We start from the raw sequence: 70,499 nt of genomic DNA, 5'->3' as shown, positions 1-70,499 counted from the left end.
GGCAGGCCGAGTGGATTCAGGGAGCACAGTGTTGGGGACAGGCAGGAAAAGGCACGGAACCACAGCACCATGTTCCACATTGCTGTCCTTGGAGTGGGCTGTCTTAAAGGATTTATTTTAGTTATGTGAGGGGCTTGAGTTCCCCAAATGGTCAACTCAGCTTTCAAGAGGTTTCCAGGGGTCAGGAGAGCGGTTTCTGACCCCCGCACTCCAACAGTCCATGGTTCTTCACCTCAAGGCTGCTTAGCACTTCGGGTGAATGAAGAAGGCACACGGGACAGTCTGTCTTCTGTGCAGTCACTGGATCACCCTGGGATAAAGTCTCCCCCAGGCCCTGTCATAGCTCTGGTCCTTCTTAGGAAAGGAAAAGTCCTATTATTGTTTTTAGTTACACGTCATCTTCCTTTTCTTTAACGTGTCTGGTTGAGCAAAATCATCAAAACCCAGATCTTTGTTCAACGCCTGTGTGTCTGGCCCTCCAGCCCGGCCCGGTCAAGGCTGGCAGCCTGCAGTGGGGAGTGGGGTGAGGGCCTTCTGCTGTCTTTAGTCCCACGGGTCTGGACCTCTACTTCCTGCTGGGTCCCAAGGCGCATGGTCCTTTCCAGGTTGGAGGGGGAGGGTATGAGGAAGGGGACAGGGAGGGGAATTCGGCACCAAGAATTTGGGGGGCTTCTTGGAGAATGATTCCTATCCAGTCCCTGGAATGCTGCTGTCTCGACGGAGGCCAGCCCTCTCCTTGCACTGCTGGGGCTTCCTGGCTGGCCCCAGGGCACCTGGCCATGCACTTCCCACAGGTGCTGAGGGCTCTGATCCATCTACTCCTCCCAGGAGGGTCCTCTTTAAAGGGACCCCAGGCCATTATCCTTACCAGGAGACCCACAGATTGGCCCCTGTGGTTGGTGGGGAGGCATCTCCCTTCAGCCCTCTCCTCCTTCTTCCGCTGGGAGCCAGGGCTAGCCACAGCCTGGGTGCAGACTGGCCTTTGGGAGCGAGTCCCTGCAGGCTGTGTCCTGTGCACTCCTGGGGACAGACAACAGTCCCTCTGCCCACCCCCACAGGGAGCTCCTTCAAGCTCCTCTCCCTTCCATGAGGTGAGAGTAAGGGCCTCCACCCATTCCCTGGAGGGGAGGAATACAGGGGCCTCACAGCCTCTTTCTAAAGAAGAAACCAGCTTGACAATCTCCAGCTGCCCTCTTGGCTTCTTCAGCCCTCGAGGTGGGTGAGGCTGAGGGCTGGCACACGGGGGCCATGCACGTGCAGGTGCACCTGCTGCAGACTGTAGAGTCGCTGCTGGCATCATTCGACTTTGGCCTCCAGCAGAGACTGAGTCAGGAGCCCCATTGTGATGTTCTAAGAATCACCGGAGCAATTTGTTAAAATGCAGGTTCCTGGGGACAACCTCCAGAGACTGGGTTCAGCTGGTTTGTTATGGGGCCAGGGGACCTGCATTGACCCCATACCCCAGCTGATGCTGATGCTGGGGGTCCTGCAGGGACTTTTGGTTGTCCTTAGGGGTGGAATGCAATACACAGTCACCATGGCAACCCCCATCCTGTTTTTCTTGGAGCCCACAGGCCCAAGACCTTTCTCAGCCCGTCTCGGCTGCCTTTCCAGACACTCCACTTAAATGGCTGTTTTATTTTGTCATAGCCTGCGGATCTAGTTAAATGCCTATAATACAGCAGTGTTATCTGAGAGAGACACGCACACTTTCTTGACTAGATTTCCAAGAAATTTTATGAAAGGCTGATTTTCTTTGAAAGGCCTGGCTCCTTTATGTGGTGGAATAGAATCGTTTTGGAATTGATATTCTCAAGGACGGCGAGAGCCTCCTCCCGTCTTCCACTATTCTAAGATGTTTGTAGTCCCTCTCTCCCTTCTTCTTGCTGATAACCGAAGCCCGCCGCCTCTTCATCTTCAAAAGCACAACATAAATTAGATGAAAAGAGTTTTTGTATAAAATATTTAACCCCTCCTTAGTTCTTGGACAATCCCAGCGGTGTTTGCATGGCTGTACCGCCTTAAACCTGGCGGTGAGAGGAACGCAAGCCTGGGCGTCCGGTCCTCTCTTCCCCACCCACCTCCCTCTGCAGCCTCCTTTCCGCCCTCTGGATCCAGCCACCTGTGCTCCAGCAGGTCCCCGGAGGGCCTTAGACCTAGCTCTGCCTGGCCTGCACATGGCATCCCATAACCGTGTGCATTTTCTTTTTTCCTTTCTCTCTTTTTTTTTTTTTTTGAGACAGAGTCTTGCTCTGTTGCCTAGGCTGCAGTGCAGCGGCGCGATCTCAGCTCACTGCAAGCTCCGCCTCCCGGGTTCACGCCATTCTCCTGCCTCAGCCTCCTGAGTAGCTGGGACTACAGGTGCCCGCCACCACGCCCGGCTAATTTTTTGTATTTTTAGCAGAGACGGGGTTTCACCATATTAGCCAGGATGGTCTCGATCTCCTGACCTCGTGATCCACCCACCTCGGCCTCCCAGAGTGTTAGGATTACAGGCGTGAGCCACTGCATCCAGCCTCCACGTGCATTTTCTAAAACCGACTTCAATTTATTTTATTTTAATTTTTTTATTTTTTATTTGAGAACAAAGCCTTGCCTTTGTCGCCCAGGCTGGAGTGCGATGGTGCAATCTCAGCTCACGGCAACCTCTGTCTCCTGGGTTCAAGCGATTCTCCTGCCTCAGCCTCCCTAGTAGCTGGGACTACAGGCACATGCCACCACGCCTGGCTAACTTTTTGTATTTTTAGTAGAGACGGGGTTTCACTATATTGGCCAGGCTGGTCTGGAACTCCTGACCTCAGGTGATCCACCTGCCTTGGCCTCCCAAAGTGCTGGAGCTACAGTCATGAGCCACCGCTCTTGGCCAACTGACTTCAATTTTATCCTCCTTATCAATCTTGGGTACCTCCTCCAGGCCCCATATGTACAGCTTTGGAACAAAGTTTTTGCCCCTTCTTGCCCCTGGAGGGAGGCAGGACTGACGGGTGCCTGAAGGCTCAGGACAAAGGATGCAGGGGAATGCCCAGGGACAGGACAGCTTCTTAGAGGTTAGTGCCACTGCCCAGCCCAGACTGCCTTTTGGGGTGACAGTTCAAACCCAGGTCCACCACTGGAATATGACTCAGCCTTAAATAGGAAGGAAACTCACATACCTGCGTGGCTGAACCTTGAGGATGCCGTGCTAAGTGAAATAAGCCAGTCGCAAAAAGACGGATACTGGATGATTCCATTTGTAGGAGGTCCCGGGGGTTGTCAAATTCACAGAGACAGAAAGTAGGATGGTGGTTGCCAGGGGCTGGGGAGAGGGAGGAATGGGAATTATTTTTTATAAGTACAGTTGCTGTTTTGCAAGATGAAAAGAGCTCTGAAGACGGATGGTGGTGATGACAGTGACATAAAATGTGAATGTACTTAATGCCACTGAATTGTGCACTTAAAAATGGTTAAAATGGGCTGGGCGCGGTGGCTCATGCCTGTAATCCCAGCACTTTGGGAGGCCAAGATGGGTGGATCACCTCTGGTAGGGAGTTCGAGACCAGCCTGACCAACATGGAGAAACCCTGTCTCTACTAAAAATACAAAATTAGCCAGGCGTGGTGGCGGGCGCCTGTAGTCCTGGCTACTCAGGAGGCTGAGGCAGGAGAATCACTTGAACCCAGGAGGCAGAGGTTGCAGTGAGCCAAGGTCGCACCACTGCACTCCAGCCTGGGCAACAAGAGCAAAACTCCGTCTCAAAAAAAAAAAAAAAAAAAAAAAAAAAAGCATGTTAGGTATATTGTACACAATTAAACAAATGAATTAAAAAAAGAAAAAATCCAGGTCTATCTCCTAGGAACTGTAAGCTTAGGGAAGGCTTGAAGCCTCCATTTCCTCATCCAGAAAGCAAGGACGTTATACAAATCAAGGCTGACAGGAGGGTTTTCTGAGAGAAAGGAGAGAATCACGATGTGAAAACTGTAGCCCACCCCAAAAATACAGAACATGATTGAGAAATCGTTTGCTTGTTTACTAAGTTTTCAGAGTTCATTCTCAGATATATAGTTTGCAAATATTTTCTCTCATTTGGTAGCTTGTCTTTTAATCCTCTTGAAGGATCTTTCGCAGAGCACACATATTAAATTTTGAGGAAAGCCAGTTAATTTCTTACTTTTACAGATTGTGCTTTTGGTATCAAGTGTTAGAACCCTTTGCCTAGCTGTAGATGCTGAAGTTTTTCTCCAATTGTTTCTAAAAGTTTTAGAGTTCTATGTTTTATTTTATGTATTTGATCCATTTTGAGTTGATGTTTTAATTAAAAAGACGAGTTTCTTTTCTTCTTTTTTTTTTAGCCTATGGACATCCAATTGCTCCGTTAGAGCATTTGTTGAAAATGCTTTCCTTGCTCCATGTGATGACTCTGGTGCCCTTGTCAAAAGCCAGCTGGGCCTATTCGTGTGGGTCTGTTTCTGGGTTCTCTATTTTGTTCCATTGGCCTATAGGTCTGTCTCCCCGCAATCCCACACTCTTAGCGACTGTGACTATACAAGTCTTGAAATTGGGTAGATGAATTCTTCCTACTTTCCTTCCTTCCTTCCTTCCTTCCTTCCTTCCTTCCTTCCTCCCTCCCTTCTTTCCTTCCTTCCTTCCTTCCTCCCTTCCTTCCTCTCTTTCTCTCTTTATCTCTTTCTCTCTCTCTTTCTCTTTCTTTCTCTCCTTTCTTTCTTTCTTTCTTTCTTTCTCTCTCTCTCTTTCTTTCTTTCTTTTTTTCCCTCTCTCTCTTTCTTTTATTTTTTATTTTTTTGAGACAGAGTTTTGCCCTTGATGCCCAGGCTGGAATAGTGCGATCTTGGCTCACTGCAACCTCCACCTCCCAGGTTCAAGCAATTCTCCTGCCTCAGCCTCCCGAGTAGCTGGGATTACAGGCATACGCCACCATGCCTGGTGAATTTTTGTGTTTTTAGTAGAGACAGGATTTCACTAGATTGGCTAAGCTGGTCTTGAACTCCTGACCTCAGGTGATCCACCCGCCTTGACCTCTGAAAGTGCTGGGATTACAGGTGTGAGCCACCACACCGGGCCTTATTTTCCTTTTTCGCAATTGTTTTGGCTACTCTAGTACCTTTGTCTTTTCACATCAATTTTATTTTATTTATTTATTTTTGAGACTGGGTCTTACCTTGTCACCCGGGCTGAAGTGCAATGGCGTGATCTTGGCTCACTGCAACTTCTGCCTCCCGGATTCAAGCGATTCTCCTGCCTAAGCCTCCTGAGTAGATGGGATTACAGGCACACACAGCCATGCCCGGCTAAATTTGGAATAATCTTATCTATATCTATAAAAAGTCTCACTGGGCTTTTGATGGGAATTGTGTTAAGCCTGTATGTAAATCCACTTAGGGAGAAATGGCATCTTTACTATTTTGAGTCTTCCAATCCATGAACATGATATGTCTCTCAATTTATTTAGATCTTTATTGATTTCTTTCATCAGTGTGGTGTACTGTTTAGCATAGAAACCCTATACGTTTTTTAGATTTATAATGATTTAATTTGTTTTAGTGATTGTAAACGGTATTTTTAAAAACCAGCCTTACTGAGGTATAATTGACAAGTAAAAATTGTGTATATGTAAGGTATACAGCCTGATGATTTGATATACATATACATTGTAAAGTGGTAACTATAGTTAGCAACAATGTATTGTATACTCAAAACTTGCTAAGAGAGTAGATCTTAAGTGTTTTTACCACCAAAAAGGTAACTTTATGAAGTGACGAATATGTGAATTAGCTTGGTTGTGGCAATTGTATTTTTTTTTTTTTTTTTTGAGACAGTCTGTCACTCCGATGCCCAGGCTGGAGTGCAGTGGCACAATCTTGGCTCACTGCAACCTCCTCCTCCTGGGTTCAAGCAATTCTCCTGCCTCAGCCTCCGGAGTAGCTGGGATTACAGGTGCCCACCACCACGCCTGGGTAATTCTGTATATTTTTAGTAGAGATGGGGTTTTGCTATGTTGGACAGGCTGGTCTTGAACTCCTGACCTCAAGTGATCTGCCCGCCTCTGGGTCCTGAAGTGCTGGGATTACAGGTGTGAACCACTGCACCTGGCCCAGTGATTGTGTTTTTAATTTCATTATCCACATGGTCATTACTAGAATGTAGAAGTAAGATTGATTTTTGAATCTTGTATCCTCTGACGTTGCTGAACTTACTGGTTAATTCTACAGGCGTTTTTGCTGGTTCTTTGTGATTTTCTGCATAGACAATCATGTCATTTGCAAATAGGGATGAGTTCTTCCCTTCCTTTTGATCGGGATGCTTTTAAAAAACTTTTCTTGCCTGATTGCACTGGCTAGAGCTGCTAGCACTACCAGAGCAGAAGTGGTGAGAGTGGGTTTTCTTGCCCTGTTACCAGTCTCTTGGGAAAGCATTCGGTCTTAGACCATTTAGTTAAATGTTGGATGTGGGCTTTTTGTAGGTGCCCTTTATCAAATTGAGGGAATCCTTCCCCCACTGTTATTTTTCTGAGAGTTTTATCATGAATGAGTATAGTTGACCCTTGAAGAACACAGGATTGAACTGTGTGGGTGCACGTATACGTGGCTTTTTTCAGCCAAAGCTGATGGAAAACACAGGATTCCTGGGATTTGACATCCAGGTATACAGCAGTCTGACTTTTTAAATGTATACATCCCATGGAGCCCACTACAGGACCTGAGTATGTGTGGATTTGGGTATATGCAGGTGGGTGGGAGGTCCTGGAACCAATACCCCATGTGTACCAAGGGACGACTGTATAGATTTTGAGATGTGCTTTTTCTGATTTGATGAATATGATTGTGTCATATTTTTCCTTTAGCCTGTTAATATGGTGGATTACTTTTCCCAGGGAGAGAGGGAGAGGAGGCTTGGACCAGACAGTTGCCATGGCAATAAGAGGCCACTGTGGAATGTGTTTTGGAGATGGAGGAACCGACTTGGCAAGCTCTGTGGGTGGCCTCTAGGACTTTTCACATATTAAAAAGTGAAATAAAATAAAACCCAAAGTGAGATTAGGCAAACCACTTGTGTTTCCAAAGAGCACCATGTTCCTGTCTCCTGATGGGTGGAACTGAATCTCTACCATTTTTCCTTCCCACTCACTCTCATCTCCTTACCCCTTGGAGGGCCTCTCGGTTTAATTGTTGTGCTTCCATCTGCTATGCCGTACCTGGTGGGGGTGCCAGGCTGGAGGCAGCTCTGCCTGCCTGGGGGCCACCCCTCTATTATGTAGTGGTGTGGGGGGGTACAGCAGCTGACTCTACAGGCTTCTCTGTGCTCAAGGCTGTGGGTGCCAGGTGTGGTGTCTGGAGCTGTGGGTGGGAACCTGCAGCTTTGGTCTCAGTCACTTAGAGCTGGACTGGAGGCTCCTGGGCCTCAGATCCCTTCTGCTGAGAGCAGCCTCCAGTGCTTTGTGTAGGAATGGAAGGGAGAGGGACCATGCTGTGCAAGGCTCACAGCAGGGCAAGCTGGCTGTTCCAGTGCTACAGGAAAGCAAACCCTGCTTTATCCACCATTGCCAGCATAGTGAAAGGTGGAAGAAGAACCGGATTCCTGAGTTTTTCTGTTGATCAGCACTGGAAACTGGGCATGTCTCTAATCTATTCAAGTCTGGTTTTTCACCTACAGCATGGGAACCATGAGAATACTTACGGCCTTGGTGTGGGGTCAGTTGAAACAGTACATGCAAAGTATCTCACAGTAGGTACAACCAAATGTAATTCCTTTTCTTGCAGAAGTAAATTTTGTTTTAACATAATTACAACATTCAGAAAATAAAAGTTTATCTCTTTAAGAACAAAGCATTAAGAAAATTTCTAGCTGTTGATGGAAAATTTCTGAAATACATCAGATGGCTCCAGCCTTAGGGAGCAAAGAGTGATGAATACAGTGGCCTTGTCTGCTGCCTCGACCCTCAAAGCCCACTGTGCTGTGGGTGGAGATGTCCCAAGAGTGGGATTGCTGGCTGTGGTAGTGAGGGCAGAGTCTGCAGGGCTTCCCCCCATCTGCTGATCTTCCTTCCTGCCCTGGACTTGGCCTTCCTCAGGATGTGTGGAGTTCTCTGCTCAGAAACAGCTGAGCCAGAGGCCTGGGAGATTAAAGTGCTTTGCTGCTCAGGTTTTTGAGGGCTCTCTTTTTGAGCCTCCAGGCTTGGTCTGTTCCGCTTGGTGGAAGTTGTCAGAATTCTGCCCTGTAGACTGCCTTCGTTTGCCTGTGCTGCTATAATAAAACATCTTAGGTGGCCGGGCGCGGTGGCTCATGCCTGTGATCTCAGCACTTTAGGAGGCTGAGGCAGGCAGATCACCTGAGGTCGGGAGTTCGAGAACAGCCTGATCAACATGGAGAAACCCCGTCTCTACTAGGAGACTGCAGGGCTTCCCCCCATCTGCTGATCTTCCTTCCTTCCCCAGACTTGGCCTTCCTCAGGATGTGTGGAGTTCTCTGCTCAGAAACAGCTGAGCCAGAGGCCTGGGAGATTAAAGTGCTTCGCTGATCTTTAGGAATGGAATGGAATTGGCCAGGTGTGGTGGCGCATACCTGTAATCTCAGCTACTCGGGAGGCTGAGGCAGGAGAATCAGTTGAACCCGGGAGGTGGAGGTTGCGGTGAGCCAAGATCGTGTGATTGCACTCCAGCCTGGGCAAAAAGAGCAAAACTCCGTCTCAAAAAAAAAAAAAAAAAAAAATAGTGTATCTTAGGTAATCTGTAAACAACAGAAATTTATTTCTCACAGTTCTGGAGGCTGGGAAGTCCAACATCAAGGAAGCATCAGGGTGAGTGTCTGGTGAGGGTCCCATTCCTGCTTTCAAGGTGGCACCTTGTTGCTCATCCTCTGGAGGGAACCAAGGCTGTATCTTCACAGAGTGAAGGCGGAAGGGCAGAGAGGCCCGGCGAGTTCCCTCCAGCCCTTTCATAAGGTTGCCCATCCCATTCTAAATAACCATTCTAAAAAACATAATCATTTCGAAAAGGCTCCACTTCTTAATACTGTTGTATTGGAGTCTAAGTTCCAACATGAGAATTTCGGAGGGCCACTTACACTCAAACCATGGCAGGGACAGAAGAGGGCTTTGTCTTGGTGCCCAGGTTTGTTTGTGAAAATGTAGACACACACACCACAGATATTTAAATAAACTCTTTATTTCAGAATCATCTTAGATTTACAGAAAATTTGCAATGATAGTACAGAGAGTTCCCATAAGCCTCTTACTCAGTTTCCCCTATTTTAACATCTTACGTTAGTATGGTACATTTGTTAGAATTAATGAGCCAATATTGATGCGTTATTATTGACTAGACGCTGCACTTTCTTTAGATTTCACTGGCTTTTTCCTAATATTGTTTTCCCTTCCAGGATCCCACCCAGGAAACCATATCATGTTAACTTGTTATCTCTCCTTAGGATCTTTTTGGCTGTGAAAGATTCTTATACTTTGTTTTTGATGACTTTGTTTTGGGGGGTACTTGTCAGGTAGTTAAAAATGTTTGTCAGAGGGAACTTTGATGTTTTTCTCATAGTTAGACTGGGGTATGTGTTCTTGGGAAGAAGACCACAGACGTGAAGTGCCATTTTGATCCCATCAGCTCAAGGGCACATACTATCGACATGACTTACCAGTGTTAATGTTGACCTTGATCAACTGGCTGAGTCTGTCAGATTTCTCCATGAGAAAGTTAGTGATTTTTCCCCTCTTTCCACACTGTACTCTTTGGAACGAAGTCACCAAACACAGTCCATGTGGAAGGAGTGGGGAGTTGTACCTCACCTCCTTGAGAGGGTAGTTATTTACATAAATTATTTGGAATTTTTCTGTATTGGAGACTAGTCTATTCTCATATACTAGTCTGTGGTATGTTGGGGGACTGTCTTTGTTTGCCTGTGCTGCTATAATAAAATATCTTTTCTGTTTTTAAAAATTGAGACAGGGTCTCACTCTGTTGCCCAGGCTGAAGTGCAGTGCATTTATTTACTTATGCATTGATTTATTCAATCATCATTGATTTATATCAGTATAGAATCATGGATTTAAAAAAAGACTTTGGGTTATACTTACTGTTTTGCTTAAATTGTTCCATCTCTGCCCATGGGAGCTGGGGTGCTCTCCAGTTCACTGCAGTCAACTGGAAGAGCTCCCACGGCCAACGCTGGAACAATTTTGAGATTTTCCCCATTATTTTGTTTTTTGAGCACTTCCTTACTTTCTGTCACTGCAGGATGCTCTGGGCTCATCTCATACATGTCATGTCTCAGCACTAGAAACAGCAATTTCTCTATAGAGCCTTGGTTCCTTTTTAATTGGAGAATGGTATTTGGAAACCAAGGTCCGGTGCTGTGTGTGCTCATTGCTACAGGGCTGTCTCAGTGGGTAGAGCTAGGAAGTATATGTATGTAGAGTGAACCATGTATATGCATTATCTATCTATCATCTATCTATCTATCTATCTATCTATCTATCTATCTATCTATCATCTATCTCTCCATCTGTATCTAAATTAAGCAAACTATGCGTTCATATTGATGTCTCCAATTCTAACCCTATTCCACAAGGTTCACTCTAGCTTCCTCCTTTGCTTATCCGTAACCTGCTTCTCACTACTCTCCATCCATTTACTTATTTATGTGATCTCTGTGTATAAGTATAGAATCGTTAACCTGAATGCCCATAGGAAGCAACTTTACCAACTAGAGCCCAGTGCTATGTGAAGATCCATTTCTAGTCTAACAGTCTCTATTCACTTCCACAGTTACTGAGGTCAGTACCTTTACCTCTTACCTCCTTCAGTAAGGCAATGTCATGCATTTGTAGTACAGATCCTTTTATCATCATCTCCATCCCATCCTGGGATCCCCTGACCTCCTAACTGATTTTTTGAAAACATTTCACATATAAAGTTCTCTCTTTGTGTTGTAGAATTCTATGGGTTTTGACAAATGCATAATGTCATGTATCTACCAGTATCATGCAGAATTAGTTCACTGCCCTAAAAAATCTCACGTCACCAGTTCAGTCTCTCCCATCTTCAAATCCCTGACAACCACTGATCTGTTTACCATCTCTATTCTTTTGCGTTTTCCATTGGAATCGTACAGTAAGTAGCCTTTTAAGGTTGACTGCTTTCATTTAGCAATACACATTTAAGACATTTTTCATCCATGTCTCCATAGCTTTTTTTTTGACAGGGTCTTGCTCTGTCTTCCAGGCTGGAGTGCAGTGGTATGAGCATAGCTCACTACAGCCTCAACCTCCTGGGCTAGAGTGATCCTTCTGCCTCAGCCTCCCAAATAGCTGAGACCACAGGCACGTGTCACCACAGCTGGCTAATTCTTACATTTTTTTTTTGTAGAGATGGGGTGTCATTATGTTGCCCAGGGTGGTCTTGAACTCCTGGGCTCGAAGCTCATTTCATTTTTCTTTTTTTTTTTTTTTGAGTCAGAGTCTTACTCTGTTGCCCAGGCTGGAGTGCAGTGGCATGATCTCGGCTCACCACAACCTCTGCCTCCTGGGTTCAAGCGATTCTCCTGCCTTATCTTCCCAAATAGCTGGGACTACAGGCGTGTGCCACCATGCCCGGCTAATTTTTGTATTTTTAATAGAGACGGGGTTTCACTATGTTGGCCAGGCTGGTCTCGAACTACTGACCTAATGATCTGCTCGCCTCAGCCCCCCAAAGTGTTGGGATTACAGGCGTGAACCTTTGCGCCTGGCCCATTTTTCTTTTTTTAAAATTTGAGACAGTCTCGCTCTGTTGCCCAGGCTGAAGTGCGGTGATGTGATTTTAGTTCACTTCAGCCCCAACCTCCCTGTCTCAAGTGATCCTCCTGCCTCAGCCTCCCAAGTAGCTGGGAGCACAGGCACATGCAATCACATCTGGCTAATTTTTGTGTTTTTAGTAGAGAAGGGGTTTCGCCATGTTGCCCAGGCTGGTCTCAAACTCCTGGGCTCAAGCAATCTGTCTGCCTTGGCCTCCCAAACTGTTGGGACTACAGGTGTGAGCCATGACACCAGCCTCATTTCTTTTTAAATTATTGAATAGTATTCCATTAGATGGATGTGCCACCCTTTGCTTATTCATTTACCTTTTGAAGGATATTTTGGTTGCTTTTCGTTTTCAGAAATTATGAATAAAGCTGCTGGGAATATTCCTGTGCAGGTTTCTGTGTGGACATAAGTTTTCAACTCATTTGGGTAAGTGCAGAGGAGTGCAATTGCGGTTTGTATGGTAAGACTATGTTTAGCTTTGTAAGAAACTGCAAAGCTGCCTTCCATAGTGGCAGTTCCATTCTGCATTCCCACCAGCAATGAAGGAGGGTGGCTGTTGCTCTGTGTCCTTGTCAGCATTCTTCTAAGACTTTAGCCGTTCTAAAAGTGTGTAGTGGTATCTCATGGAAGTTACTTTCAAGTCTATTTTTATAGGTGGAGAATACGCGTGTATCTGATGTGCACAGGAATCCCTCATTGCTGAGGGACGCCTTCGTGAAATAGGTAGGAAGTTCTGAAATCTTGTTGATGGTCTTTGTTTCTTCCCGTTTGGAGTGGGTCCCCAGGCCAGGCCTTGCCTTTTCCAATTCACTGTGAGCATGTACACAACTGTCCCCATGAAAAATACTCCAGAAAGCCCTAGAAGCACAATTAATCAACGTGTAATTTATTGCTTATGCAGCAATTACCCAATCTGGTAACGTCACTTTGCTCCAGGGAATATAGATCTTTTCCCTCCCGGTAAATCTGCTGGCCTTCACTGCCACGGGCATTTGTTTTCGGGAATAGGTGACAAATAACCACCACTAAATTACATGAGGACTTTCTTCCTTTAGTTTAAAAATACGGACTATGATTTCTAACCAGCAAGCGAAGGCAGCAGAATGCGCAGCAGCTCTGACATAAAGAAAGTTGAGCGGAAATGCAGCGAACTCTGGGTGAGGCATCTGAAAGAAGCCTTTTTTTTCTTTCTTCCTTTTTTCTATATGTGTCTGTTTTTCAAAAGTGCCCATTGATTTGATTTTTGAGATACGAGGCTTTTGACTTTTCTTAAAGCATTTCCCAGAAGAGCAGAAAAGCTGAATGCTATTAACATGATCCCAGGCCCCTGGGTGTGTACGTGCACGTATGCGTGAGTGTGTGTGTGTATGGGCGTGCGCGTGTGTGCAGTTTTTGATAACTTCAGAAAATATTTTGGAAAGTCTTGGGCCCAGTCCTGGATGTTTACAGAAAAGTAATCATGGATCCCTTCAAAGCCTGTTGTAGAAGAGAAAGATAAAGGAAACAGCAAGGCACCAAAAACCCATTTATGCTCAGGAGGCAGGCGCTCTGGATAGGGAAGACAGCCGAGCTCCATGCAAGGTAAGGCAGGGGAGCTTTCTCAGCTCCTGGGAAACGCTGCCAGGGCCAGCCAGTGGCTCAGCCCTACCCCCTCAGAAGCTGGAGCTGAGTTTATGGCAAATCCCCCATCTGGGAGCTCAAGTGAGCAGAGGAACAAGGCTGAATCACACACTGTTTCATTTTCTAAGGTGCTCACAGACCCGCTCTCTCACCTGGTTTCAAGGTCAACATCATGAGGGAGCACCGTGAACTCCTCTGTAGGAGTGAGGCTCAGTGAGATTACAGGGCGGGCCACGGGGCTACTGCTAGGGAGTGGCAGCTGGGTTCTCAGGCTCTAAGCCTCCTCCTGCAGCCACCACTGGTCTTTTCCAGCCACAGACGTAGTAGCTCTCCCCAACCCCTCCCACCCGTGTTGCCTCCATTGAACAAACATTTATTGAGCACTAACTGCATGCCAAGTTCTGTGCTGGCAGGGTCTTAAAGAGGGGAAGCAACTGTGCGTGGTCCAGCCCTCAGGGGCCCTGGGCTCTGTGCCCCTGGTCAAAGTCAATGTCAGCTGTTCTTGGTGGGGGAACCCCTGAACTGCAGGAATAGGCACAGTGCCCAGCTCCTCTCCCAAAGCTGCAACGACCGCAAGGCTCACTCTGCCCAGGGAACTGGAGGAAACCAAGGCTCAGTCAGACCTCCAGACCTCCACCCTGACCCGTTCAGGGACACCTGGGAGTCCGGGGCCTGGCCCTCACTCCCAGCGTGGGAGCAGACATCTGCTATGCTGCCGGCTGCTGGGAGACCTGCCTGGCCCTGGGCACTCGGGCTCTATTAAATTGTTAATACAACCATTAGAGTATCAGCGTATTATCTCTCTGCCCAGGAGGGATCTGATGCTATTCACACTTCTGTCGGTTCATTTTTATTTATCTGGCTTTCACCTTGATGGATAACAGGTTTATACAAAGCCCTGGTGCATTTGAAATATGCCAAAGGAGGGGAACAGGAGATGGGAGACGGCCACTATGGGGGCTGCGTTTCACGAGGCCATCCCCACCCCCGGCCCCCAGGCCATCTGTGAGTCATGCAGGGCTTATTCCAACACCAGGGGCAAGAGCGAGGGTCTGGCTGCAGCCGAGCCACCGGCAACTGAAATGTGTCTGTGGGTTCTCCTATTCACCCATCCATCCTTTTGACCATCACATGACGTGGTGGGGAGTGAGGTGGGGAGATGCGGTGGGGATTGAAGTGGAGGAGGTGCAGTGGGGAGTGAGGTGGGCACTGTCCACCCCTTCAAGGCCTTTACCGCTAGAGCAGCAGCTCTCAACCAAGGGCGGTTTTGCAATTTTGTCCCCAGGGGATGCTTGGCAATGCATCACTTTGGTTGGGGAGGGGCTCTGCCAGGGATCCTGCTAAGCACCCTAAGATTCCCAGGGGAGCCCCCCATAAGAAAGGCTGATCTGGCCCCAAATGTCAACAGCGTTGAACTGGATCAACCCCGGACTGAAGGAAGGAGTCACTCTGAGCAGGAGGAAGAGGAGGGAGGCACTGGGAAAAAACAGGGGCTGTCCCCATTGTCTCCTGTCCCAGCCACTCTCAGCTGGGTGCTGAGATGTGCCCCGTTTGCTGAGATACATTATAGATATATTGTTTATTTCGACAGTTTTTGGGAACAGGTGGTGTTTGGTGACATGGATAAGTTCTGTAGTGGTGATTTCTGAGATTTTGGTGCACCCATCACCTGATCAGTGTACACTGTACCCAATGTGTAGTTTTTCATCCCTCACCCCTCTCCCACCCCAAGTCCCCGAAGTCTATTGTATCATTCTGATGCCTTTGTGTCCTCATAGCTTAGCTTCCAACTACAAGTGAGAACATGCGATGTTTGTTTTTCCATTCCTGAGTTACTTCACTTAGAATAAGTGGTCTTATTTAAACCGACACCCTACAAGGGAGCTGGAGAAATTGGGAGGGAGGCGGTGTGGCTTCGTGAGTGCCTGTGCGGAGGAGAGAGGAGGGAGACAGACAGGAGTGTCTCGGGTCGTGTGTGAGAGTGGCGGAGCTTCGAGGTGGGTGCAGCATCGGGAGGAGCCCAGGGCGCTGAACTGCTTTGCAGTTAGAGGGAGGAAGAAGCCAGGTGGGGACCGGCCTGCCTGCCAGCTATGCTGACATTTCAAAGTCTACGCCCATTTGGAAGTGGCTAGCTGGGTTTAAGCCCTGCTATGATGTGCTCAGATTTTTTTTTTTTTTAAATCACCTTGTCTGCCTTGTGGAGGAAGGGTTTACACAAGCTTCCTGAGGCTGGCATCACAAGGTGCCACACACTGGGGACTTTAAAAACAAAAATTAATTCTGGTGGCTCCTTCTGAGGCTGTGAGGACCTGCCCAGACCCCTCTCTCAGCCTCCGGGAGCCTCAGGTGTTCCCTGGCTCGCAGATGCATCTTCCCTCTCCCTGTGGCCAAAGTTCCCCTTTGGTGAGGACACCAGCGTTTGCACTAGGGCCCACCCTAGGGACCTCATTTAGCTTCATTATCTCTGTAAAGACCCTGCCTCCAAATAAGGCCACATTCACAGGTCCTGGGGGGTTCAGACTCTAACATGCCTTTTTCTGGGAGAGGCAATTCCTCCTGTAACAAGGCCAGCAGGGGAGGCAGGAGAGGCGGGAGACAGGATCTGTCTAATGACCCAGGTATGTGCTGAGAGTGGCTGGGACAGGGGACAATGGGGATAGCAGGAGGAAGAGCAGGGATCTGGTTCAATGTCAGGAGTGGAGGTCAAAGAACTTGGTGATGGAATTGGCTGGGGTGGGGCCTGGGTCCCCTGGGCCCAATGGGGTCCACTTAAGAGTCCCGGGAAAATGATCTCCCCTGCAGCCTCAGAAGAGTTTCAACCTCCGTTTCTCTTTGTTGTTAAAATGATAGCCTAAGTATTAGAGGAAATTCTCCAAAGGCCCAAATGCACCCATTATGTCCTTAATAACTTTATACAACTGTTTTCCAAACATGTTGTACCTCTTCACCCTAGGCATATGTTAAAAAATTAATTTGTTTACTCTCAGTAAAGTGATGCATACTCATTGTATGAGACAGATGATTCAGAAAACACCAAAAAGTAGAACTAATAAGACAAAAATCACTCATAGTCATGTAGGGATGTGACAACAATCACTCATTGCTACCTGGAATTCCCTCGAATAGTTATTTATTTAACCACTGACCCAGGATTGGACGTTTGAATGATTGTAAAAATATTCACGGTCTTCTAAAATGTTGGCCTCCTTCAACCTAATTATTATACAAATGTTTGTCTGCTGAGTGAAAGCGACCCTTCATCAGTCCTAGACTTTGCAGCTCTTTATTGGGGAGGGCTCACATCTCTAGTGCTCCACCGCATCATCCCTTCCGCCAGGGGTCTCGGGGATGTTCCCAAGGACCCAGGGAGTTTGCTGTGAAGGGGGACCATCCTTCCAAGATTGGAGAGGGAGAGTATAGGCAAATTAAAAGCAGCACTGGATGGGTGCCTGCCCTGCCTGGTGGAGGTGCCCATGCCTTTGGAAGGGCTCCTCTTCATGGGATGACAACACAGCTTACTGAGTACCAGAGCGTGGTGTGCAGGCACCATCTCACTGGCACCTCATACTGGAGCCAGGAGTAACTTGGCCAACAGGATGCGTTAGGGCCTATCAGTGCTGGGGTCTGGGCCTTGGCTGTTGGACCCTGGAGCCCTCCTGCCTCCCTATGTGTGTGGGAGGTGTCTACAAAGGAGGCGGTGGAGGGACGCTCTTTTGGCACTGAGAGCATCTGTCTTTGGAGGGTCCCATCCCTCACCAAGACACTGCCTGTCCTGGCCTGGACCTTCCCTGGTGCCATTCCCTGGTGCACCACAGGTTGGGGTCTGCAGATCTCTAGAGCATTTGCATCTGCAGAGAGAAAACCCTGATAGCCTGGGCACTCCAAGGGCCCGTCTGGCCACCTCTACCCAGAAGGTGAATTCTCCAACAGAGTGAGTTTCCATGTGGAAGGATGACAGTGAAAGTGCACTGAGCCCCGAGGTGTGCTGGGCACCACACGCATTCCCTCCTTTAACTGTGCAGCAACAGTGGGATTCTTCCCATTCTAGACGAGGAAACAAAGCTGGAGATGCCACGTCACTGTGCAGAAGGCCCCACGGTGAGCCAGTGTGGGGCGGGGTCAGAGCTCAGCAGTCTCTGCCTCCTCCCATGCTGCCTCTCCACACTGGGTCACCTTTGGGGACAGTGTTGGTCTCAGGTCATTGCTTCGGTACTGTCAGTTGACTTTGGGTGCACGTGCACACACATGTTCACACACTCACACTCACATGTGCACACACACATTCTCACACTCATGGGAACACACATGCCTTCACATACACTCACACACACACTCGTGCCTGTACATGGACGCCCACGCTCGCGTAGGCAGGTGCTCTGCTGGGCCCTCTCCACGGTTTATGACTGTCTGGGAGACGACAAGGCGAGGCCGAGATCTTTATCGCATCCGGATATTGACTCTTTGTCATGTTCCATGCTGTTATTTCCCCGAGTCTGTTGTTTCTTTTTTTATTCTAGTTTCATGTGCTTTCACTGTACAATTCTCTCTTTTTCCCTTTATTTTTCACTGCCTTATTCTGGATGTGTTTCTATTACTGGTGACTGCGAATCGTTTCTGAGGAACGTGCTGGCTCTCTCTCTCTCTCTCTCTCTTTCACACACACACACACACACACACACACACACAGAGCAGGCCTCCATGGGTGTCTTGGCTGCTGGAGCCTGCAGGAGCCCCCCCGCCCCTCACCATGGGGGCTGGCCGTGGCCTGTACAGGTTAGGGCATCTGTGGCGACACCCCCTCTCACAACAGGCTAGGGGAAACGGGGTGGTAAGGCCGGCAAGGGGAGGGAAGGGCAGTGGGGATCTGGAGCTCCCTGTTGGATCTGGATTCTAAAAGGACACTCTTCCCACTGCAGGGTGACAAAAAGACATTTTTCAGGAACGATTGTTCTGGTGACTTCATGTGGCTTCAGACACAGGGAGATGCTTTTAAAGGCTTGGGAATAGTTTTCCTTCTATTGAAAAGGGTAAATCTCATGCCCTCTGTGTGGGTCCTGGGAGAAGCTATTCTTAGAGATATTCTAAAAAATTCTATAATACTTGAAAATGCCATAGATTGCAGAAAATTTGAAAGGGAGGGAAACTATAATTTCTCTAACCCGTTGTCTTCTTATGTTGAACAAAGATATCATTAGTTCTATTTTTAATCAGCAAATGCTATATTTCCAAATATAAATATAAAGAGGCTGTGCCAGCTACTAGCCCACTTGGGGAAGAACCCAGGAGCCTCCTGCTTGCTGGCTGGGTCTGCTCCGGGATCTCTAGTGAGGCACAGTGGCCTCTGCATTGGGTCTGGACATGGCACCTCCTTCTCAGGTATCCAGGAGCTGAAAAGACAAATTACCTGCACTCCCGGCCCCCAGAAGTACAGAAAAGGGACAGGGTGGCCACCCCATTCAGAAAGGGGGAGAGCAGGGGCCCACAGCACTCACCAGTCGGCTAGGTAAACATTTCCAGGCCTGACTCTCCTGCTGGGTGGGGAATGTTCTTTAATCTAGTGCTGATTCTACGCCCCGGCAGCAGCTCCCTTGGTCCTCTGCAGCCCTTGGCTCCATTCTCTGGGGGGTTTGCTTTCTCCGTTCTCTTCTTAGCCACATGTGAAGTAGGCATGGGGACAGCTCTTCCTGGGGATAGAGCAGTCTTCCCAGCCCACTCCTGGCTGTAGACAATTGGGCCAGGCCCAGGCTCATTTTGCCTAATGTGTTTCTGTGCTCTGCTGTGCATGCTGGGCGGGGGGCCTTGTGGCCTTGAAATGCTCTGAAAATGTGGTGAGGGCTTCATCTCTTCAGCTCCATGTTCCAATTGCCACGCCACCCTTCCTTGGGAGGTGTAATCCTCATTTCTAAATTTCTTTGTTGTCTCATCCTTATGTTTCCCTCTGTTTTCCTAGTCATGTGACTGCCTTGTCATGTGATTTGCTTTGGCTGGTGAAACAGAAGAAGAAGTTGGGTGTGGTCATGTGACCTGTCAGACGTACTCTCAAGGCCCTCGAGATGTCCAGCTTCAGCGAGAGCGTCACACAGGAAGGCTCTTTTCCCTGGGCTGCTCTGTCCGGCCTCTATCTGGGCTACTCTGGATACCACACCTTTGTCTGAGCTGCTATCCTGAGACGCCCCCAATCCATTTGGTTTTTCTCTGGGTGTAGCACCCACTCCCTTGATTCGTTTCTTCACCACATGGCTGATCGACTTCTCAAGGCACCTCAGGCAACAGTTCTACAAAAATCTGGCCACTGCATGGCATGACCACCATCTTTCCAGCCTTTGGTATCAGTTTTCTAAACTCCTGTTGCCTGATCTCAAAGCCAAAGCCACATATTTGGGTTTCTGCTACAGCAACTCACTCCTGGGATAAGCCTCTGTATTAGTTAAACCAGGCTTGATTTTGAGGAGGTGACAATTAGCACCCTGATTTCAGTGGCTTAAAAAACACAGCTCTGAAGTACACTGTCCTTGCCTGAGATTTAGGCTTCCCCATCTGCAGCCTTCACCATCTAGAGTGACCCTTGGGCACCATGGCAGAGTCAAGGGAGTATGGGAGCTTACACACGTCTGCCATTGACCAAAGCAAGTCACATGACCCTGCCCAACCTCTACTCCTGTTCCATTGGCCAAAGCAAGTCACATGACCACACTCAACTTCTACATCTGTTTCAATGGCCAAAGCAAGTCACATGACCACACTCAATTTCTACACCTGTTCCACTGGCCAAAGCAAGTCACATGACCATACCTAACTCCAGGAAAGGTGGGAGAAGTTGATCTTCTACTCAGAAGGAGAGACTCTAGATGTTAGGAACAACTCTAATGACAGTCTCTTGTAGGGTTTAAGTAATAATGGTTTCCCCTCTGTCTTTCCTCCTGCCATCTAAACACAGTTCCTCAACTGTATCTCGTTCCCAAGCCTGCTCTGGATCCATTCCAGTTGCCTACCCTGCTGCTTACAAGCTATTATCAACATTTACTGTAGCCTCAGAAACTGGGACCTGGTGCTGTTGAAAGTCAAGAACAAGGCTGGGCATGTCTTGTGCCCACCCTCCTAATGGTGAAGGGGGAAAAGGGAAAGTGTGAGGATCAGCGAGGGCTGTGTCTCCAGGGGACAGGACACTTCCTTCCAGGTTCCTTCTCTTGCCTTTCCCTTTCAACACTCCCCATCCCCACCTAGGAAGGGTTCTGTGATTAATCACTGCGGCCTTCCTGCTTCTCTGGGAGAGTCACAGCTAACAGGAGCTTGGCCCCGGCTCTGAGGCACCAACTGAATTTTGATTTTGTGATTTCATTCAGTTTGGTGTTCCCTCAACCTATGTGACAAGAGAGCCCTCTCTTGCCCGCCATCCAGGTCGATGGAATGAGTGCCCAGTGCCTGGCCCGGCCCGGAGGAGAAAGCTTTCCTGAGTCCACAGGCTCCTGCCGGAATGGCTGCTGGGCACGGATTCAGTGATGTTCTGGCTATTAATCAAAGCGGGCAGCTGTTTATTGTTCTGTGTACTCCAAACTTGGAGAGATTCTTCCTTAATTATACTTTAGCAGCTTCATCCAAATGAATTAGTAACTGCAGCCTTGCAGCCCATCCCTGTGGCACGTCTTCCTCCTGTACATCCCTCCTCTGCTGGTGTCCACTCCCCAAACCCCCGGGCTTCTCCCTACAGCCTGAGAGCCCTCAGGTCAGCTGCTGGAACTGGAAGGATGTAGGGGCACAGAACTCACGCTCAAACCCCAAACCAGCTGGGAAGGTGTCTGGGTCTCTGAGACTCTCTATGAAAACGAAGGAGGATGCTTCCTTTTGGGTTGGGGCTGTCTTCCTAGGAAGGTGGTGGGGGTCGGGGTGGGTTGCTTCCTGCCAAGTGCTCCCTGCTCCCTACCCAGCCCCACAAGGTTCCCAGAGCAGCCAGCTCTGAGCAACTTTTAATCTCCTGGACAAAGGAAAAAAATGACAAATTGAATCCCTCGTCCCGACCTTGGTACCCAGGGAGGCTTTTGCCAGCCTCCCTCCTGGCTTCAGTGCGTGCAGCCAGCCCCAGGCCTCTGACATTAATCGGCTCTTTACGAAAGGCCATGGCCTTCGCTTCTCTGGACGTTTTCAAAGGCGGTGAATGAATCAGATCGCTTTTAAATAGTTATACCCTGCATCCTCGCATTTCCTCTTGTTCATATACTAAGTGTGTGATGTCTAAAACAGTTGAAGTACGGTTTATTAATTCATTCAGCAAATCTTTACTGCACCTGAACATGGAACATGGCGTGTGCCTGGCAGGGGTTAACTCTGGGGACCTCAGTCCTTGCTTTTGAGGGGCACACAGTCTGGCCATGGGGAGAGGTGGCTCAGTGCCTATCTGCACCAGGGTGAGCAGGCTCCATGAAGTGGGCCTGGGGGATGGAGGGTGTCATAGACCAGCTGAAGTTCTCTGGAATCTCAGGAGGGGCTGCACAGGACTCATGGGGCATGGAGAAGAGTCACGTGGGTGTGCCCCCTCAACACTGTGCTTCTCAAATATGTGCGCGTCCATTCTGGTGTCTGGGTCAAGGGCGGTTCCGCCTCAGCAGGTCTGGGTGGGTCCTGAGCTTCTGCCTTCCCAACAACCTCCAAGTGAGGCTGATGCTGCTGGCTGGAGGAGCACAAGGTTGGAGACAGGTAGCAAGCTTGGGGGCAAAAAGAGACACCAAAGGCTTTGAAGGTGTAGGGTGCACACAGCTCATTATGGTTGTGGCAGAGTGCAGGTGGGGACAGGCAGGGTCCCATCTGCAGGGTTCTCTGGGCTTCCAGAATGTTCTTTTCATGCATCTGCCTGAGCCTTTACCACATTGTCTGCGGTTCATCAGGCATGCTTTCTTTCCTCCTTTTGTACATGCAGACCCGGGATGGGACTGTATCTCCATCATCCTGGTACCCCAGGACTTGGCCTGAGAATATGGTGAGTTCTTGCTTAGTGATTGAATCACCTGCCTTCTCCGTGTTGCAGTAGCAAAGCCAGGTCTTATTCATTTAACCTCTGTGCCTGAGATGGAGCGATTGATGAATTCATGCTTTTGGAATTGAGTTTCCTTCTTTGCCTGTGGCTTTGCCTTCTAGCTTATTTGCTTGTACTGCAGTCCCATGATGGCAGGTGAGGTTGCTGTCAGGTTGCTCAGGTTGGGCACTGCATGAGCAGAGTGGAAACTGCCTTAGTGAGAAAGTGTGAGGACTTACGGTGGGCTTGTATTCTTTGGGCCAGAGGTTGCATCTTGCCACCAGCTGCAGCTTCCTGTTTCATCTGTCTGTGCCACCAGGGTCTCTGGCAGGTCTGGCCTGGTGCCTTATCAAAGTGAGAAGCTAGTGTTCCCTCCCCAGCACCACGGGAATTGTATCCATCTAATGGCATTGTGAAGGTGTGAGGTCTGGGCTCTGATTCACAGGCCACAGAATGTAATGCACCTACTACTCTTTCATGGGTCAGGAAGCCTGTGTTTCCTGTGGGTTACTCAGCATTGATATGGGCTGCAGCTCCCACCAAGGAGATGGGGTAGTTCTCCCAAACTTCCTACTGAGGTTCTGAGCTTAAAAGCTTCATGCTCAGCCAACAGCTTTAGGGTTTATTGGCCTCTTATACCTGAGTGAGAATAAGTTTTGGGTTCCTTTCTTGAGAGTGAGATTCAATGGAACGATTCAGAAAAGGTGCTTGAGATGGGCAGAACAAGGGCCCTGGGGGTGAGTGGTGGGGACGTGCAGAAATGGGAGGCTGGTCCTCAGGGAATGCTTGGCCACGATGATTTGGGGACGGCTGATCAAGTGTGGCTGTTGGTAGTTGTTCAGCCACTTCGGTATAGCTGTCGGGGCAGAGAAGGGGGTTTGTGGAGAAACTTGAAAGTTCCTCCAAGGGGAGGAAGGGGCAAGAAGGGCGGGCTTAAGACCAGAAGCGTCACTGCTGCTGCTGATGGAGGCCTGCCTCATTCCCTTCTCTTCTCTGGGCGGAACTAAGCCAAGCGGCTGCTTTCACTTAGCCGGCAGCATAGGGGCTGAGCAGTAAATTACAGGCCATTAGTTTCACTCCAGTTGGAGAAGGACCCTTTTGGAGGATGGAACAGTGGCTACTGCCAGGGATTTTTTGTGTGTATGCGCGCGATGATCGTGGTGAAGGGTGGTGGCCAGCCACCAGCGAGATGCCTAGGTCATCATGGCAGGAAAGGCAGGCCTGGGTGGAAGGGACAAGAGAAGTCTCCAGAGCAGGACAAGGCCAGCACCATTGCTTCTCTGGCCACCCTCCATGCATGACGAGGATTTCGTTGCTGCTGAAACCGGGCCCACAAAGACTGTGATTAATTGAGACAGGACAAGAGGCTTTAAAAATTTTACAATCGATTTGCATAATGGATCTTTGTTTTAAAAAAAGAAAAGAACAAAACAGAGCTCTCAGGCACTCTGGTAATGCTGTACTTGCAGACGCAACCTGGCAGAAGTTGGTGTTTCTAACTGCAAAGATTTTCTGTGAAAAATCAAGTCTATTACCTTTTTTTTATCTGATATAAAAATAATGCAGGTTCACTGTAGAAGGTTTGGAAAATGCGGAAGGGGAGAGCAACGCTTTAATATCTTGCCACAGGGAGGATCTGGCAGTGACAGATGGGATATTTTTTGTTCTTACCTGGGAAGTGGTCCCCTGACAAACTATCTTGTAGCAGTACAAGCTTCTGCTGAGTTCATAAATTCCTTTGGCAGGCCAGCTGACAGCCCTGTGTACTTTTATTACTGAGGGCTAATCACTCCGTCTCTGTTTGCTCCTGGGATGGAGGGGGATGTTGGAGGTGGGGAGAGGGAGGGGTGGTGCTCTGGGGGAAAGAGCCTCCTGGTGCTGGCACTGCACTGAGGAAGGATGGCAGAATTAGGCAGAATCATAACATCACCGAGCAATCCCTGCATGCAGGGCTCTGCTAAGCGCGCTATGGGCCTTTGTCATTGACGCTTCTAAACAACTTACCAGGTGGGTACTATTATGGAACTCATTTCCAGGATGAGGAAATGGAGGCACGTGGCTTGCCTAAGTTCCCACAAGCTGGTGAGACTCAGAGCCGAGATTCAACCCAGGTTGCCTGAGCTGTAGCCCCTGGGAAGCCCACACTGCCTGTTCTCTGCTCCCCCGAATGAACTCATGTATGTGCCAAGTGGAAGCTGACTCACGCCAGGCACTGTGTGTGCCATGGAAAACATGAGCTGCGGTGGCCTGGTTTCTAAGATGGGCCCTGAGGCACAGGGCTGGTATAATCCCTTCCCCTTGAGGGTGGGTGGGGCTGGGACTATGATGGGGTGACATTCAAATGAGTAAGTCACATGATAAGAAAAGGTGAAGAATTTTTGTAGATGTGTTTAAGGTCTCTAATCCGTTGATTTTAAGCTCATGATCAGGGAGATTGTTCTTGGTGGGCCTGACCTAATCATCATCAGGGAGATTGTCCTTGGTGGGCCTGACCCTTTTAAAAATAGCCTAGAAATTAGAGAAGAAGGAAGCCAGAGAGATTTGAGGTAGCAAATGCTCTCCCGTTGGCCTTGAAGAAGCAAGCTGTCATGCTGTGGAGAGGGCCATATGGAAGGCAATCTTGGGTGCTCTAGGGAGTAAGGGCCTCAGTCCTACAACTGCAAGGAACTGAGTTCTTCCAACAACCAGTGAGCTTGGAAGAGGACCCTGAGTCTTTCAGATGAGATTGTAGCCTTGGCTGACACCTTGATTTCACCTTGGTTAGCACATGTGCAGCTAACCCACACCTAGTCCCACGGAGACTGTGTAATTACACATTTGTGCTGTTGTAAACTGCTAAGTGTGTGAAAATTTGTTACACAGCACAAAAAGCTAGTACACATGCCAGTTTGTGCAACCTGAAAGATGTGTGTAAATGGAGGGCTCAGCACTTCTGCATAGCAGGTGCTGAATCAGCTCTGGCCCCATCCTCACCTCACCCCAGACGCTGCCTGTCTCCAGCAAGGCCTCCAAGCAGGCACTTGGACGCAGAGGCAGAAGCTCCAGGAGCACCTCACTTCCCTCTTTACATGTCAGTGGCCCAGTCACTTGTTACTTAAAAAAAGCCCAGCTGAGACTGGATCCTTTCCCCAGCTGAGACCGGATCCCTTCTCCAGCTACCAAAGACTTTTAAGAAGCCACAGTTGTCACACGGTTGCATAACTTTTTTCCCCTCCAGGCTTAGAGGCTTAGAAATGAAAATATTTTGTCTCTTTTGCATGGCAGGAGAGTGTGGGGGTGTTGGAGTCTTGCAGATCCTTCAGCTGTAATACATAGCACCGTAGGCAGCCCTATTACCAGCCCCTAAAATATGCAATTGGGGGTGAAAATGGATAATGAGATGAGGTTTGAAGAGTGAGCTCTGTGCGGCTCAGGATCTAGCCAGAAGACAGAAAGAGAGTCATAAACATCAAAAATGGAAAAGAAAATGTAGCAATCACATCCTTTGAAAAAACACCCTAATCATCTTTCCAAGGCCTCACGCCAGGCTGCCACAGGGCATGTGTGTTAAGAATGACACCCTCTGCTGCTTCTCTTTCAACAAGTCACAGCTTAGAATCTCCTCTGTGTGCTCAGCAAGATGCAACCTCGAAGAACAGAGGAAAGGACTTTTAAGGACTCCAAGATGGTGTACGCTAATCTGGAGGCAGTGCTGCTACTGCAGATGACCAAGGTCCCTGGGACCTGATGAGGGGTTCGCAGTGTTGGGGCCTGGCCCACCTCCCCAGATCTTTGAGTGAGACTCTGGGGGCACTGTCATTTCTTCCTCTTTATTTGCTTGATCTCTTCCTACTCATCTGTGGGAGCCATTTCCTCCAGGAAGCCTCTCTGACTGCAGGCTGGGTTAGGCTCACTGTCCAGGTTTCTATTGCCCCCTGGATTGTGTCAGAGCAGCTGTTACAACTGTGATTGACCTCCTTCTTGATTTACTCTTTGACTTCCTCAGTGGACTCTAAGCTCCAAGACACTGTCCAGGGACAGTGTCTGTGTGGATCATTGTGCTAAGCATCAGTCCCAAAGCTGGGTATGTAGGAAGAATATTTGAAAGGTCAATAAGTGAAGAAAATATTGGGGGAGTGGGAAGTGGTCAGTGCAAAACCTTCTAAGAAGGGGTTGCCTTGAAGATTTCTGGGAGCCTCTCACCTTTCTTTCCACTCTTTCTTTGAACCAAATCATTCCAGAGTTGAGTCCAACCTCTCTTGTTCTACAAAGAAAATAACTGAAGCTCTGAGAGGGTAAGAGGCTTCTTCAAGTTTACATAGCAAGATGATGGGATAGATCTGGGACAAGAACTATGCAAATGGTTGCTCTGTCACATCACTTTGTCTCAGCAAAGGGCCAAAGATCAGAAGGTGGAACAGCCCTTAGGAACACCCTGGGCCCTGAAGTCGTTTGCAGCATGGCATCTGACAAGGCTGTCTGTCTCTGGTTGGAGGGTCTGTTTCCTTATCAGGAGAGGTGCATGTATAAAACCCAACAGGGACAGCCTGGGGGAAGCAAGAGTGAGGTGCCTAGGGTGTGCGATTCATGGAGGCATCTACTTGTAGACTTGTAGGGCACTCTTGACTCTTGAGATTCAACACCTCCTTATGGTTTGTGCCTAAGGTGCCTCTCTCACCTCACCTTTGTCCCAGCCATGACATTCAAGCCAATGTGTTAGAAAAGTGATACTGAAGAATTACAGACTTGAGGATAAGGCCAAAATCTTACCAGCTCAGGAAGATATATCCATTCATTCATCTACCCATCTCTCCATCCATCCTTGCATCCATCCATCCATCCATCCATCCATCCATCCATCCATCCATCCTCTTATTCATCTGTCATTCCATCCATCCATCCACCTATCCGCTCATCCATTCATTATTCCATCCATCCATCCATCCATCCATCCATCCATCCATCCATCCAGCTATCCACTCATCCACCCATCTAATCATATTCATCCATACATTCCTTATCTAACCATCCATTAATCTCTCATCCATCCATTCACCTATCTATCCACCTATCCATCCATTCACCCATCTATCCATTCATCTATCTATCCATCCACTGATCCACTCATCCATCCACCCATCCATCTCTCATCCATCCATTCATCCATCCATCCATCCACTCATCCATTCATCATTTCACCCATCCATTCATCCACCCGTCCATCCCTCATCCATTCATCCATCCATTAACTTATCCACCCATCCATCCATTCATCCCTCATCCATCCATCCATCCATGAATCCATCCACCCATTCACCCATCCACTCATCCATCCATCCATTCATCCACCCATCCATCCATGCCTCCACCTACCAACTTCAGGAAGCTTATATTTTTAGTTATTTTATTACCTACCTACCTACTTACCTACCTTCCCAACATCTATCAATTCACACACATATATTTGCACTGTGTATCTTTATACACAGATTAGTTCCCTTTCCTGTAGATAATGAAGTTCATCTCTTCTTACCTGACATAAATTCTCACCTCAGGGCCTTGGCACATGCTATCCCTACTCCCTAGACTGTTACCCTCCACACTAGAATGTTTGCTTCTCTTTATCCTTAAATCTCAATTCTAGTCCGTTTCTCTTCTTGTGATTAACTTTTCTGGCTATGCAGCATCTATTCTCCATTCCTAACAGTACCCTTGTTTTTTGGTTGTTGTTTTAGAATCTCCTCTCCCCTATTATGAACAGCCTCAGTGGGGTAGCAAAAATTAAGGTGCTCTATTCCCAGCCAAGAAATGGGCATGTGGTTTAAGCCAGGCCAAATGAACTTTCCCCTTCCTCACCCCACTTCTCAAGATTTCAGTTTTGAGTATAGGGAGAGAAGGAAGTGAGAACAAATAGTGAGAAGGTGTTTATTTTAGCAGCTTCACCAGGAGTGGTTTCCGCTGCCAGATGCCTAGAGGTCCCCATCCTGACTTCCTCTGGGCTCCAGCACCTCACCCATTTCCAGATTACTCACTGCCCCTCTAGCAATTCCTTTTACAATGAGGGTCATAGAGATGGTTTCCCTGGCAAAGGATTCCAAGATAGACATCATCAGAGAGGACTTTGATGATTCCCTCATTGAAGGTGGTCCCCCACCAGCTCAGTTTCCCTTCGGTTTTCTTAGTAGCAATCAACACTTGGAGCTGCAGGAAGTAAGAGAAGGAAGGGAGCAGGATGTCTGGGCCATCCAGATAGTTCACAGTGTCTGTTCATTTGCTGAGGAGCCTTGTACCATGAGTACCCTGTGGGCTTTTAGGACAACATATGTGCCATCCCTTGTGTTTACTTCATTTATGTCTATGTACTTCTTTGGTTTTTATTCATTACATATTTCTGTGTCTCTCTGTCTCCTAGTAGAATATAAAATATAAGCTTCTTGAAGGTAGGGGCTGTGTCTATCTTGATCAGTTTTTTTCACTGTGTAGCACAGTGCCTGGACATAGTAGGTGCTTAACACACATTTGCTTAATTATTATGAAAATCTGAAGTTACCGTCAAGGAAGAAAATTCTCCCAAAATCTTTCCCTGGGTTGTGGAGTCAGGGCCTGAGCACCTTCTGGACTGCGGCCCTTTCACCTCCTGTTCCACCTTCCCACCTATTTCTTTCAGTTTTTATGCAATTATAAACTTAAAGATGGTTGAGAAGAATAAAGACCTAAAAGGTTAGGATTAGAAGTGCTGGCTCTGAAGTCAAACTGACCTGGATTCCGGTATTGTCTCTGCTGCCTTCCTAATTGTAGGACCTTGAGCCTCGATGTTCTCATTCTTAAAATGGAAATCTAATAGTGCTCTCATTCAAGGGCCGCTGTGAGGGTTAGATAAGGTAAGTGGTAAGAAGCTTAGCACAGTGCCTGTCATGTGGAAAGCATTCAATAAATATTTGTTGAATATGAATGAACCCATGAATGAAGTTGAAAAAGTATCTGTACTTGGAAGAAAATCTTCTCCCTTAGAATTCTGATGAGCTGTAACGCATTGAAAATGTACGTTGTTGTCACCATCTCATTATTGCTCCTCAGTTTCTCCCTCCTCCCTCCCCAACGTCCGCCTGTCTGTGCCCACCTGGCTGATCATGGGGAGCTATTTTTACATCTGACGTAGTGGAAAGGTAGCAGATTAACAACCCTAGAGACGTACATTGCTTCTATTAATATTAAACAGGAGATTAATTTTACCAGTAACTGAAACATTAAACATGTATATCCATTAGTGGTCATTATTTTAATCTCCAGAAGCTGTCTAGCGTATTCCAGGAATAGGCCTGATCCAGTCTTCTCCACCTCCTCTTCCTAAACTCGTCAGTGAATCAAGAATCATGGTTTTTATTTCCCTGAGGGAAAGTGGATAATTATAAACTCATGGCTGTTAAGGGAGAAGGTCTGAAAAACTACCACATTCAATTCCCTTATTCAATACTACAAGCCCCTCAAGACCAGACTTGTAACGTGTGAAGCACTTGCTCAAGGTGGTCTTCCTAAGACCTCCTCTTTAATGGGGGATGTCTTGCTGATGTGCTGGCTCAGAGCATCACACCTTGACTGTAATTGCTAGACATAGAGATCTTGGTTGCTAATAATACTTTGAGCGGATCTAGCTCAGCTCCTTTGGAGGACTCGAATGAAGGACTGGGATTAGTTAATAATGATGGGATGCATGCTATGGAGTGAATGATAGGCAACTTAGTAACATAAGGACCCTGCAACTAATAATGATATATAGGATAGGATAGTGCTGATAACAGTCACCAATTACTCCTCACTAGAAAGTTGATGAAACCCTCAAGGTAGGATGAGGGACAAGTATGGCCCAATGGTGAATAGCTTGGGTCACATGTTTCTAGGCCACAGCTCAGGGAGGGAGAAACCAGGCTGAGCATGGTGATGGTCCTGAGTTGAGGAGATGAAGCTGAGAGTCCAGGGAGACCAAAGAAGCTCAGATAAACTCTGCAGGGCAGAGTATTCAGGGCATGAAAAGGACAAAGTCACAAAACAAAAATCTCCAGAGTCTTCAGCTAAATACTGATCAGCACATGTATGCGTGTAAACTACCCAAGTCTGGGGAAAAAACACCTGAAAAAACAGAAAGAAACAGAAAGAACAATGCTTGAACCTCCCACAGAACCAGGCATATTTGGTGTTCCCACCAGCAACAGTGGACAAATCTCATACTTCCCAGACCATTGGATGGAACACTCAGAAAAGAATTGCCTCAGTAGTGTGGAAGATTAGATCTAGGCCAAGGCTGCTAAGGTCCTACTTAACAAGACCTCAAAGAAAACCCTCAAAGAACCAAAATCTTTCCAGATAATTTAACTGCATCCTAGAACATAGCTCAGTAATATTTATAGGAACCCAACAATATCCAACACACAATAAGATACATTTCATGTTGTCTGCCATCCAGCTGAAAATTACCAGGCATGTGAAGAAAAAGGAAATTTTTCAATAATGAGAAGAAAACTTGAACAATAGATACAGAAATGACACATATGATGGAATTAGTAGGCAACGATATTAAAACAGTTATTATAATGATAACATTCCACAACAAGAAGGTAAAGGGAAGCTTGAACATGGAAGCAGAGACATGGAAGACCCAGCCTGAACTTCTAGAGATGAAAAATACAATGTCTGAGATGAAAAATATACTAAATGGCATTTAAAATAGAATAGATGTTATACAAAAAAGGATTAGTCAACTGGAAGATGTAGCAGTAGAAACTCAAAAATGGAACATAGAGAAAAAAATGGAAAAAAATTGAACAGAAAATCAGCACCAACAGGACTAATATCTGTGTAATTGGAGTTCCTGAAGAAGGTGGGGAGGAGTAGAAGAAAAAATATTTGAAAAAACTGTGGTTGAAAAATTTTAAATTTGATAAAAACTGTAAACCTAGAGATCTAAGAATTCCAATGAACCCCTAGCACAAGAGACATGAGGATGACACACTGAAGCACATCATAATCAAATTGCCCCAAACCAGTGACAAAGAGAAAATCTGAAAGGTTACCAAAGGGAAAAGGACATTATACAGAGAGGAACAAAGATAAAAATGGGCTGAGCGTGATGGCTCACACCTGTAATCCCAGCACTTTGGGAGGCTAAGGCCAGATGATCACTTGAGCCCAGGAGTTCAAGACCAGCCTGGGCAACATGGCAAAACCCATTCTCTACTAAAAATACAAAAATTAGCAGGGCGTGGTGGCATGCATCTGTAACCCCAGCTACTCAGGAGGCTGAGGCAGGGAGAATCGCTTGAACCTGGGAGGCGGAGGTTGCAGTGAGCCGAGATGGTGCCATTGCACTCCAGCCTGGGCGACACAGTGAGACTCTGTTCCAAAAAAAAAAAAAAAAAAAAAAAAAAAAAGATGGCAGGCAACTGGTTAGAAACAATGCAAGGCCAAGGCCAGGCATGAAGGCACACACCTGTCATCCCAGCACTTTGGGAGGCCAAGGCAGGATGACCACTTGAGCCCAGGAGTTCAAGACCAGCCTGGGCAACATGGCAAAACCTGGCCTCTACATAAAATGCAAAAATTAGCTGGGTGTGGTGTCACATGCTTGTAGTCCCAGTTACTTGGGAGGCTGAGGCGGGAGGATTGCTTGAGCCCAGGAGGTAAAGGTTTCAGTGAGCTGAAATCATGCCACTGCACTCCAGCCTGGGTGACAGAGCGAGACTGCCTCAAAAAAAAAAAAAAAAAAAAGAAAGAAACAATGCAAACCAGAGGATAGTGCCGTAACTTCTATAAAATACTTAAGGATAAAACAATTGTCAGTCTAGAATTCTACACCCAGCAAAAATATCTTTCAAAGATGATAGTGAAATAAAGACTTTCAGACATTGAAAAGCTTGAAGAATTCATTACCAGCAAGTCCTCACTACAAGGAATATTAAAAGAAATCCTTCAGGCAGAAGGAAAGTGAAACCAGATGGAAGTCCAGATCTACATAAAAGAAAGTAGAGCACCGGAGATGGCAAATGTGTGAGCAACAATGCAACATTAAAAAACATTTTAAAAAGATAATCGACCGTTTAAGGGAAAAATGATAACAAATTAATGTGGGTTTACAGCACATCTAGAAGCAAAATGCATGAAAACAATAACACAAACCCAAAAGGAGAGAAATGAATGGGTACTGTCTTAAAGTTCTTATCCTCTGTGCGAAGTGGTATAATGTTGATGGCAGCCAATGCTAAGTTAAATACATATACTGTATTAGTCTGTTCTTGCACTGCTTTAAAGAAATGTCTGAGACTGGGGCCGGGCACAGTGGCTCACGCTTGTAATCCCAGCACTTTGGGAGGCTGAGGCAGGTGGATCACGAGGTCAAGAGATTGAGATCATCCTGGCCAACAAGGTGAAACCCTGGCTCTACTAAAAATACAAAAAAATTAGCCAGGTGTGGTGGCATGTGCCTGTAGTCCCAGCTACTCAGGAGGCTGAGGCAGCAGAATCGCTTGAACCAGGAGGGGGGAGGTTGCAGTGAGCTGAGATCGAACCACTGCACTCCAGCCTGGGTGACAGAGTGAGACTCCATCTCAAAAAAAAAAAAGTCTGAGACTGGGTAATTTATGAAGAAAAGAGGTTTAATTGGCTCACAGTTCTGCAGGCTATACAGGAAGCGTGATTCTGTCATCCGCTCAGCTTCTGGGAAGGCCTCAGGGAGCTTTCAATCATGACAGAAGGCAAAGGGGAAGCAGGCGCATCTTATGTGACTGGAGCAGGAGGAAGAGAGAGAGGGGGAGGTTCCAAACACTATTAAACAACCAGATCTCATGGGAACTCACTTCCTATATAGTACCAAGCAGGGATGGTGTTAAATAAACCATGAGAAACGGGCTCCATGATCCAATCACCTCCCTCTAGGTCCCATGTTTGGTATTGGAGGTTACATGTCAACATGAGATTTGGGTGGGGACACAGTTCCAAACCATATGATATACCATAAACCATAGAGCAATGACTAAAACTCAAAACCAAACCAAGCAAAAATAGTTATATGTAAAAGGCCAACAAAGAAGATTAAGTGAAATAAAAATACTCAACATATTCAAAAGAAGTCAGAGAAAGAGGAAAAGGAGAACAAACTACAGATGGGACAGATAGAAAGCAAGCAGCAAGATGATCAATTAAAACCAAACTCTCCGGCATTCCACCCATTGCATGTGATTATTTAGCAACTCTCTGCCTCAGACAACAATACCTGTCACACAGGCTTGTCATCAGAGCTTGCCACATGTGATGTAGAAAACCTGCTGTTTGCAGACCTGCAACCATTATATATTAGCTCTTATTGTTGGTAGCAGAGACCCAGGTCTCTGTGTTGGTCATGCTGAGAGCTCCCTTCTCATTGCTCTGTTTTCCTCCTCCTTTGATCCCTTTCTGTACTTCCACGCCCCACACCATCTGGTTGGAGAAGATTCTCAGCCTCTTGGTCTGCAAATGTTCGAAGTCCATGAACCAAACAGCCAACAAATGTATTTCTGTACGTTTATCTGCTACCCAGGGATCCAGGAGAATTGCTTTCCTTCCTGCAAGAAGTCCGTGGCTGCTGATGCCAAGAATGTGCTCTCTCTGTCCTCTCCTCTTTTCTGATCTGCATATTCTCAGCCGCCCTGCACTTCTGGGAAGACTTTACACAGGGACAACTATGAGTTTTTGTAGGAAGATGAGAAGTCACCACTTTGGGAACCATCCATTAGACATTCCAATATTGCTGCAGACATGGACTCTAGCACGTTCTCTTCTTCTCTGACACCCACCCTTTCCCCCATTGGCCACAGCAGCTTGGCTTTGCAGTTCAGCTATGGCAGTGCCTACCTCTGGGGAACTGTGATTTGTTTTATACTCTATCCAATAACACAGTGTGTCCTTATACAAAGCAGGTGTTCAATATACATCTGTTGAAGGGATTTCATCACAGTTAAATCTGTGGAGAGTTCAGCAGATAAGTGAGTTGCTCAAGATTGTCAGAGGCTGTCTTAGTCCATTTGGGCTGCTGTAACAAAATACCTTAGCGCAGGGGGCTTATAAGCAGCAGAAATCTATGTCTCATAGGTCTGGATGCTGGCAAGTGGAAGGTCAAGGTGGTGGCAGATTGGGTGTCTGTTGAGTGCCTGTTCCTTATAGAGGGCACCTCCTAGCTGTGTCCCCACATCGTGGAAGGAGAGAACAAGCTCCCTTGGCTTCCTTTTACAAGGCCACTAATCCCATTCACGGGGTCTCCGCTTTCAGGACGAAATCACTTCCTAAAGCCTTTCCCTCCTAATTCAAACCTAACCTCTCAGGGGTTAGGTTTCAACACATGGATTTTAGGGGCACACAAACATTGACTATAGCAGAGACGTAGCTGGACCTGGGTCTGGGACCTTCAGGGTCCAGCTCCAGTATGACACTCACACTGCACATGGCCTCCCACATAATGTGATTCTGCTCTGTGACGTTGTGGCCATGAGGCCAGGGATGCAGTAGGCCTCTGCAGACGTGGGTTGTTCTTGGGATGACCGCCTGGCTTTGTGCTGCAGGCCTCGAAGAATCCACCAGCTGCCCACTCTCATGCCTGACTCAGGTTCGTGTGTCCCTCCAGGCACATGTCAGACAGCCCACCCCATTTTTTATCTGCCCCACTTTCCTGGGTTCCCTTCTGAACACAGGGACCATGGAGGGAGCTAGGGGTCTCTGTTTTTAGTTCATGCTCTTGTCTTCTATTTGGGAACAATGCCCAGGCAGGGGAATCTCTTCCCTACTGTTTTCTAAGAACATCAGGGGCTTCCTCCAAACTCTTCACCCACTCCCTCCAGTAATCCCTTCTCCCTCAGGGACACAGGGCAGCCGGGACACAGGGCACAAGCCCCCCTTCTGTGTGAAGATCCTGCCACAGTGTGGCTCTGGGGTTTTCTGTGGGTATCCAGACAAGAGGCTAAAGGTGAATGCACTCCGGAATCCAGGAGCACTGGCGATTTTCTCCCCTTAGCTCAGAGAGCATCCCCACAGATACCCCCATCCCACCCCGGGCCCCCTGAATCCATACCATAAAATGTATAATGTCAGTTTGTTCAACTAAGGACCCCGCTGAGTATTTAATCCTTATTTAAAGCTGATGTTTATTTTATTTTTGAGTTTAAATTAATCAGCCTCAGGATACAGAATTAGATAAGGCCAGGATTTAGCTTCCCTGGAATGATTCATTTCACATCGAGCCTTCTTAACTCTTTGGCTGCAGAGGGGAAGTGCCCGTATCTTTCTCTGCAGAGCTGCCTAGGGCTGGCCAGGTGAACAGACATGCTCCCTCCTCCCCGTCCTGCCAGCCAGGGCATGGTGTGTGCTTGTGATGCAGGGAGTTAGAATACAAGCCTTTTCATCACAGCAGTCATAAACCCTCACACAGCGAAACAGAGATAATATACAAGTAGGAAAAAAAGAAAAAAGAAGCAGTCTTGAATTCTGCTACCTAAAGATAACCATTGTTACCATGTAGGCAAGTTTCCTTTCATGCCGTATCAAGTGTTTAAAAAATATGGCTCAATATTACAAACACACAGGACTGTGTAGAGGATAATGATATCAAACTTTCATGTACCTCCCAGTTAAAATTCACACGTGGTAGCTTTTGGATGCATTTGCTCCAGAGTTTAAGGGAAGAGAACATTACGGATTCAGCCATAATGTTCAAGCTGACGCTCGAGTTATATGCCCCTTTTCTAGTCCAGTTACCGCCTCCCTCCCCACTATTCTGAAGTCAATGTGTGTCTTCCCATCCATGTTTAATACCTAGTGTGCATGTCCATGAAGAATGGATAGTGTTTTTTGATCTGTTTTTGCAATTTTATACAAATAGCAGTCCATACATACTCTCCTGAAAGTTGCTTTTTCCCTTCAACAATATCTTCCAGATGAATCTAGAATTGTGTATTTCTGGTCAGCAGAGGATGCGCCCCCCTCACCCCCCACCCAACCCCCTGCTCCAAGGTGATGCTGATGTTCTGGTCCAAGGCCTGCACGTACCATGGTGAGGCTTGGGGTCTTGGGACAGGTCCCTTGTCAGCCCTTCCTAGGAAGCACAGCCAGATGACCTTGGGGCTGGAGTCCTCACAATGCCCCTCACCAGCAGTGTGCACGCCCGTCTTCACTCGTCTTCATCAATATTTGTTACCGTACTTTCTAATATTGTTCCTGGATGTTGCGGTGCAGCTGAACGTGTGCCTTGTGTTTCCCAGCCCTTCGGGTCTCCTCCTCTGTGAATTGCTCCTGGCTCATTTGTCTGTTGGGTCTTTGGTTTCTCCTTGCTGACTTGTAAGTGCTATTTTTTTTTTAGGCGGAGTTTTGTGCTTGCTGCTCAGGCTGGAGTGCAGTGGCGTGATCTCGGCTCACCGCTACTTCCGCCTCCCAGGTTCAAGCGATTCTCCTGCCTCAGCCTCCTGAGTAGCTGGAATTACAGGTGAGTGCCACCATGCCTAGCTAATTTTGTATTTTTAGTAGAGACAGGGTTTCTCCATGTTGGTCAGGCTGGTCTTGAACTCCTGACCTCAGGTGATCCGCCTGCCTGGGCTTCCCAAAGTGCTGGCATTACAGGCATGAGCCACTGCGTCTGGCCTATTTTTTTTTTTTAAATGATCTGGGTATCAATGCTTTTTTGGCCAAATACCTTACAAATATATTTTCCCTCTTTGTGCACTGTATTAGTCCGTTTTCACACTGCTGATAAAGACATACCTCAGACTGGGAAGAAAAAGAGGTTTAATTGGACTTACAGTTCCACATGGCTGGGGAGGCCTCAGAATCACGGTGGGAGGCGAAAGGCACTTCTTACATGGCGGTGGCCAGAGAAAAATGAGGATGATGCAAAAGTGGAAACCCCTGATAAAACTGTCAGATCTTGTGAGACTTATTCACTACCAGGAGAACAGTATGGGGGAACCGCCCCCATGATTCCAATTATCTCCCACCAGGTCCCTCCCACAACACAAGATAATTATGGGAGGACAATTCGAGATGAGATTTGGGTGGGGACACACAGCCAAACCATATCGTGCACTGTCTTTGTCTTTTAACTTTATTCATAGCCTCTTTTGTCAGATCAAAGCTGGTGTCTCCCTCCAGGACACGTTCTGAAGGCATAGGAGCTGGACTGACATTTGGGAGACCTGAACCTTTGTTCCACTTCTGCCATGACAGTTTCATGGGCCCAGGCAAATCACGGCACCTCTCTAGGCCTCATTTTTTTATTCCTGACACAGTGGAATGACATTAACCTCGGTGCTTACCTAAGGGAGGAGAAATGATTCCCCTGCCTTCTCCCCATTTCTGCATTTGCCACAGCATCAGATTTTTGTGTTTGGCCAAGAATATAGGGAAGGAAGAGCAGGTAAGCTTTGGGCACAAAGATCGCATTTAGGGGACTCACTTAAGGAAAGAAGGTCAGGGGGCAGGGAGAGGTGGTGGAGCATGATCTTGGGCCAATGGTGGGGAACTAATGAAGTGCAATGTGCACGGGTTAGGGTGTGTAGCAGCTTGGGTCCCATCAAGAGATAGAAACCACACAGTGGGTCTAACGGGGAAGTGTAGTATAAAGGATTGCAACTATGATAAAAGAGTCACTGTAAGACATAAAGCAACTCTGCCTGGTGCCCTAGTGCAGAGGGAGGTACCCAAGGAAGCACAGATTTGAAAGGGGTTCAGATGTCATAAAATGTGGTTCAGCCATCACATAAGAGACGTTTGCGGATTTGGCCAGGCTGGAGCTAGTCAGCAGCTTTTGCGTAAGCACTAGGCAGCACTGGAGTGCAGCTGAGGGAGTCGGCCATGAGCCGCTGGAGTGCAGGGGAGGGAGCTGGCCGTGAGCCGCTGGTGCAGGGGAGGGAGACGGCTGTGAGACGCTGGAGTGCAGGTGAGGGAGCCGGCGGTGAGCCGCTGGAGTGTAGGGGAGGGAGCTGGCCATGAGCCGCTGGTGCAGGGGAGGGAGACGGCTGTGAGATGCTGGAGTGCAGGGGAGGGAGGCGGCCCTGAGCCGCTGGTGCAGGGGAGGGAGCTGGCCATGAGCCACTGGAGTGCTGGTGAGGGAGCTGGCCGTGAGCCGCTGGTGCAGGGGAGGGAGACGGCTGTGAGACGCTGGAGTGCAGGGGAGGGAGCTGGCCGTGAGCCGCTGGTGCAGGGGAGGGAGCTGGCCGTGAGCCACTGGAGTGCTGGTGAGGGAGCTGGCTGTGAGCCGCTGGTGCAGGGGAGGGAGACGGCTGTGAGCCGCTGGAGTGCAGGTGGGGAGCTGGCTGTGAGCCGCTGGTGCAGGGAGGGAGACGGCTGTGAGACGCTGGGGTGCAGGGGAGGGAGGCGGCCCTGAACCACTGGTGCAGGGGAGGGAGCTGGCCATGAGCCACTGGAGTGCTGGTGAGGGAGCCGAAGGTGAGCCGCTGGAGTGCAGGTGAGGGAGCTGGCCGTGAGCCACTGGTGCAGGGATGCATGGTGGGAGTCTGGCTGCCTTTGTAGGGCAGGAAGCCTCCAGTATGCGTGAGTCCTGCAGGGTCTGGCAGAAGGAATGGCAGCTCTGTGCGGACCCTCTGGAATACAGGTCACTGTGTGCAGGTTGCACAAGGGGTAAAAGAGGGGGTCTGAGAAACTTTTCAGGAAACTTCAGATCACATTGGCCCTGCTGCATTTTGGTTTCCGTGTCGAGATGCTGCAGGCCAAGGCTGCAAGGTGACTGAGGGACCACGCCTAGGTCTGTGGTTGTGGCTTGAACACGATCAAGGCTCAGCCAGAGAGCTCCTGCCCTCTGCAATGTCTCTCCATGCTCTACCTAGATGCCTGCAGAATGTTCACTTCCAGGAGGTATATTGAAAAGTGCTTCCCAGTTTATCACAGTGCACATATTGAAAGGTGCACTAGGAGCTGGGAGGCAACAGACTGAAACCTGACACAGAAGACACTGGCTCATAGCAATGAAGAGAAGCTGAAAAGGAGTGGGAAGGAACTAACTGTAATTTTACATCAGTGATCTGCAACTTTGTTTTGATGGTTTGTGGTAAAAAAAAAAATGACTATTCTTTCTACCCTTCTAATTCAGACATAGCCTGAGACTTTTTTTTTTTTCTTTTTTTGAGACGAAGTCTCGCTCTGTCACCCAGGCTGGAGTGCAGTGGTGTGGTCTTGGCTCATTGCAATCTCTACCTCCCGGGTTCAAGTGATTCTCCTGCCTCAGCCTCCCAAGTAGCTGGGGCTACAGGCGTGCACCACCACACCTGGCTAATTTTCATATTATTAGTAGAGATGGGGTTTCACCATGTTGGTCAGACTGGTCTTGAACTCCTGACCTCAGGTGATCTGCCTGCCTTTGCCTCCCAAAGTGCTGGGATTACAGATGTGAGCCACTGTGCCCGGCCGCCTGAGACATTTTGGACGACAGCTGTGACAGAAAAGATGTGTATCCCTTCTGGGCAGGGGATTTAAGAAGGGGCTCATGGCTTATTGTGTTTTCTTTGCTCTGTTTCTGGAACTGTGGGATCATCTTCTGGGATAAGGGTCCATCTGTTTGAGTCTCTGGATGACTATGACCACCAGAGCCCCCTTGTTGACCCGTGGTGGACATGAAATCAATTGAGAAGTCAAGGCTGGACGCAGTGGCTCACACCTGTAATCCCAGCACTTTGGGAGGCTGAGGCAGGCAGATCGTGGGGTCAGGAGATCAAGACCATCCTGACTAACACGGTGAAACCCTGTCTCTACTAAAAATACAAAAAGGTAGCTGAGCGTGGTGGCACACACCTGTAGTCCCAGCTACTCAGGAGGCTGAGGCAGGAGAATCGCTTGAACCCAGGAGGTGAAGGTTGCAGTGAGCTGAGATTGTGCCACTGCACTACAGCCTGGGTGACAGAGCGAGACTCCATCCCCGCCACCACCCCACAAAAAAAAAGAAAAGAAGTCAACTTTGCTGTTGAAGCCACTGAGGTTTGTGGGCTTGTTTGTTACACAGCATCACCTGTCCTGACTAATGCATGACTCATTTCATCCTTGGCACAGCCCCTGAGAGAAGGGGCTTTATCCTCATTTCACAAATGAAGAGACTCTTCAAGTCTCAGAAAGGTTAGTAGCACGAACAAGCTCACACAGCAAGGGGTGGAGCTTGGATTTGAATCCAGGTCTGTCTAACCTCAAAGACTGAAGTGGGGATGAAAATAAGTTGTCATTGTTGTTTGCCTGTCGGGAACTGATGTGTGGCTCATCGAATGGCTGTGGAAGTGTTTCTGGCTCAGGGGTAGGAAAAGGATGGTGACTCCACATTCCTTTGGTCAAAACAGCCAGGAGTTCCCAGCGGGAGGATGCAAGAGAAGGTATTTGAAAAGGAAAAAGGGCCAAACAGGTTAACCTGAGATTGTCATCAGTGATTGGGTGATTGGCCTGCCCTCTGGCTCCTCTGAGCAGCCAGCTGAGGTGCTGGCTGCCTTGTGATGGGGGCTCGTGGGGCACAGAAATGCTTGGATCTGTTGCTGTGCAGACATTCATTCAACAAATACCCACCAAGTGCCCACATGCACAGGCTGTGGCGCTGAGCCTCAGAGCTGAACAGGGTTCCCTCTTTGCCTCTGGTTCAGTAGGCAGGATGAGGTTTCCCTTCCTCCAGGCAGCCTTCCCTCTCCAGCCCCAGAGGAAAGATTTCACAGACCTCTGGGCAGGCTCATACTGCATTGCAACTGGCTGCTTATGGTTCTCCCCTGCAGAGGGGAGGTTTCAGCTCCAGATCCCCAGGCTGTCCTGCGCCTGCACTGAACAGGTGCTCAGCAGATACTTGGGAAAGAAAAGAAGGAAGCACATGATACACAGGCCCACCCCCAACATGTGAGCCCAGGTGCATGCACCCAAGGTGTGTTTACACATACATAGGCATGCATACATGTGTGCAGGAAGTGTACACACGCTGCACACAGTGTAAACACATGGCCACGAACACACATGCACACGTGAGCATGTGCTTCCATGGCACACATGCATGCACCAATGCACAGCCCTGCTCATGGCTGGTGGAGGGAGGGCTGGCTCTTGAGAGTCATTTTTCCTCTGGGCCACTTCCTATCTCTATCCACACCACCACCAGGTGGGCAAGAGCACTTTGCGTGGTCCCAGGCTTTATGGAACCTTTTGTTTCTGTTTTACAGGCAGATATTCCTTTTCCTGGGCTGTTTTTAAGTTAGCTGTCACACGTAGTTTCTGAGGTCTGAGGAGAGGACTGCTGCGTCTGGCTGACCCCTTTATGAGGTTTCTGCATTCGAACTGAGTCCTGCATTAGAGCTGAGACCCTGAGGGGTGGAAGGTGTTGTCTGCTGAGCCACCAGCTGCTTGCCACAGGAGGGTACCATGATACTCCTTTTCTGTGAGTGACAGGACCCTGCCTAGGAGCGAGGCCCCTCAGCTTTGCCCCAGGCACACTGAGTCTTTGCTCAGGACAGCAGGGCTCTAAGAAGGAGTATCTATAGGAAGAAGCAGGAGTGAGCTCTGGATTGTTCTCTGGGAGGGGAGAGAAGGCCTTTTGGAAACCACATAACCAGCCCCTGAGGATGCCTCCAGCACCCTGGACTGGACACTTGGTCTCTTGGCGAGGCCCTGACGCTGGGATCTGCTGCTGTGCTCTGTTGTGCCCTGGCTGGGAGACCCCGGGTGTGATACTTAACCTTCTTGGGCAGTTTGCTCATCTGTGAAATTGGGACAATAGCATTGTCTTGGATACATTGATCTGATACATGGAGCGTTTGGATCAGTGCCTGGCTCATGGAAAGGGCCAACAGGGCATTCAGTTGCTGTGTGGGGAGCAGCCCTGACATGCTGGGCCCTTAGTGAAGGGTCCTGCTCTTCCAGGCAGGACTTTCCCAGACAGGCCTCATGGGTGCCTGTCGCCAAGGATCTCCCTCCCCCACCGCGCATTGCACTGGCTTCCAAAGATGTCTGCGGTTCATACCCCTTGACATTGGCAGAGGCTCTGGTTTCCCAAGAAGCAGTCACAGGGCAAGGCCACCTTGGAACCTGCAAGGTTTTTTTCCTCGTGGGGTGACATCACAAGGTTTTATGGATGGTGTTTATTTCTTTAAACCCTCTTCAGTCTCCATCTCCATGTCTGAAATTTCATTGTGGTACAAGTCTGCTCCCTGGGTGGGCTTAATCTTGTCCATGCGTCTTCTGCCAGTCGGCACCCAAGAGAACAGTCGACACCCCAACGTGGTTTCCCCACAGCACTGGGGACTCTCAGCATCAACTTTGGAAACAGGCAGTGCACGTGGAGTCCGCCATGCTCCACAGAGGCAGCTGTAGGTCATAGCTCTCCCAGGGGAGCCCAGTCCCTGTCCCTCCATCTAATGTTATTAGAATTGGTTTCCCATCAGCCTTCAGTGTGGACTTCCAGCCTCTTTTCTAGTCACTGCTTCCTGATGGACAGGAGGTGCTGGAGGTGCACACACCTGTTTCTCCTTGCACAGGCCCAGCTTTTGAGCACGTCTTTGTTTGCTTAGTGGTAAGATGCTCCTGTCACCCTGCACTGCTCAGAAGCTATCTGCTTACCCGGCCAGGGCAGGGCAGCAGAGGGTCTGCCAATGGTACCTTTGGGGTGTAATGATTGCCTTTGGGGGAGGGTTTTCTCGATGGGGTTGGTCTCCTGAGAAAGGGCTGCAAACCACACCACGTGTGCACTCTCTGCTGTCATGGAGAGACCTGCATGTGGAGCCCACAGACCTCATAGTCTATTTGCTGTGGGGACAGAAACCTGAATGTACTGGATCCTGAAGTTCTTAAACAAGGGGCTTCCTACCAAGCTCTGCCTCGGAAGGCTGGTTAGGGTTGACCCCTTGCCAGGGTGTGAGCTCCCCAAATACCATCATACCTGGGGCTGTCTCTGGTTTGTAAGCGCCACTCCCTCTGGAGAAGCCTGAAGGATGAGCAGCTAGAGGGGTGAACACTCATGGGGGTGACATGGTGGGCGGGACTGGCCTGGGTGTGGGTGGAGGGAGGACACTCTTGGGTGACGTGCTGGGTGGGACATGTCTGGATGTGGGTGGGTGCCACATATGTGGACACTGGGGCCTCCCTCAGGAGAGTACCAGGCTGGAGCCCCCTGAGTCTCGGAATTTGCTGTTGAAGGAGTGGAGAGGCTGATCTCAGCAGAAGCTGGCTTTGCAGTCAGTGTGAACCTCTGCCCCACAGCTGTGAGGTGGAGCTGACGAGACAGGTCCTTCCCCTCCTTGCGGGTCCCCTCCCCTGCCTCCTGCCCCTGCTGGGAAGGCTGCCCTGTGCAGTGGTGCTGAGTCTGGGTGGGGTGAAATGATGGAAGCCCCCACCCTCTGCTGCTGCTGGAGGCCCAGGGTGGGATCTTCATCTGTCTGAAATTCAGGTCCATGCTGGACAAACACCTTAGAGGGTCCCTTAGTTCAGAGCTGCCTCCCTGTTTATTCTCCTGCAGTGACTGAGGAGCTTGGGGCCGTGACAGGGCATTTGCCTGGTGGTCCTGGCTAAGCCGCGTTCCTTTCCCCAGGAGAGGGTGGCGGGGACTGTGTTGGGGTGGGAGAGGGAGCACTGTGACCCCCGTGTGGCCAGCCCTGCCCACTCCCTGTGCAGTCTTCAGCTCATCTGATCACAGGGCTTCAAGGGATGAGGGCCACAGCTCTGCAAATTGTCAGAGAGGTGGGTAATAAGGAGAAGGTTACATTCCTTCGACACTGCTTGCTTGAATGGGAGATGGGAACCTAAGATTCTGAAAATAAACAGGTTAAAGAAACCAAACAAGATGCCCTGCCGGGCCCAGGAAGGGTCCCATGCCCACCGAGCTCCTGGTGGGGTGAGGGGGTCCCATGCCCACCGAGGTCTTGGTGGGGTGAGGGGGTCCCATGCCCAGTAAGCTCCTGGTGGGGTGAAGGGGTCTAATCCCCACTGAGCTTCTGGTGGGGTGAGGGGAGGATGGAGGTCTGTTGGCCTGGGGCCCTCAGCCTCCACCTCCCACCAGCCCCACTCCTGGTCGGCCAAAGCCCTGTGCACCCGTGGGCTCTTCTCCCACCAAGGTCAAGGCCCTACTGTTAGGTTGTCCCGGGTAGAGCCTGAGAGGGGCAGCCACCAGCTCTGGCCAGACGCCCGGTCATTGGCCACCCAGGCATAAGGAGAACTGCAAGTGAGTGATTAAAATCCCACACCCGGGCTTCTCCATCCCAGCGTGTGAATGGCTGTGCTCCAGCTGAGACGAGCACTTGGGTGGCAGGAATTGTGCCTTGTCAAAGGCCACTGGAAATGAGCTTTGAAGTCCCCTCGGGGTTCTAGGGCTGGACAGGGATGAAAGAGCCCTCATATGTGGTTCTAAGCACCCAGAAGATGGGCATAACTGAATGATTCCGGGCCTCCGGAGGCTGAGGTCGGTGAGTACAAAGGGAAAGGGATTGGCAAAGCAGCCTTGGCCCGGGGCCAGGGAGGACTCCGTGAAGGGCTGGCCAGGCGTGGAGGTCATCGGCCAGGGTGGTGGCATCTTATGGTCCCAGGAGCACGAGCGTGGAAAGGTCCAGACAGTGGAGAGAGGCAGCCCCCGTTCCAGTCTTGGATCCCCCAGTGATCTGCTCTGGGTGGTCAGTCACCTGCCCGGCCTCACCCTTGCTTTGGAAGGTGGGGGTTGAACACCTGCTGCTCGGGGCTGTCTTGACAGTGCCTGGCATGTGGCAGGTGCTGGTGCGTGGAAGCGTCTCCACTACGTGGCTGGCCTCAGAGCCCAGGAACCTGCTCAAGGAGGTCCCCCAGGAATGGTGCCAGGCTGCAGGTGGGGATGCAATAAACAAAGCTGAAGGCTTTTGGAAAACACAAAGCAAAAAAAACAAAAAACAAAACAAAACCAAAAACCAATGAATGGCCCATTCGCTTCTAATATGTTGTTGGAGGCAGGGCTAGGTTGTGTCACTGTATTCATGGGCTCAGGTTAAGGGGCCTGGGACCAGACTGGGGCCACACCAGTGGGTTTGAAGCACATCCCTGGAAAATAGTCTCTGATGATCCTTTCCTTGGCACCAGGGTCCGACCTCTGCCTCCTCTGCCCCTGCCTCTGGGGTAAGATGAGAGTGTTATGTCTTCGGTGAATACAGAGCTTTGGGTCCTGCCCCTAGCAGCTATTTGACCTCCCAGGGCCAGTAGCCCCTTCCGTAAGATGGGAGTGATGATGGTCCTTCCTCCCTCCCAGGCTGGTGTTAAGTACTCATCACATGGAAGCCAGGATGAGTTTTGTTCCAAGTCAGGGCAAAATGCCCAATGTCCCAAATGTCTAGGGACTAGAGGGGTGAGGGGTGAAGGGGGCTGGAGCTGAGGGCCTGGCTCTTGCCTCCGTGTGGGGAGAAGGGCCTGGCAGAGCCGAGGCCAGACCTCACATGGGTTCCAGCATGGGGCTCCGGGCAGCTCATGATCGCTAATTTCCCTAATAATGATGGTAATAACAATAATCATGGAAGTTCATTTGCTTTAATGTGTGTGTATATACGAGCCGTCATTTTGTGGGAGTCACACTCTTGATTGAGGGTGATTAAATAGTGCTCAGTCATCCTGGGCAGGAGGTGGCTTCTGGCAGGGACAAGGCTGCCCTACAAAGAATGTGGCTTGGAGAGGAGGAAGTGTTGACTGATTTTCCCCAGAGGTTGGGGAAACAGGCTATGACAAAGCACGTGTGCACGTGTGTGTATGTGTTTGTGCACGTGTATGCACTGCCACTGAATACTACAATACATACGAGATTCTCAGGCAAAGGCTCCTCCTTTCTTTCCAACACCACAGGGCCCTGACGGCTGGTTCAGACATGGTCAGAAGTGGGAGAGAGAGAGCCTGCTCTGGGCTTTGCCATGCACACAGCAGGAGCTCAGGAATATTCCCGTGTGTCTAGGGAAGGGTCAGAGGCTCTTAAGCCTAGATGGAGCAAGGCTGTCGCTCCTGGGAGGTTAGCAAACTGTCAGGAAGAGGAGGAGGTGAGTGCTAGGCCTTGGGGCTTTTTACTACCCTGCCAAAGCCTCAGCTGCCCTGTGCCAGCAGGACTTCCTTCAGGGAAGTAGAATTCTTGCCCAGTGTCGCACAGTTTCTAAGTGGAGGAGCTGAGATTTGAACTCATGTCTGTAAACTTCTCACACTATGTCACTCACTTCCTGCAGGGACACATCTGACCACAGCAGGTACTAGGAAGCAGCTGGTGACTGGAGGATCCGATGGCAGATGGCAGGGACTGGGATTCTGAGCCAAAGGCCAGCTGCTGGGAGACTCCTGAGGGGAAGGGGGCAGGGTGGGTGGAGCAGGGCTGAGGGGTCACAGCCATAGGAAGAGCAAGCCCTGGGCCACCAGGGCTGACCCCCAGGTGAGTCTGAAGCCAAATCCCAAGTTACGGACTTCTATGGGGTAAACTGTGTCCTCCTGAAATTCATATGTAGAAGTCTTAACCTGCAGGACCTCAGAATGTGGCCTTACTTGGAATAAGGTGCTTGCGGTTATAATGAATTAAGATGGGGTTGTATTGGTGTAGTAGGGTCCCCTAATGCAATTTGACCAGTATACTTACAAAAAGGGGAAGGAAGGTCCAGACCCCCACACAGGGAGGACACCACGGGAAGGTGAAGGCAGAGGGGCTGATGCTTCTTCAAGCCAGCGGAGGGCAAGGGTTGCCAACAAAACACTGGAGGCTGGGAGAGACGTGGAAGAGATTCTCTCTCACAGCCCCTGAAGGAACCAGCCCTGCTCCCACCTTGATCTTGGACATCTGGCCTCCGGAGCGGAGAGAGAATAAAGTTTGGCTGCTTTAAGTCACTTAGTTTGTGGTGCTTTGTTACTGCAGCCCCAGGACACAAATACACTGATCTGGAGCAGCTGTGAGAAGGTTTACCTGGAGATGGGCCCAAGTGAAGGGTTGTGGGGAAGCCAGGAGATACGCTCCACGTCTGAGCAGGTGCTCTGAGGACTGTGTCAGGGCTCCATGCTGTTCTTTTCTCCTTCTCCTATGAGGCAGCATGTTCCAGGTGGGGGCATGTTCCAGGTGGAGGGTGTGTCCAAGCAGGGGGCGTGATGCAGGAGGAGGCATGTCCCAGGAGTGGGGGGTGTCCTGGGGGCTATCCCAGGTGGGCGTATGTTTCAGAGCGTGAGTCCCAGGAGGCTATATTGCAGGAGAGGGCGTGTCCTGGAGGCTGTCCCAGGTGGGGGCATGTCCTAGGAGGGGTGTGTTTCAGGTGAGGGCGTGTCCAAGGGAGGACATGTTCCAGGGGGTGTGTCCTAGGTTGGGGAAGTGTTCCAGGTGGGGAGACACCTGCAGCCTGGATGGCAGAGAGAAGAGCACCGTGGGCCAGGGCCCCAGCTGCACCTTGGCAAGGACGCAGCAAGAGCAAGATGTCACCTTGATGTCATAAGCCACCAGGTTTGGTGGTTGTCACTGCAACGTGACCCAGCCAGAGCTGACCAATGAAATGCCTGAAGCTCCTCTTGCAGGGTTTGGCGTCAGGATGCCAGGTTATCCCCTGGGAGTCAGCCGCCCCTTGGTCCTGAGGTTCTCATTACAGGCCTGGCTCAGGGCTCCTGCCTCCCAGGCTCAGGCCAGCACTGGGCCAAAGAGCACCTTCAGTGAAGATTTACTGGGAGAAGGAGGTGGGGAAGGCAGCTCATAGAAGAGGCTGAGGCCATTCCTGTCCAAGGCAATTATCTCCCGCCTCTGCGACTGACTTTAATAGTCATGTTATTTATTAATGTGTTAATCAATGCTATCTCCTTGGGTAATTGCATGCACCTCTTACCAAGCAGGCCTCTTTAGGGCCCTCTGGGTCTTCTGAGTTGGCAGTTGCTCTGTGCATCAGCCCATTGAAGGCTCCTACACCCCCTTGAAGATCCTGAGGGGGTGGAGACAGAAGAAAAAGAATTTCCCCTGAAGGGCAGAGGGCGGACTCTGTTGCAATAAAAAAAGATAATGATTGCCATCCATTTTGGGGGTCTCCGTGTGTGCCAGGCCTGGTCCTAAATGCTTATTTTGTTTAATCCTTGTGCCAAGGGGAAGCAGCTTGGTGGAGGAACAGAGACCCTGGCACCAGATTGCATGAGCCAACATGCTGCCTCTTCTGGGCTCTGTGACTTTGTAAAACTCACTTCCTCTCTTTCTTCAGTTTCCTCATCTGGAAGCTGGTGCCGATGATGGCTCCCGTCTCACAGGTGTGCTGTGAGGATTCCACAAGTTTATGCCTGTGGAGCGCTGGCTTGGTGTGCTATTGTCCCATTTCCAGATGAGCAGAGTGAGGCATGGAGAAGTCCTATGATTTGCTCAAGTTTCTCTGGCTAGGCAGGGGCCCAGACAGCATTGAACCCAGGTCACTTGGTCCTACAGTCATTTACTCAACCATAACATTTTGAGGTTTCAAAAAACCCAGCACTGCCTTTACTGGGGATGAAAAAGCAGCTCTGCCATGTGGACTTTGATTCACCTTCATGGCCACTCTTGTCTGTACTGTCTGTCTCTGCCTTCTCTTTCCTAGGTCTCCACGTGGGTTTGTCCCACATTTAGGTTCTCCACAGGTCCCCTTAGGAACGGTTCTGTTGTGACTTCTGCTGAACCCACTGCCTGGTCCGCATCTCCCTTAACACCCTTTGGGACGCGTTGGAAAGGAGGACGGTTTTTGTAAACTGAAAAGACATTTGTGTGTGCCAATCAGCCTTGGCACTTCTCTTACAAGCTTAACAAAATTGAAGACCAAAGGTGCCCCCTCCATAGCCCAAGACTGAAGATAAATCCTGAAATGAAAGATTACCAAAGATTCATCCAACTTCCTATTCCAAGTCAATCTTCTATCCTTGGATTGTAACCTTGCAGGATCTTTAACTCATATCCTTTCAGGGATCATAAAAGTGAGCACATCAAACCTGCCATGATAAAGTTGTGGAAAAGTGGGCAATATTGCCAAAGGCAAAATATCTGGGCTATATTTTGGTCTGAGGTCATCATTTGAGATTCCTGGAAATTAGGGAATATGGAGGCCAACTCCCATAGGGATGTTGTATAAGACTCCAAACCCTAAGTCAATGATCTCAACCCTGTGGGTCAGCAGTCTCCATGTAATGGGGCATCTTAACCCATTTTGTGCTGCTATAACAGAATACCATAGACTAGGGAATCTATAAAGAAAAGACATTTATTTCTTAGCGTTCTGGAGGCTAGGAAGTCCAAGTATGAGGGGTCTGCATCTGGTGAGGGCCTTCTTGCTGTGTCATCTCATGGCTGAAGACAGAAGAGAAAGAGTTTGAGAAAGAAAGAGAGAAAAAGGGGCTGAACTTGCTTTTAATACACGCCCACTCCCAAGATAACTAACCCACCCCCAAGATAACGAACCCACTCCTGAGATAATGACATTAATCCATGCATGGGGGCAGAATCTCATAACCTAATCACTCTTATTAGGCCTGCCTCTCAACACTGTCACATAGAGGATTAAGTTTCCAACACGTGAGATCTGGGGGACACATGCAGATCATAGCATGGGAGATTGATGAGTATATGGGAAGGACCAGTCATGAATATTTTGGCTGAGAGTTGTATTTGAGAGCTGAAGCCATGGTCTATCATGGCAGGGCACACATAGACCTTTGAATGCTCTGAGAAATGAATATTGAACAGTGTAACTCATGGCAGAAGGTGGAATATTTAAAACGCAGAACTGCCTGGGTCAAGTAAAAGAGTGAACAAACAGCCTGCAGCCTATGGCTGGCTTCTCTTCCCTTCCTGTTCCCACCTTTCACCTTTCTCTCATTCTCTCTTTCCCTCCCTCCCTCCCTCTCTCCCTTCCTTCCTTCCCTCCCTCCCCTCCCTCCCTCTCTCCCTCCTTCTCTCCTCCCTTCCCTCCCACTCTCCTTCCTTCCTTCCTCTCCCTTCCTCTTTCTCTCCATCCCTCCTTCCTTGTTTCTTTCCTTCTTACTTTCTCTTTCTCTCCCTCCCTCCTTCCTTGTTTCTTTCCTTCTTACTTTCTCTTTCTTTTTCTCTCTCTCCTTCCTTCCTTCTCCTTTCTCTCTCTCTTTCCATCTTTCTCTACCTCCATCCTTCCTTCTCTCATTCTTTCCTTCCTTCTCTCTCTTTCCTTCTTTGTTCCTTCCCTTCCTTCCTTCTTTCCTTCCTTCCTTCTTTCTTTCCTTCCTTCCTTCCTTCCTTCCTTCCTTCCTTCCTTCCTTCCTTCCTTCCTTCCTTCCTTCCTTTCTCACTGCCCTCCTGCCTTCCTTTCTTCTCTCTTTCTTTGACTGATGTGTTCTGAGCCCAAGCACCCTGTGGGGTACTAAATGGTACCAAAATTGACTCAAGAATCAAGAAGAAATAGAAAACCTAAGAAGTACTATAACATGAAGAAAATAAAATCTCTAGTAAAATAAAATCTTTCACAAAGGAAAGACTAGGCCTAGATGGTTTTATGAGCAAATTTTACAAACTTTCAAAGAATGATCATTCTAATTATGTCCCAAACAACTGTAGCTAGGAATATTAATGCTTGATTTTTCATGAGCCTCATTTCCTAAAATCTGTAGGCTCGAAGGTAGATTGGCATGTGTTGGAAATCCTCAAACGTTGTGCAGTTCCTTGGAGTTTTAGCATTAAAAAAGAGAGGTCTTGCCTGCATTAACTTTGAATTTTGTAACAGTTACCAGTTAATAGAGATACTCTATGCATTTATACACACCCTGATTTTATAGGAATGGAGGCATATCAGACACATGGCTCAGACACATGGCTCTGCACCCAGGGTTTTTACTTTATAACATATCTTGGACATCATTTTTGAGCATCCTTTTAAAATTTATTTTTTTTAAGTAGCTGCATGTATTCTATCATATGAATAACCATAATTTCAATAAGCAGTAAAGTGATAATCATTAATGTGATTGATAAACATTAAAGTGATTTCCATACTTTTGTTAATTAAAAAGGTGGTATAATACTTTCTCCCATTCATACATAATTCCTGGAAATTTCTGGAAATGAAATACATACATAATTCCTGGTAAATTTCTGGAAATGAAATCGCTGAATCAGAGAGTATTTCCACTTATAATTTTGGTAGATGTTGTTTAATCACAATTGATAAAGTTTGTACCAATTTATAATCCCAGTAACAAGATGTGAGTACCACTTCAAACTCCACAACTTCACTGGCATTGCTTTACCAAACTTGGTCTTTGCACATCTGGTGGGTGGAAATGTTATGTTGTTGTAGTTTTGTTTTGTTTATTTTTTATTTATTTATTTTTTATTATACTTTAAGTTTTAGGGTACATGTGCGCAACGTGCTGGTTAGCTACATATGTATACATGTGCCGTGTTGGTGTGCTGCACCCATTAACTTGTCATTTAACATTAGGTATATCTCCTAATGCTATCCCTCCCCCACTCCCCCACCCCACAACAGGCCCCGGTGTGTGATGTTCCCCTTCCTGTGTCCCTGTGTTCTCATTGTTCAATTCCCACCTATGAGTGAGAACATGAGGTGTTTGGTTTTTTGTCCTTGTGATAGTTTGCTGAGAATGATGGTTTCCAGCTTCATCCATGTCCCTACAAAGGACATGAACTCATCATTTTTTATGGCTGCATAGTATTCCATGGTGTATATGTGCCACATTTTCTTAATCCTCACTGATGGACATTTGGGTTTGTTCCAAGTCTTTGCTATTGTGAATAGTGCCACAATAAACATACATGTGCATGTGTCTTTATAGCAGCATGATTTATAATCCTTTGGGTATATACCCAGTAATGGGATTGCTGGGTCAAATGGTATTTCTAGTTCTAGATCCCTGAGGAAGTGCCACACTGACTTCCACAATGGTTGAACTAGTTTACAGTCCCACCAACAGTGTAAAAGTGTTCCTATTTCTCCACATCCTCTCCAGCACCTGTTGTTTCCTGACTTTTTAATGATCGCCATTCTAACTGGTGTGAGATGGTATCTCATTTTGGTTTTGATTTGCATTTCTCTGATGGCCAGATTTCTTCTCTTCTTATGACAAGTTTGGTCATGTTTTCATCTACTGAGCCATTCAGTTCCTTTTCTGTGAACTCTCTTGTTCTTTAAGGCTATTGTGCTTTTTTCTTACTGATTTTTGTAGGAGCTCTTTATTTAATAGAGAAATTAAGTCTATGTATATGATAGAAATTGAAGATGTTTTTGTGGTGTATGCTTAGGGAAACGAAACAAAATAAAACAAAACAAAACAGAAAGTTCTGTTTATGGTTGCTTTTACCCGGAAGAAAATTTTGTCTTCTTAACATTTATCTTTAACATTTTAAATGTTAAACACAAATGTGGTTTAACATTTTGAATGTTAAACATAAATATGGTTTAACATTTATCTTTTCGTGGCTCCTAGATTTTGTATCTTTGTTAGAAGGGCCTTTCCCCACCCTGAGATTATTCCCTCTTTTTTTTTGTCAGGATTTCATCAAATATTTGAATGGTTTTGCTTTCTTTGCCTTCCTCTCTCCCTTGGTTTTCCTCTTTATTTCTTTCCATTTAAATCTTTGGCCCATCGGGTATTTCTTTTGGTATAAGGTGGAGGTAAGGTTCCACCCTTCTTTTTTTTTCAGGAACATTTATATTTAGAGCTACTTCCTACTACACATCTTGACACATTGACTCTCCCGCCACCTAGCCCCCATGTTACCAGGGCATAAAGCTGACCCCATCACTGCTGCTTTCGCTCCGTCTCCACCCTCATACTCTTGGCTGCCCACGAAGTGACACATTCACCCTCAGCAGGGTCTCCCCTGTCCTTCTGTCTGGGCGGGTGGGCTCTAGGATGCAGAGTTGGGGTCAGCAGAGAGCGGGGCTGATGCAGAGATCACCAGGAAAGCCAGGCTCTTGGAATATTCCTTTCCCATATGGGACATAGAAGGCAGCTACTGCAGACAAGGCACCCTGGAGGGGCTTGGCCCAGTGACTTCCTTCCCCTCCTGCACCTGCCCCTCCCTGCTTCCAGGGAGTGCAGTCTCTCTTCTCTCTCTCTCTCTCTCTCTCTCTCTCGCTCTCTGTCTCACTCTCTCTCTCTTTCTCCTCTGGCTTTTGCAAGTTCTTCATTCATGGCCAGGGCAGCATCAATAAACTTTGCCCAGAGGATCAGGGAAGGCTTCCAGCTCCTTGATATTTACCAAGTGGAATGTCCCTAATGCCAAATGAAAACACTCAGCAATTAGATTTCAAATTACCCCTTGAGCCCTCTGTCAACGTTAGGTAGGATACAGGGCATCCAGAGACTGGCGTCTGTCTCCTTTATCCTCTGGCCCCTTGGAAGCCGCCTCGCTGCCTGCCGATGCACTGGGAGCCCCGTGGTCCCAATGCCCTTGCCCCCTCCTGTCTCCTAGCAACACTTTCCAGCAGCCTCCCTCCGCAGGGCACTCTCGCCTCTCCGGAGCAAGTCCCCACTGTGGTGATTATCTTGGCAGAAGCGGGGCTGGCACTGTCCAGAACCCAGACAAGCTGTGAGGAGCTGCGGGGACCTGAGGAGTGGGGCGCATCCCTGGTGTCCTGTGGCCTGGATGTGCCCCTGCAGCCAGCAGGGTACAGGGTGTTCAGACAGTGCATTATTCACCTTATCTCCATGGCCTTGGATGCATTAATCATTTTCCCACAACGTGTCAGCTCTTGCCGGTTCCTGCCTCTGTGAGTACAGGACCCGGAGGCTTGGGCGCTCCAGGAGGAAGGAGCTCAGTTTTCCTGCCTTCTTGTGGACTCATCCCCTGGGGACATGGGCAGGCACCCTACTGCTGACTAGCTGGGTGCCCTCACACGTAGACTCAGTTTCCTCATCTGCTAGCTGTGGATGCTTAGAGTTTTAGGGCTGTTATGAGAAGGAAATGATACAATACTGGGAGGTGACGACACTGATCTTTGGCTCTCAGTCAGCCCTCTTCACAGGAGCCAGAAGTGACTGCTCTCATGGGTCTCAGGTATGGGGCGAGGCCTCTGCCTAGTTGTTGTCAGTGTCCTAGAGAAGAGCAGAGGGCCAGGATGCCCTGGGAAGAGAAGGACCTGCCTGGCTGCAAACCCTCTGTGATATTTGGGATCAGATGCCATGGGTTCAAACTCTGCCTAGCCACTTAACAGTTGAGTGACCTGGGACAAGTGACTAAACTTCTCTGAACTTGTTTTATTACATGCAAAACAAGGATAACTGTGCCTGCCTGCAAGGTTGCTGTCACGGCCAGAAAACACTCATCCTGGGGCCCGACACACAGTCAACACGCAAGAAAAGGTGGCTACCTTCATGAAGGTGTCCCATCACTGTGCCCACGTGGAAGGCGCCCCTCTGCAGCGATCACCCACACCACCTCTGTGGGTGTTCCGGGGTCACACCCGACTTTGACATCTGAATCCCAGTCCTGATTCCCACGGACATTTCCCCAGCTCCTAGAGCCAGCCTCCTTGCATGAACCTGATGCCTGAGTCCTTTTCTCTGGAGACCATTGGGGAAACTGAGTCTTTGAGTCCTTTTCTCTGGAGACCATTGGGGAAACTGAGTCTTACACCTGTAAGGAACTTTCTGACTCTGAAGTCGTTCCGGCTTTTATGGCTCTTTGTGACTGGCAGCTCCTTCCTCCAGCTCTGGTTCCTCAGTGGCCCAGCCCATCAGGTGGAGCCCCTGGGGTTATCCTGGCTGGTTTCTCCACCAAGTGGGTGTACGCCAGCCTGTGCACACCTCCGCACCCTTGCAGGCACAGGTGTCCGGCTGAGCACGCCCTCTCTAAGCCCCTCTGTCAACTCGAATTCTGCATTTTCCTGTAAGACCCAGCCTACGCCCGCTCTGTCTAGAAAGCTCCCTTGCTGGGTCATGTGGGTAACTACCCTCCCGCTTCTCCTTCCTCCTTCCCTGTGTGCCCAGAACAGGGCAACGTGCAGAGGGGCTGCACTGGGGGAAGGGTAGGGGCCGCTGAAGCACCAGACCACTGCACCGTGCTACTCCGTTCCCATAGCCCTGCCCTGTGACAGGGTCACTGTTACTCTCTCCTTGCCCGACTTTATCAAAGAGGAACCTGGGGATGGGAGTCCAGTGTTCTGTCCAGCTAGCGAGCTCAGGGTCTGGATTGGAACTCAGGTCTGTTTGACTCCAAGGTCATCGCCACTCGTAAGGTTAGCTGGGGGCTTTCCTGGCCCACCCTGCAGCCTGAACTCACTCACCCTGTCGTGCCTCCCTTCTGCCGGTGGGGGCCGAGGGGGCGTCCCTACCCTTGGTGTTCTCCACCCTCCCATTCTGTCCTCAGGCCTAGGGTGGGCTTGGGGCGAGGAAGGCCGGATCTCCAGCTGAAACGACTCCTGCCCTTTCTCCTTCTTAGACCCAGCGGAGATCCCGTTTTGCACCCTCAGGGCCCATCCTGCTCTCATACGTGTTGTGTTCTCTTTGACCTTCAACCAGAGGTGGCCCGGTGTGTGTGGCAGCCGCCCAGGCTGGCTGAGCACTCTGTGATGGGAAAGGTGACCTGAGCTGTCCTGAGCCTCCCCATCTTCCCCCAGGCCCCGCTAGCTGCTAGATTAATGGTGTGTGTGCAGAGCGCTAGGCGGATCACTCATCCAGCACAGCCGGTGCCTGCCGCAGCAGGGACAAAGTCTGTCTCCCAGGCTCCGGGCACCTCAGACCTGCAGAAGATGGGGGCTCTGATTGTTTGGGCCTCACAAAGACCTCTCTCCCCAGCCAGGCTGGCAGAGCTGGGGACATCCATCAGTACTTCCACCTCTCCTTCCAAAAGCCAATTATGCCCGGACAAACAAACCCCGGCCTTCAGGCTTGGGTTAATTACTGAGTTCTCTAGACATAAAGACGTTTTGTGGTTTTTTACTGCCTGGATGCTCTAGAGAGTGTATTGATTATCTGATTCATTTGGACTGGAGATGCTGCTTCAGCCTGGATCAAAGTGAGGAGGTGGCCACGGAGTTTGGGTCCCAGGACCAGCTCCTTGTTCCAGCACTGCAGCCCACCAGAAATGTGGTGACCTCAGCATCAGGGAAGGGGGTCTTCAGAGGGACCCTCTTGCTCATGAGAGGCAGGAGGGTGCAGTGGTGAAATGCGGGGTCAGGGCTGAGCTTCTTGGTCAAATCCCTGCTCCGCCCCCACCAGTGGGGAAATCTTGGAAGTCCCCCTCGTCTCTCCGAGGTGCCAAGGCCTCTGCAGTTGCAATGTGGGGTAACAGGTGGTATTTGTGCTGTGAGATGCCATCCTCTGGGTACTTGATTTGTGTTTACTCAGTTTACCCTCATGAGACCCTTGGGAGGAAGGAATTGCATCGTCCCCACTCTACAGATGGGGGAACTGAGGTTCTGAATGTGGAGGCATGAGTGGGACCTAGCTCCTGGAGAGCAGTGAGTTAAGTGAATTCACGTTAGCCAAGCGCTTGACCTGTGCCTGGCATGTAAAGTCAGCGGTGAGCGTGCGCTCGCGTTAGCTGAGTGAAGCTCCTGGAGGCTCACCATGTGTTTGCCTTCTAAAGAGGCCAGAAGGAGAGGCCAGGCCTAACCCGTGGAATCCAAGGATTCGGGGCATCATCAGTGTCACAGTTGTAGGTGGGGTCCTTCCCCAGTAATCTTGCTCAAAGTTTGTCCTCTGTTTTTCTCCTGCCCTCCTTTCCTTGCCTTCTTTGTGAGGGCCCTACTCAGATGGAGTCCTTGCTGGCCGGAAATAGGGTCATGGCTGGTGGTGTCCAGGGAGTGTGAGCAGGTTGCTTGGAATCCTGGGCAGGGGGGTCTCTAGTGAGGTCCCCCGGGGCTCTACCTTCAGCCTTGTTTTGAGAGTTGTTTTTCTTCAGTGTCTTGGTTGCAGGCATAGACTCAGGCTTTTTGGATGCCAGTATCAGTGTTAGTCCTTAGAGGACACTTTCTAAGAGCCAAGCCCTGGTGTAAGTCCTCTAGATGTAGTTCCTTATTGAATGCTCTCACAATCAATCATGTGAGGGAGGTTCTGTTAACATCCACCTGCGTGCTGAGGAAACCGAGGCCCAGAGGGGCCCTGTGACTCATGTAAGGTCATGACACTCGTCATATACCGCAACTGAGTTAGGCGGTCTTGCCTGAGTCCACACTCCACACCCCTCTGTCACACAGCCTCCTGTGATAGCTCGAGATGGGGAGATAATTTCAGGTGACAGAGTCAGGATTGAGAACAGCCCTGGCACTCTCAAGTGATAAGATCAATTCTAGCAGGATGGAATTTAACAGGGAAAAATGTAAGGTCCGGAGCTTGGGTCCCTGAATCAACACTTATGAGATGGAGGCTATGCGGCTTTTTGGGGCTGGTACAGGCCTCAGTATAAGCTAACCATTGGCCTCTGTCCAATGCAGTTTCACTCCAGCCAGTAGAGAGGAACCAGCAGGTGTCAGCCTAAAGAATGGAAGGCAAGGTAGTGCCAGCTGTGGTTTCAAAACTCCCTGGGGAGGAAATAGGGTCAGGACCCCTGGGTAAAACTCACAGGGACGGTTCCAGGAAAGCTACTCATCAGCTTTGAACTTAGACCAGGGGTTTGCAAACAATGGCTCTCAGGCCAGACCTGGCCCTGTGACTGCTTTTGTAAATAAAGTTTTATTGGCACACAGTCATGTCCATTGTTTATATGTTGTCTTGGCCGTTTTCATGCTACAGCTGCAGAGCTGACTCATGGCATCAGAAACCGCATGCTTGAAAAGCCTAAAATACTGACTCTCTGGCCTTTTCTGGAAACACTTGTTTATGAGGCCCAAGAATACTGATCTTCCACACTGTGAAGACATGAGCACCCCTTGCCCCAGGACCTTCATGGCCACCCTTTCATCAGAGGCCTGGAGGTCTCTGAGCCTGCTCCTCCCCTGGCTAGCTCTGCTCTCAGTTCAAATGCCCGTTTCTCTAAGACGCCATCGGTATCTGCCACCCCAGCGGGTACTAGCCCTGCTTATTGTTCTCTGTTATCAAGCCCCATCCTGTTCCTTCGTCCCCTCTCTTTCCAAGTGCACCTTTGAGCCTGCCTGTTCATATGCTTACAGAGAACTCGCCATGTTCATTTTATTCCCACGTCAGTCCTGTGTGTGGCATGGATCTCGAAGATACATCTTGTTTTTCCCACAGATTTTGGATGGACCGACAGAGAGTGAATGAATGGCTCATCGTCCCCTCCTAGCTATCTTTTCTAGAATGTTCCACAGGTGTTTCAAACCCATCATCATGTCCCAAATGGAAGTCGCTGCCACTGTATTTGCTATTCTTTGCCGGTGAGCATCCTCCGGCTTCCCAAGTTTGGAACTCACTTCGTTTTCCATGCTGTAAGGTTGGAGAACCGTCCCCAAGGCCACCCTCGGGGTTGATAATTCGCAAGAAGGACTCACAGAACTCCCCCAAATCTGTGATGCTCACTGTTAGGGTTTATTACCACGAAAAGACACACATTAAAATCAGCTGAGCGAAGAGAAGTGTGGGGCAGAGTCCAGGGGAGTTCTACAGGCAGGAATTCCAACCATGCTCCCTGTGTGAGCTGCAGGAGTGCTAACTTCTCCCCGCAGCATGTGTGTGTGACGGCACTGCCAACCAGGGAGCTCACCGGGCCTGGGTGTCCAGGCTTCACTGGGCCCTTTGACACAGATGTGGCTGACTGCTCATGTGGCTGACCTCAGTCTCCAGCCCCTCCGAGGTCGCGTTGATGCTATGTGACCCAAAGCCCCCACCCTAAATCACACTGTGACCTGATCGAGTGTGGCCCAAGGCCCCCACATAAACAAAGACCCTCTTATCAGGCAGGACATTCCAAAGCTTAAAGATCACCTCTGAGGAGCCAAGGGCAGAGGCCAGACCTCTCCTTAGGCAAGACTACACTCTGAGGACACACACTTCCTACCTTCCAAACCCAGTACAGCGTCTGTCTCAGGGCCTTTGCATTTATCCTTCTCCTGGTCCAGCCTTTCCCTGGGGGTTCTCCCAGATTTGGTTAACCAGTGCCGTCACCTCCTCCTGCCTGATAGCTGCTTCAACCTGTGAATGCATAATCCTCCTCCTGCTCCCCACGTCCATCTTATAAACCCTGGTGTTCCACTGGGCCATCCCATCTCATTGCCTGAAATACTGTACCAACCCCTCCCTGGGCCAAGGGCCCCAGTCCAGCCTTCCTGGCCACATTCACCACACTTTCCCAGCTGCCTGACCAGCCTTCCTGCCAGGCTCCCTGTCTTGGCTGAGCTGCCCTTCCTTTCCCACACATTCTCTCCTGCCAGGTCTGTGGCCCATTTAGCCTTTGCAAGTCATCTCAGCTGCACTGGAGACCAAGGGCACCTGCATTGAGTCCTCCAGGGAAGGTGGGCAGCCCTGAGCGAGACTAGGTGTTCCTGGAGGGCAGGGCAATCACTCTTTTGCTCACTTCAGTTTCTCAGGGGCCTGGAAGGGCTCCCAGCACAGAGTAGGGGCCAGCAAGGGCTGGATGAGTCATCAAGAGCGTAAACATGTGACATTACCTCGGTGGGGAAGTGATGACCTAAGCCGTCAAAAACAGGGGCTTTAGCTTGACTACGGGAGGGCTTTGGACTAGGGGAATCCTTCAGATGCAGTTCATTGTGCAGAGGATTTGAGCACTGTTGGGGTGCAGGCGGCTAGAACCGGGTCCTGGTTCCGAGGGGTCCCAGTAAGGTGGGGTAAGGTGAAGAGCTCTGTAGAGATTAAGCCAGATGCTTCGGGAACCAAAGGCAAGGCATGGCCAGTGGTGCCCAGGTGAGCTGGGGGCAGCAGCTGGATGTCTTAGCAGGTGCCCAGCTGTGCTGTTTCTGCTGGAAGCCCCTGAAACTCCTCTCTGGAAGTGGACGCTGCTCTCTCCCTACCTAAAAGAAGCCTCTGGTCCCTGGCAGGGGAGGGAGACCTGGAGTGTCCGCGTGTGGTTGAGCCTGAGTGAACAAGTTCCAGGAGGCAGCAGAAGGCAGTGTCAGTGTGGCTGACAGACAGGGGACTGGGTGGGCTCCCATGGCTGTGACAGGTGCTGGCTCTATCCACCTGGGACATTCCATTTGCAGTCACGTCTCCCCTTCCCCATCGAAACCTTTACTCCCTTCCTCCTCCCCAGTCTCTGGCTCCCAGTGGGCGCTACTGGAGGTTGAGGCTGCCCATGAGACTCTTCTGGGCAGCTGTCATTCTTGGCTACAGATTTTGCTGTCTGTTCCCAAATAAAGCTTGGGGACAGGTAGAATTTGGGGCATGTGGGGGTGGGAAGGGGGCATTTCCTGTGGCAGCTGTGTATTAGCCTGTTCTCACCTGCCAATAAAGACATACTTCAGACTGGATAATTTATAAAGAAAGAAGGTTTCATTGGCTCACAGTTCTGCAGTGTTGGGGAGGCCTCAGAAAACTTACAATCATGGCAGAAGGGGAAGCAAACTTGTCCTTCTTCACACGGCGGCAGGAAGGAGAAGAATAAGAGCAAAGTAGGGTAGGGGGAAGCCCCTTATAAAACCATCAGATCTTGTGAGAACTCATATCACAAGAACAGCATGAGGGTAACCACCCTCATGATTCAATTACCTCCCATTGAGTCCCTCGCACGACACATGGAGATTAAGGGAACTACAATTCGAGATGAGATTTGGGTGGGGACAAAGCCAAACCATTTCAAAATGGAAAGCTGAATTGGGATGACCTTGAATAGTGAAGCGCCCTCCCCACTCCCTGCCCTTTGGGATGAAGACTCTCTGATCCCACAGGATGAGAGTGAGTGCCACCTGGATGCTAAGGTGTCTCCACTTTGGGCCCTCCCCTCCATCCCTGGGTGGACATCCTCAAGACAAGGTCGTGAGGCCTCTTGCCTGTCCTCTGGCTCAGGTTCCAAGGTCTCCTCTGTTTCCCGCCTACTTCTCAGGCTCCCGGAAGGCAGGGTGCTCAGGCCTCACGAGGGCAGGACCCAACACAGTGTCTGTCGTCACCTGCCCAGCGGGAATCCCAGTGGGAATCCTCAGGAGGCTGCTGACACCTTTGGCTGAGGCCTTTTCTTACCCACCTTTGCCATCAGACGGGGTCATTTTGACAGATCCCTTGCTCAAAGCCACGGATTCTGAATGCCACTAAGCAGGGACACAGCACTGGGTCCCCTGGTGCATCCTGGGCACCTGACAGTCATTGCAGAATGGATGAGGGAAAGGGGTAACCAGACCCCCAGAGAAGCAGCTGAGCCCTGCTCCAAAGCCCCTTCCTTCCGAATGCCTGTGAGGTCCTGGAGCCAGGCTTGCCGGATGGGTGATGGGATGGGAGAGATGGAGGTGGTGGCTGGCAGAGGAGCTGGCCTTTGTCCTTTCTGAGTGACTGAGCAGACATGGGAACGGGGGCTCTGGGTGCCAGGTGTCAACCCCATAGCCCTCCTGGGCCCTTTTTAGTGTTGCTTCTCCGCCAGGTGGCTGGCTTAGGTCTGAGCTCCTGAGCTCCATCTGGACTCCTATGTCTCCTTGCTTCTACCCCACTCTGAGCTAATTCTGCTCAGTCTGCTCCTGCTTGGCACATGGTCCTGAGAGTTCTTGTCTTCAGAATCCCAGCTTCTGCTCCATCCCCAAATAAATTTCTCCAGTGCCCCAAAGGAGGGCCTAAGTGCCCCGGCACAGCCTCCACGATGCCACAAATGCCAGATAGGAGCCAAAAACCTGTCTTAGGTCTTGGGTCAGCACCTTTTAGACTTTATTGTTTTAGCGCAGTTTTAGGTTTACAGAAAAGTTGCCCTTTCCCGGCTTCCTCTGCTGTCACCATCCTGCATTAGGGCGTGAATTTATCACAGCTGAGGAACCAATTTTGATACATTGTAACTAACAAAAGCCTAAAAGGAGGGTGTACGCTAGGGTTCCTGCTTTGTGTTGTAGTTTCCTGGGTCTTTTCATCTTCACCCCAGGAGCAGGACAGGACTGGTGCTGAAACACAAACTCAGGGCTGTGTGCAGTGGGGAGAGAAGCCATTTTCCACCCCCAAAGCCTTCTTGGTGGGGCATTCGGAAACACTTCTCTGCATCCACCCAGTAGCGTGGGGTGCTGTCTGTCACTGGGCCAGGGTGCAGAAGACTTGCCACCTTTGGGGCTTCCATCCAGCCTGAGTCTGGGATCTCTGTGGCAGGCCCAGCAGCACACAGAAGTTCTCATTCTGGTTCTGCGGCTCAGGGCTCCTACCTGCACGGCAGATGGCTCAGCACTCTGCTAGCAATGCACAGCTGTGGGCCCAGGGACACGCAGCTCATGAGCCAACCGTGAGCTCGCGGGGCAGGCTGGGGGAGCAGGCATCAGAGCGTGGCAGGCAGGGGCTGCTCCTCGGTCAGTGCCCTGTGCCTCCGCCCTTCCTCTTCCAGCTCTGTGAGGTTTCCAGACCTTTTGGTTCAAACCCTGGTCTTGAAAGATGCCAATGGGCTATCAGCTGTCTTGAGGAGGGCACAAAATCATCACAGCAGAATCTCTTCCAATTTACTTTTTAAATGTGCCCCTTGGTTTCTGGACACAGGAGGGCAGTCAGTAGCTACTGGGCCGGCCCACAAACCTGAATCGAGAACTGTGGTGGCGGCCGGAGGAGGGAGATCAGACTGGTATTCTCAGCTTCCTTACACCTTGTCCAAGGTCACAAACCCACAAGTCAAGGAAAAGGAAATAGCAGGGCCCTTAAACCTATGGGAGGGAGGTCTCACCCTTCATATGAAATCCTGCCTGAAATGAGCACTTTTTCTTTTTTAAAAATTTTATTTTTATTTTACTTTAAGTTCTGGGATACACGTGCAGAACGTGCAGATTTGTTACACAGGTACACACGTGTGCAATGCTGGTTTGCTGCACCTATTAACCTGCATTTAGGTTTTAAGCCCCACAGGCATTAGCTATTTGTCCTAATGATGAGCACTTTTTCTTTCTTTTTTTTTTAAAATTTTAATGATGTTATTTTTTTTAGGATATTTTTTAAAGGATAAAGAAACAGATGAAATTAATTTTAACGATGTTATTTAACTTGACGTATCCAAAACTTAATCATTTCAGCATGTAATGAGATTTTTACATTCTTTTTATCATACTATGCCTTTGCAATCAGTGTTTTTCTTTTTTTCATATTGAAATTCAAATGATTATTCCCTCTTTTGGATTAACTTACTCTGCACATAGTATGCGTCCAGTAAATGTTTGTGGTTTATGTTTAGCATATAAAAGTGCTTTGAGGGCAGATATCTAATTCATTGTTGTAGCCCAGTGTTTTTCAAAGGCTTATCTTGGCATACACAATATGCTTTTTTTTTTTCCTTTTTTTTTCTTTTTAATACTTTAAGTTCTGGGATACATGTGCAGAACATGTAGGTTTGTTACATAAGTATACACGTGTCATAGTGGTTTGCTGCGCCCATCAACCCCTCATCTACATTAAGTATTTCTCCTAATGCTATCCCTCCCCTAGCCCCCCACACTCGATGGGCCCCGGTGTGTGATGTTCCCCTCCCTGTGTCCATGTGTTCTCATTGTTCAACTCCCACTTATGAGTGAGAACATGCAGTGTTTGTTTTTCTGTTCTTGTGTTAGTTTGCTGAGGATGACGGTTTCTAGCATCATCCATGTCCTTGCAGAGGACATGAACTCATCCTTTTTTTTCAATGGCTGCATGGTATTCCATGGTGTATATGTGCCACATTTTCTTAATTGAGTCTATCATTGATGGGCATTTGGGTTGGTTCCAAGTCTTTGCTATTGTGAACAGTGCCTCAATAAACATAGATGTGCATTTGTCTTTATAGTAGAATGATTTATAATCCTTTGGGTATATACCCAGTAACGGGATGGCTGGGTCAAATGGTATTTCTAGTTCTAGATCCTTGAGGAATCGCCACACTGTTTCCCACAATGGTTGAACTAATTTACGCTCCCACCAGCAGTGTAAAAGTGTTCCTATTTCTCCACATCCTCTCCAGCATCTGTTGTTTCCTGGCTTTTTAATGATCGCCATTCTAACTGGTGTGAGATGGTATCTCATTGTGGTTTTGATTTGCATTTCTCTGATGACCAGTGATGATGAGCTTTTTTTCATGTTTGTTGGCTGCATAAATGTCTTCCTTTGGCTTCCTTATATCCTTCGCCCAGTTTTTGATGGGGTTTTTTGTTTTTTTTCCTGTAAATCTGTTTAAGTTCTTTGTAGATTCTGGATATTAGCTCTTTGTCAGATGGCTAGATTGCAAAATTTTTCTCCCATTCTGTAGATTGCCTGTTCACTCTAATGATAGTTTCTTTTGCTGTACAGAAGCTCTTTAGTTTAATCAGATCCCAATTGTCTATTTTGGCTTTCGTTGCCATTGCTTTTGATATTTTAGTCATGAAGTCTTTGCTCATGCCAACGGCCTGAATGGTAATGCCTAGGTTTTCTTCTAGGGTTTTTATGGTTTTACGTCTTACGTTTAAGTCTTTAATCCATCCTGAGTTAATTTTTGTATAAGGTATAAGGAAGGGATCCAGTTTCAGCTTTCTGCATATGGCTAGCCAGTTTTCCCATCACCACTTATTAAATAGGGAATCCTCTCCCCATTGCTTGTTTTTGTCAGGTTTGTCAAAGATCAGATGGTTGTAGATGTGTGGCGTTATTTCTGAGGCCTCTGTGATGAGCACTTTTTCGATCCATCAGATTGACAAAGACAGTAAGAAAATAATTCTTCTTCTGGTGGGAATGTAAATTGGAATAACTTTTTTGGGGGGGAGGACAATTTTCTGAGATCTGTCCAAATGTAAGAATGCACACACCCTTTGTTTAAGCAAGTCTGCATCTAGCAGCTGATCATACAGATGATTTGTGCGTGCTCACAGAGACAGGCACACCTGCTGGAGCACCTGCGGGAGCATCGCTCAGGGTAGCAGAACATAGAAAGATCCAAATGTCCACCAGTGGCAGTGATATGGTTTGCATCTGAGTCCCCACCCAATCTCATGTGGAATTGTAATCCCCAATGTTGGATAAGTGGCATGGTGGGAGGTGATCGGATCATGGGGGCAGTTTCTGATGGTTTAATCTCCCCCTAGTGACGTGTTGTGGTAGAGTTCTCATGAGAGATGGTGGTTTACAAGTGTGCAGCACCTCCTTGCCCCGTCTTCCTCCTGCTTCAGCCATGTGAGACCTGTCTGCTTCCCCTTTGCCTTCCGCCATGATTGACAGTTTCTTGAGGCCTCCCCAGCCATGCTTCCTGTACAGCCTGTGGAACTGTGAGCCAATTAAACCTCTTTTCTTTATAAATGACCCAGTCTCAGGAGGCATTTCTTTTATTATTTATTTATTTATTTTGAGATGGAGTCTTGCTCTGTCCTCAAGGCTGGAGTGCAGTGGAGTGATCTCGGCTCACTGCAACCTCCGCCTCCTGGGTTCTAGTGATTCTCTTGCCTCGGCCTCCTGAGTAGCTGGGCCACCACGCCCAGCTAATTTTTGTATTTTCAGTAGAGACGGGGTTTCCCCATGTTTACCAGGCTGGTCTCGAACTCCTGACCTCAGGAGATCTGCCCTCCTTGGCCTCCCAAATTGCTGGGATTACAGGCATGAGCCACCGCGCCTGGTCACAGGAAGCATTTCTTTATAGCAGTGTGAGAACGGATGAATACAAGAGGGCTGGATCCATCCATTACCTGACATTCTTGTGGTGGTTCACTCTGCCGCCTGCAAAGACAGGCAGCTCCAGACACATGGATCCAGTACAGTCTTCACAGATGCTGTGTCCTGTGGCAGGCCCCTTTTGTGTTAAAGAGGGACACACACATAGGCATACAGGCTTACAGAGGCACAGTCTGTCTCTAGAATAACACACAAGGAGCTCCCTCTTCATATTTCCCTTCAGTTCCATTGCCACGTGTCCCTTATGCATGCATGGCCCATTCAAAGTAGACAATAAGAGCAACACACCCATCCATGCTTCTTTGTGAGAAACAGAAAGATAATTCCCTCCCTCATTCCAAATATTTTGAAATGCTTTTGAGGTTGAAGCTCACCCCTCATTAGTCTTAGCAGCAGAAATCATGTGGTATGCCTTCTGCTCTGTGGTGGGTAATATAGATTGATTTCCTTTACATTAATTTAAAATGGCTCCCATGTCAAGGATACTGATCCTCCAGGGTAAGCTTCATGAGGACAGGGACTTTTCTTTTCGTTTTTGAACCAGAGTCTCTTGTTCTGTCTCCCAGGCTGGAATGCAGTGGCACAATCTTAGCTCACTGCAACCTCTGCCTCCCAGGTTCAAGTGATTCTTGTGCCTCAGCCTCCCAAGTAGCTGGGATTACAGGTGCATGCCACCATGCCGGCTAATTTTTAGTAGAGACGAGGTTTCTCCATGTTGACCAGGCTGGTCTCAAACTCCTGGCCTCAAGTGATCCGCCAGCCTCGGCCTCCCAAAGTATTGGGATTACAGGCATGAGCCACTGTGCCTGGCTGGCTTTGCTTTGTTCACTGTTCCATCTGCAGCACCCAAAGGCATGCCCAGCACATAGTAGGTGCTCAAACACTCTGTAGAGTCAATCATGTACGCCCCTGAGCAATGCCATCTTGTCCCTACCTCCCCTCCCCGTCCTGATTGAGGGTCACACAACTTCCCCATGACCTGAGACCCCTGCCTGGGCTGGTCTTGGGAGCAGAGTCTACTGCCCTGAAGCCATGAGACACTGGTTCCTGGCTAAGAATAAGAGAAATCTGCTTGGAAACAGAGCCACTGTAGCCAAAGACAGCATGGTCACGAGCCTGGCCATGTGTTTCACTAAGCTTTGGGAGGTGAAATGTAACAGCCAACTCCTTCTGATTTGAAATATTTAAATGAGCCTGGAGAAATTGTGTTACACATTGGAAACCTTTGAGCTGTGTGCTTTATGAATCCTGTGACAACAGTGATGAGAAGCTCACCCAGAAAGCAGATGGGGCCCGTGGAGCAGGACTTCCCAGCTCACCAAGGACAGTGCAGCCAAGGCTCCCAGGCTTGTGTTCCAGAAGAGCTGCTGCAGGAGAGGGTGGCCCGAAGTCAGTGCTCCTATAGTCCCCGCTCTGGTAGCCTCCTTCTTCTGCTTTCCACAAGAGTAGTGGTGACTTTCTGGCATTTCTCTGATCAGGTCCCGAAGTTAGATAATATTTGGAGAGCCTTGCATGGCCAGCAAAACATGTTTTTAATATTGACCTTCACCCTACAAATTAAAAACTGTTGCCCCTTTCACATTGACCCACCCACCTGGTAGAAGGTAGAAAGGTTCATCTCTGAAATCGCCCTGAGACCCAGGAGGTGCTGGGGGTGGGGAAGCCATCTTCTGATTGGAGAGACCAGCTGTCAGTCATTTTGTGCTGGACACAGGTTCTCAGGGCTCCTGGTTTCTCTAAGAATGGACAAGGACAGCACTCACCCTGTTGCCAGCCTCCTTCCATGCAGCTCCAACTGCAGCCGTAAGTGAACAGTATTTCTCAAAGTTGTTTACAGCTTTGGAAAACATAAACGCCTCATTACCTGTGTGGAGCATCCTCCTGAGAGACCCTCTCCTGGTGCCAGGCCCCTGGGGAAAATCCCGCTATCTTTTGTTTCTGTACAAGCTAACGGGACTTTGTTGAGCCTTACTTTCCCTAATTTACTATAAGGAATAAAAAAATGGACTTTCCCATAACACAAGATCTTCCTATTGACCAAGCTGAATAAACTCCATGTGCCCCACCCATCTTCCATCAGCTGAGAGTCAGGTCTGTTTCCTTAATGGAATCCCCCTCTAAGTCACGGCCTCTGACACAATCACAGCTCAGCTGTGCTTCTTACTGGCAGGACTTTTCCCAAATCACGTGGGTATTTGTGCTGGTTTCCTGCCCTCTGCTGTGGGGTCTGTGATGTCTGAGGCCTTGTCTCTTGTGTCCATCGGGAGACCCTGTATGCCTGGCACATGGCAACACATGAGCACAAGGGCAGGGACTGTATGCGTCCTGCTTACCGGAGCACCTGAACATAGGAAACACCAATACCTGTGGGCCAAATGCACCTGTTGTATTCATTTCTTAGGGCTGTCCTAACAAATAACCATAAACTGGGGGGCTTAAAACAGCAGAAATTATTGTCTCACAGTTCTGGAGGCCAGAAGTCAAAAATCAGAGTATCTGCACAGCTGTGCTGCTTCTGCAGGCTCTAGGGCAGCGGTCCCCAACCCCTAGGCCATGGACAGGTATCATCAGTCCATGGGCTGTTAGGAACTGGGCTGCGCAGCAGGAGGGGAGTAGTGGGTGAGCAAGCAAAGTTTCATCTTATTTACAGCTGCTCCCCATGGCTCACATTACCAGCCTGAGCTCTACCTCCTGTCAGATCAGCAGTGGCATTAGATTCTTATAGGAGCAAGAACCCTACTGTGAAGTGTGCATATGAGGGATCTAGGTTACACCTCTCTTTATGAGAATGTAATGCCTGATGATCTGTCACTGTCTCCCATCAGCCCCAGATGGGACTGTCTAGTTGCAGGAAAGCAAACTCAAGGCTCCCACTGATTGTACACTATGCTGAGTTATAGAATTACTTCATTATGTATTAGAAAGTAAGAATAATAGAAATAAAGTGCACAATAAATGTAATGTGCTTGAATCATCTCAAAATCAACCCCTCCTCACCTCTCTGTGGAAAAACTGTCTTTCTCAAAACCAGTCCCTAGTGCCCAAAAGATTGAGGACTGCTGCTCCAGGAGAAGATCCTTTCTTGCCTCTGCCACTTCTGCCATCTGCTGGCAGCCCCTGGCATACCTTGGCTTGTGGCCACATCTCTCCAATCTCTGCTGCTTTCTCTGCATGGCTTTCTCCCCTCCGTGTCTCTACGCCTATGTCCAAATTTTTCTTTTCTTATAAGGACCACAGTCATTGGATTATGGCCCACCCCACTGTAATGTGACCTCATCTTCATTTGATTACATTTGTCAGGGCCCTATTTCTTAATAAGATTAGATTCACAGCTACCAGGAGTCAGGACTTGAACGCATCATTTGGGGGACCCAACGTAACCCACAACACTGATGGATGCAAAATTAGGAATAAGAGAGGGGCCCAGCTTCGCATCAGGGATCTGCAGTTTTGAACCAAAAGGATGAATGTGAAGCAGCACCACACATATGGTTTACATACAGTATTCCTGTTCTCATGCACTATTTCATGAGATGATGAGACTCACGAGATGGTGTGATAAAAATAATAATAGCCAATATTTGCTGAATGCTGGATCCATGTCGGGTCTGAACTCAATGTTTTATGGGGATCATCTCATTTATTCTCCATTGTTGCCCTACAATGGGGTCATTCCCCTCTCCCCTTCCTTATTCACAAACATCCAGTGAGCTCTTCTTTACTGCGCCGGGCAGTGGATGGGGCACAAACACTGACATCTTCATTTCTAAAGCTGAGAGTCCAAGGAAACAATTTTGGTTAAATCTTCCCTTTCTCCACATCCCTTGCTAGCACTCAAATCATAGTCACTTTCCTCCCCAATGTGCTGCCTCCTCATAAATTTTGTAATCCTCAAATTACATTTCTGTCATCTGCCCATTCGTTTTATTACCTGCCGATAAAGAAAAGGTCAAAGTCAGTAATTCCAGATTTCAGAAGTGTTTAATCATCGCTGATAAATAGAAACCCTTTCTCCAAAAAGGCAAAATGATAACATTAAAATTTTAAAAAATTTGTTGTCAGAATATTTTTAAGAGGACAGTAACCTTTCCATCTGACCTGCTCTTTGGTGAACAAATCAAACGACACAATTATGTCTTCCCTGAACTTCAGTGGCTTTGAGTCTGAATGCGTTAGATTGGGCTTAGCATAAAGAATAGCTTTATAATGCTTAGTGTCCCCGGGATGGAGTGAGTGTCACAGGAAGGCAGCAAATCCCTCCTGCAGAGATTGGAGATTCCCACATAGCGAAGATCAAGTTCTTGGGAATTCTTGTGAAGGGTCCGGGGGAGGGGAGATGTGGAGGGTAGGGGGACAGCCTCAATGTCCACTTAATATCCACAGGGGTCATTTTAGTCCCAATGTTCTGTGAATTCATTCACTAATTGGTTGACTCATTAATGCTTTCATCCATTCAACAACTAGTTTTCTGAATGTTGTGAATATCCGACGAGGGGCTGGGTGACA

The 70,499-nt window shown here is 48.8% G+C and overlaps 1 long non-coding RNA gene and 1 other non-coding gene across 2 annotated transcripts in view, besides 4 other annotated features; one reads left to right on the top strand and one right to left on the bottom strand.

Moving 5' to 3' along the window:
• Positions 1 to 2,161, top strand: part of LOC124903830 (uncharacterized) — a 9,648-nt gene extending 7,487 nt beyond the window's left edge. Inside the window, exon 3 of the long non-coding RNA XR_007065441.1 lies at positions 1 to 2,161. This exon is cut by the window's left edge and continues 833 nt beyond it. This is a non-coding gene — a long non-coding RNA (uncharacterized LOC124903830).
• Positions 2,162 to 25,445: 23,284 nt separating this feature from the next.
• On the bottom strand, positions 25,446 to 25,520 carry LOC124900451 (small nucleolar RNA SNORD66). The gene has a single exon (XR_007067404.1). It is a non-coding gene; the product is annotated as a small nucleolar RNA SNORD66 (small nucleolar RNA).
• Positions 37,998 to 38,679: an enhancer, noted in NCBI's record as "H3K27ac-H3K4me1 hESC enhancer chr1:5727853-5728534 (GRCh37/hg19 assembly coordinates)". NCBI's record gives its function as "activates a minimal SCP1, AML or CMV promoter by ChIP-STARR-seq in primed H9 embryonic stem cells {active_cell/tissue: H9 hESC(primed)}" and the evidence as "EXISTENCE:reporter gene assay evidence [ECO:0000049][PMID:30033119]".
• Positions 47,141 to 47,641: an enhancer, noted in NCBI's record as "H3K4me1 hESC enhancer chr1:5718891-5719391 (GRCh37/hg19 assembly coordinates)". NCBI's record gives its function as "activates a minimal SCP1, AML or CMV promoter by ChIP-STARR-seq in naive H9 embryonic stem cells {active_cell/tissue: H9 hESC(naive)}" and the evidence as "EXISTENCE:reporter gene assay evidence [ECO:0000049][PMID:30033119]".
• Positions 47,642 to 48,142: an enhancer, noted in NCBI's record as "H3K4me1 hESC enhancer chr1:5718390-5718890 (GRCh37/hg19 assembly coordinates)". NCBI's record gives its function as "activates a minimal SCP1, AML or CMV promoter by ChIP-STARR-seq in naive H9 embryonic stem cells {active_cell/tissue: H9 hESC(naive)}" and the evidence as "EXISTENCE:reporter gene assay evidence [ECO:0000049][PMID:30033119]".
• Positions 62,566 to 63,137: an enhancer, noted in NCBI's record as "H3K27ac-H3K4me1 hESC enhancer chr1:5703395-5703966 (GRCh37/hg19 assembly coordinates)". NCBI's record gives its function as "activates a minimal SCP1, AML or CMV promoter by ChIP-STARR-seq in primed H9 embryonic stem cells {active_cell/tissue: H9 hESC(primed)}" and the evidence as "EXISTENCE:reporter gene assay evidence [ECO:0000049][PMID:30033119]".

This window comes from Homo sapiens, chromosome 1, assembly GCF_000001405.40.
Source record: "Homo sapiens chromosome 1, GRCh38.p14 Primary Assembly".
NCBI classification, from domain to species: domain Eukaryota; kingdom Metazoa; phylum Chordata; class Mammalia; order Primates; family Hominidae; genus Homo; species Homo sapiens.
Note: the sequence above shows the minus strand (reverse complement) of the source record. Positions and strands in the feature narration are given on the sequence as shown.